At 38.5% G+C, this 56,627-nt stretch overlaps 3 protein-coding genes across 5 annotated transcripts; 1 reads left to right on the top strand and 2 right to left on the bottom strand.

Annotated features, from left to right (window-relative positions):
* Positions 1–1,695: 1,695 nt before the first annotated feature.
* LOC146624110 (V-type proton ATPase catalytic subunit A-like) lies at positions 1,696–9,290 on the bottom strand. Of its 2 annotated transcripts, none has more exons than XM_085363698.1 (15): positions 9,236–9,290; positions 8,590–8,698; positions 8,070–8,198; positions 7,693–7,907; positions 7,468–7,605; positions 7,237–7,388; positions 6,659–6,821; positions 6,423–6,531; positions 6,063–6,185; positions 4,722–4,836; positions 4,443–4,506; positions 4,136–4,339; positions 2,809–2,903; positions 2,472–2,643; positions 1,696–2,358 (listed from the first exon to the last, which is right to left on the bottom strand). In XM_085363698.1, the coding sequence occupies exons 2-15, from the start codon at positions 8,669–8,671 to the stop codon at positions 2,266–2,268; spliced, it is 1,854 nt and encodes a 617-aa protein (XP_085219824.1). In that variant the 5' UTR covers positions 8,672–8,698; positions 9,236–9,290; the 3' UTR covers positions 1,696–2,265. The 2 variants fall into 2 exon arrangements, with proteins under 2 accessions (XP_085219824.1, XP_085219825.1); XM_085363699.1 differs by lacking the exon at positions 9,236–9,290 and adding an exon at positions 8,834–8,952.
* Positions 9,291–11,267: 1,977 nt separating this feature from the next.
* Positions 11,268–15,076, bottom strand: wasf3a (WASP family member 3a). Of its 2 annotated transcripts, none has more exons than XM_085363696.1 (8): positions 14,944–15,076; positions 13,381–13,515; positions 13,126–13,279; positions 12,920–13,037; positions 12,644–12,828; positions 11,945–12,166; positions 11,561–11,865; positions 11,268–11,425 (listed from the first exon to the last, which is right to left on the bottom strand). In XM_085363696.1, the coding sequence occupies exons 1-8, from the start codon at positions 15,074–15,076 to the stop codon at positions 11,268–11,270; spliced, it is 1,410 nt and encodes a 469-aa protein (XP_085219822.1). The 2 variants fall into 2 exon arrangements, with proteins under 2 accessions (XP_085219822.1, XP_085219823.1); XM_085363697.1 differs by having other exon boundaries at positions 11,561–11,867; positions 11,968–12,166.
* Positions 15,077–21,547: 6,471 nt separating this feature from the next.
* LOC146624108 (cilia- and flagella-associated protein 100-like) lies at positions 21,548–26,264 on the top strand. The gene is made up of 13 exons (XM_085363695.1): positions 21,548–21,569; positions 22,375–22,512; positions 22,609–22,673; positions 23,393–23,556; positions 23,640–23,723; positions 23,851–23,990; positions 24,161–24,248; positions 24,473–24,515; positions 24,612–24,757; positions 25,079–25,208; positions 25,326–25,528; positions 25,746–25,839; positions 26,145–26,264. The coding sequence occupies exons 1-13, from the start codon at positions 21,548–21,550 to the stop codon at positions 26,262–26,264; spliced, it is 1,437 nt and encodes a 478-aa protein (XP_085219821.1).
* Positions 26,265–56,627: the final 30,363 nt, after the last annotated feature.

The following is a 56,627-nucleotide window of genomic DNA, read 5'->3' as shown; positions in this document are numbered from 1 at the left end:
GACTCTAATCTATTTTAGAGGGTTTAATGCTAGAGAAATACACTGAACCAACAGTGAATGCTGAAGATTGTGCATCAGCAAACTGCTAAGATGCTGATAATGCAGTATGACAAATAAATGTAATAATCAGTCCATCTCCTTGTTGTATATTTTGTATATTTGTGCTCTAATGTACTAAAGCATCACATATCGAGTTAAGATGCTTTCAAAGAGAATAACATGAATTCTCTTTATTTGTCAACTGACAAAGAGAAAAGAAGAACCAGTTTTTCGTTTTACTTTGCAGGTAGTTTGCTGCAAACATCATGGAAAACCACTGATGCTTATAGTCAATTCTCGATCCTTTTTAGAGGATAACAGCGATCCCGGCCAATTCTTCTTTGGTAAATCTCTCAAGTTCCTCTAGATTTGGTGATCTTCTGTCATGGTCTTCAGTTTACCCCACAGATTTTCAACAGGATTCAAGTCAGGGCTTTGTGCAGGCCAGTCAGTAATGCTCATTTTGGTCTTTCGAAGGTAGTTCCTCACCAGGAGCGACGTATGTTTTGGGTTGTTGTTGTATAGGAAGACTAAGTGACTCAGATTTGTGGCATCTGAAACTGGCATATCCTCCATTTCCAGATGCACTGAAGCATTCCCACAGCATAACACTCCCACAACTGCTTTTCACTGTGGGGGTGGCCTTCTTTGTGTTGTATGCTTCTCCCGTCTTTCTAAAAATATAAGCAGCATCTCTGTGGCCAAAGAGCTCTAGTTTCTTCTCATCTGACCAAAGAACTTGCTTCCAGTATAGATAGTTGTTCTCCAGGTTCTTAGCAAACTTCAGTCTGGCTTGAAGGTGTCTCATGTGCAAAAGTTGAGTTTTTCTTGGTCTGTAGTCTTGAAATCCATTCCTGCACACAGCTCTGGTGATTGTCTTCTTTAAGACTACAATTTCCAACTTGGCTAAGTCATTCACATGTTTTTGAAGTTGTTCTGGGGTCTTTAGACACGTTTCTCACTAGTTTTCTTTCCAGAGTCACACTTGTTCAATACTGTGTGGCTCTCTTTGAATTCCTTGATTATGCTTCTAATTCCAGTTCTTGACACTTGATAACTTTACATATACAACTCCTAGTTTGTGAGCATCAACAATTCTTTTTCTCAAGTCTAAACTGATTTCTTTGGTTACTGTTACGATTACGTTTTCTTCAGTGACAGCTCAAACCCTCACTGAAGTTTTTATACTTTGTGTAAACTGGAAGACAACCCGTTTGAAACTCAGCACATCATTACACAACACTGGTTTGTGCTGTGGTGACAAAATGTTCAGCTATAATACTGACCCCAATTAATGCTTTTTAAAGAAAACTAGTATGTTTGCAAATGCTATGTTGAAAATTAATTAGCTTTATTTAAAAAAAAAAACAAAACACTGGAGAAAATGTTGACAAAACTTTACATTTCATACGAGGGCTAATAATTCACCGCTCATCTGTACATATGTCTAAATCTATCTGCGCGCCATCTACAGTAACGAGTCCTTTATTGAATTGAGGTGTGCTTATAAGGTTGCACCAATGACCGATTCTTACATCAATTATCAAAATTTGTGTATGAAAGTTTGAAAGATTTCAAACTGCTGGTTTATGTTTTGAAAGAAATATGAGAAATAAAATCTTACTGAAACCATCTACTTTATTTATTTCCCATTTATTTAGGGAGACAATAATGTACCATGGACAAAACAGCAAGACTTCTTTTACAACACAAACCAACAATCTCATTCATTCACATTTTACACATAATATCAAGTATATATTCCACAGCATCACAATCACACTTTAGAGGTAAGACGTGGAAGAACTCCTCACATCCCCTGAATACACTGCCTCTGTCCCTTTATCCACATTCATGTTCCCATTTGATTAAATATCTGCATTGATCACTGTTACATCTGGGGGAAAGAGACATCAACTCTTTTTTCGCAGCTACTAGTGGAGTGCGAGTGCAGCACTTGATTGGGGCGAATTTATTTAAGTAATATTCTGAGACAGCCTAAGGGGATTTCAGTACTGTTTTTTTTTTATGAGTAAACTTGTCGAAAATCAGCAAAATGAAATACAATTTGTGTAGGTCATGGAATGTTTGGGCGTAAACATCAAGGAGAAAAAAAAAAGACTATGTGACTGTGGCAGACATTCAGAACATGGGCCAATCAGTCTTTACTATGTTGCACTGCACTGGGGTCTGGATATCTGAGAGACAAGCTGAGAGGTAGGAAACTCACTCCTCCAAGGTTCGGAAAGCATTCTGCATGTCCTCCAACAGTTGGGCGTAGTCTCCTTTGATCTTTGCTTCACCATCCTTGACAGGATCCTGAACGATACATGAAAGGCACAAAATCTTTTAAGGGGGTTGATGATCAATATGGCAAAGAAAAAACAAAACAAAACCAAACATCTCCTGCCACATGAGAAACAAATGTGTACCTTGAACTTCATGGAGCTGATCTTGTACAGGATCTCCCCCATGTTTTCCCTGATGATGGCCCAGGTGATTTTGTTGTCACTCTGAGCTGTGGACTCCACCGCATGTCGGGCCATGTCATAAAACGCTATCATGTTTGAGAGGATGCCAACAGTTTTGTAGAAGGGGCAAAACCTAAAAGAATATTTACACACATGTTGTTTAATACTTTTTCCTGTTTTCATGGGAATTACAGTAATATCATAAAATACAACATCCAAAATGCACAATTACAAGAGTCAGCATGTTCTTTTAAGACTTTCAATGTAATCTGTCTAAATGTAAGTGCTTTGTATTCACCTGTCATAGGGAGTATAACCATTCTGCTGCAGGTAGTCGTCCTTAATGAGCTTAGCAACTTCTAGAGTAATTTTATCAGTCTCAGCGAGTGAAGCCTGGGAACAAAACCAGATGAGTTCTTGTTATATTTTTCTAGTCATTGCCACATATATATATTTTTTTACATATAATGTATCCACTAACTTGGCTTAGAAAAAAATATACAAGAAAAGAGATTAAGCATTAGATTGCATTTGATACACTGGGCCTTTTGTACCAACACATGTTCCTTCAGTCTCATGTACAGACTTCACTCTCTTCAATCTCCCACCTTCATCTGGTAAAACTGATCAACAGATCTAAACCCATTTAGAGTCCATAGTAACAGAGCTCGTAGAACTTCCAAAGCATTCAAACTGAATAAAAATTGTAATGATTAACATGAATTCAGACCATTTACTGTTCATTGGTCATCAAAATGGACATAAAACACTACATGCATTAACGCTAATTTACACCTTTGAACACTACTTAAAAAACTGTCACAGATTAAACACTATCCGTGAAGCTGGATTTTAAAAAATTAGTGTTTGCAGTAGAGCATTTGTGGCGCCATCATGTGGCAGTACAGAATATTACTTCACTAAGTCAATTTGTTGGTTGCTGCCAATAGACTTACATTAGTCTATTAGTTTTTGTGGAAATCATGGAAACTAAAATGAAAAGCAGGGTCACTTTTGCACCGCCCTGGCAGTATTCAAGAGAGGAGACATGCTCTGCCAGCTGATTATGTCACTCAGTCTGTATACACAACCCAACAATGGACAAACCAGTGCATTACCAAAAGGTGGATTCTCCCATTTGAGTGCATGTAGCTTAAAAAAAGAAAAGTGATCGCAGCAGCCAGGGGCAACAGAAAAGTGACGCCCTTAAACTGTTTTAGTTTTAGTCTCTGAGTTTTATCCAGTATGTGACTAGTTAGCAAACACAAAATAATCAACCTTGTGACGTCATGTTCTGTATCTCACAAGAAAACGCTATAATTACGTTAAAAGCTTCAACTTTAAACACTTATTTTTTAAATTCAGCCACAGAGGCAGAGTTCAATCTGTGACAATGTCTTTTAGAGTAGGGCTCAATACTGTAACCTAACATGCTTGTGTTTGGACAGTAGGAAAGAGATGGTGTGTCCAGAGAGACTCTGAGCATACAAACTCCTCACATAAAGGAGCACAGACTGCACAGTGACACAGTGGTTAGCACTGTTGCTTCATGGTAATGAAATTCTGGGTTCGATCCATCGCGCTGCTGGGGACAGTTTTAGACCATTTAATATAAACTGACTCACTTTGCCAACAAGCTGCACAATCTCAGCCAGGTCCTCTTCTTCCTGTAGAATCTCTTTTGCTTTTGTGCGAAGAGGAACAAACTCCGGGAAATGTTTGTCATAATATTCATCCAGAGCTCGTGTGTACTTGCTGTAGCTGATGAGCCAGTTTACAGACGGGAAGTGTTTTCTCTGAGCCAGCTTCTTGTCCAGCCCCCAGAACACCTGCAAACAACAACAAAAACACAGGACAGTGTAAAAGAGAGACACTTTCACTTTAAGGTGAATTCAGTCAAATGTTTGCATTAAGTTTCTACATTTTACTTACCTGAACGATTCCCAGTGTGGCTGAAGTGACAGGATCGGAGAAGTCTCCACCAGGAGGTGACACACTAAGGAGTTCACAGTATTAAAGGTAAAGTTTACTAATAAAATAATCACCTGCTGGATTCTATTTAAAGGTTTCACATGAAAAACTTTACATTTTCTAACTAATTTTCCCACCGAAGCAAACTCAATATAACGACGTGCAGCAGTCAATGACCATCTACAGAACGTGCACAAACAAACAAAAAGCACAAACTTGCTTATATAAATGTGAACTCACGCTCCTACGATGCTGACGCTGCCTTCTCTCTCTGGATTTCCCAGGCACTTCACACGTCCAGCACGCTCATAGAAGGAAGCCAGTCTGGCGCCCAGGTAAGCCGGATACCCGCTGTCTGCAGCCAGCAACACAAAGGTAAATGCTTCACATGAGTTTACCTACTGTGTGAGAGGGTCTTAACAAAATCTGAATGAACTGTACTATGAAGTGAGTTCAACATACCCAGGGTATCCTTCTGTTATCTGGACTCACTTACACTAGCACTGGTACTCAGGATAAGCAGTCAAACAAAGCTAATTATCATCTTGCTAAGTTAACCCAGTGTTTCCTCTGCACGTTCACAGGAAAAGGGTGGTGTCGGCAACCAATCACAATTTTCTTCTTACTATAACAATCGCAGTGTATGTATGTATATATGCACCCCCATCTCTTTCTTAATAGGTGGGCCAATCTGAAGGAAACACGAACATTGCCACACACAATGCGATTATTAACATCTATGTTTTTAAAACGATTCATTCATTGCAATTCTTCTCATTTTCATATATACCATTTTAATTTCGACATCCCGATATTATGCGATATTATGTTCTTACGCTTGCCTTTCTTTCAGCTGCAGCTCCAGTGTTGTTTAACATCTGAGAGTAAAGATTAAATAACAAACATGGGCTTAGACTACACACGAATTTGATAGAAGGTCTTCAAGTACAGTGTAGGCGTCCTGTTTTAGGATTGTATATTAAAACTTCTAGAACAATAAAATTACTGTACAATTGCAGCCCTACATAAAAGGGGAAAAATTTTTGTCTAAGAATATATATTTATTACCAACGCTCATCAGGTAAACTGGTAAACATTAGACACTATTGAAAGACTTTAAACCCTCCTATCTCCACACAGATGTCCAAATGATCCTTCAGGAATAGTGACACTATTTTCTGGAGAACTGAATGGTCAGTAGGAGGTGACTTTTGTACCTGCTGATCTCTAATCTAGAACCAGAGCAGGTTAAATTCACAACATAAGTTACCTTGGCAGTATACCCTGGTAAGAAATAAACCACCTTCATAGTACAGAAACCCCAGAGCTACCCCTGAAGTTACCTAATGAAGTCCTGATTAATAGTACATCCTCACTAGTTAAATGAAAAAGAAAGTGCTTTAGAACATGAATCAAAATGGAATTAGTAAAATAAACCAAATATATTACAAAAAAAAGCCCTGAAATAAATGTTACTGAACTACAGTATGAGGTGACTTTTGTACCTGCTGATCTCTAATCTAGATCAGCAGGTACAAAACAAACATGTTTTGAGATTTTGATTGTGACCACTGAACTCACCAGCAGGCATTTCAGCCAGTCTTCCAGAGATTTCTCTCAGAGCTTCGGCCCATCGAGACGTTGAATCAGCCATCATGCTCACATTGTAGCCCATATCTCTGAAGTATTCAGACAGTGTGATCCCTGCACAGGCAAAAGTTTGACATTTGATGACACTTTCAAAATACTGTGCAGGAAGAGGAAAAAACAACAACAAAATACACACTAGCTCACTACTAGCTACTTTCATAAAGTTCTGAATAGGATTTTAGAGTGTTTTAAGTTTTTCAATTACTTTTCAATTACTTTTTTTTTTTTAAGTATGTAGTAAAAGTTAAGGTTAACAATGACTCAGTTCTCTATAATGTAGGCAGCTTATACCTGTGTAAATGGAAGCCTCTCTAGCAGCCACAGGCATGTTGGAGGTGTTAGCAACCAGCGCTGTTCTCTTCATGATGCTCTCAACTTTGCCGTCAACTTCCATAGTGAGCTAGTGGCAAGAGCAGTGTGAACAACAGCCTTAGCTTAAGCGAGTCAAAAGTGATGCTGTAGTGCGTTTGTTACAGTAGATAGAAAAAAACTTAAATAACAAATCGAAAGCTTCGTAATCTTCAAACCTCGGGGAAATCTCGCAGCACTTCAGACATTTCGTTTCCACGCTCTCCACAGCCGACATAGATGATGACATCACTGTTGGAGTACTTGGACAATGACTGCGAGATCACAGTCTTTCCACATCCAAAAGCTCCTGGTATAGCAGTAGTGCCACCCTGCACACAGCTGTAAAGCACAACAGCCACACGGTCTTACTATGTAATAAATAACTAAACAATCCACCAGTGAAAAACCCACTTTTCATAATATGTGATATGCAGTACTTGCAGTACCACCACCCACTGTAACGCTTATGGGCTGCCCTAAATTAACTCTATTGATAATCACTATAATCCTTTTTTTATGGTTAAGTAATGGTTAATCCACCAGTATGTGCACGATTTTTAAACAAAATTATATTTTTAATGCTGAAAATAATTTCAAATTTACTGATTTATAAAAAAAGTTTGTTTTAAACATGTTTTTGAAAGATTTCAAAAATATTAGTGTTTTCTTGTTTTTATGACAGGCGGTTTAATAAATCTGTTAAGCGGCATATATTAAATAAAGATGTCATAATGCACAGCAAATGAATACTCACGGGAAAAGTGCATCCAGAACTCTCTGGCCGGTCAGCAGTGGATGATTAGCTGGTAGTTTTTCTGTGACGGGGCGGATTTGTCGTACTGGCCACACTTGCACCATGCTGAGTTTCTCTTTAATGCCTTCAAACTCAAGCTCCAGAACCACATCCTGAATGCAAGAAACCCCCCCAAATCAGTTTTGTTTTTATCCAAAATAAAAAGCACTTTGTTTCAAATGCAACACTCACTGAAATGTCGTAGTTTCCAGGTGGAGCCAGGTAGGTTATGGTGCCTCTGCTACGAGGTGGAAGCATTAGCTTGTGTTTGATTAAGGAGTTTTCAAATACCATACCATAGATATCTCCACCAGTTACGTGACTGCCGACCTGGCGAGGGGATCACATTTTTGGTCAGCACACTTAAGAAGAAAAGACTTTGAAGGACTCATCACTGCAACAATGCGCCTTCCTTACCCGAAGGTTCTGCCCGGGCGTAAATTCCCATTTGTTGTCTCTGTTGAGAGCACCAATGTTTACTCCTCTTGGGATGTAAATACTGTTAGTGAGGTCATTGATGTCTTTTAGTGGGCGCTGGATACCGTCAAAGATGGAGCCCATGATACCCGGTCCCAGCTCTACTGACAGGGGCTTTCCAGTTCGCAGGACAGGGTCCCCGACAGACACGCCAGCTGTATGATCAAGTTAGGGTCACCAAACAAACCACGAAATGTCTGAAACGTGATATCTGCCAAGCAGCTTTTCTTAATGCAATTCAGTCTGATTTGTTTTTTTGTTTTTTTACTTTTGATGTTTGACAAAAGATGAACGAAACACGGCAGCAGAAAGGATACATGTCTCCTCGTAGACCTGGATAGTTGCCATGTCCCCTTCTAAACGGATGATTTCTCCCACCAGCTCACTGTGACCAACTCGAACCAGCTCATACATGGCTGCTCCTGCCATGGCGGTAGCTGTCACCACTGATGGCAATAGCAAGAAAGAAAATTACAGATACTGAAACGATTAAGAAACAATGAAAAGTTTTACTTGTTTATATTTTCAACTGGGACAATTTCAAAGAGATTATTAAGACAAAAATGACAAATGTTATAGCTTGAACATATGTAACAGACCAAAGATATCCTTAAGCAGAAGTCATGCAGTTCAGGATAACTATATAATCTACAGCTATGCTAGAGAGGCATTCTTTAGTGAGATTAGACGGGTAATAACAGGAAATGTCATGATTTTGTCATCATGTGATCAACTTCCTTAATTTGTCAGCTACTTAGCTAAACATTGCAACCATACTACTTTTAACTACATTCAACCTGATAGATTCTAGCCATTTAAAAGGCAAGAAGACCAGACCTGGTCCAGAAACACCGTGTACATATCCAAACTGGCTTTCTCGGTCCTCATCCTGGATCTTGGGAAGTTTTGAGGTATCCATCTTGATAGTTTATATCTTACTAAATTCCTTGAGGGGCACACAGAGGACAAAATATGCTTTCAAGTCATTTTATAACACTCACACACAAGTTAAGACATCGTGCAATACTTAATCATTAGCCAGGGTAGAGTTATTGTATTACTATTATTTTTCCAGACTTACGTTAGATGCTAGTGTGACAGGGAGAATTATGCGAGCACCGTGACTTGGTGGTTTCTCTCATGAATGAATGACCACATCTAACAGTGTTAGGTCGTGAGCTAACTCTGCTAAAGCTTCATTTTCCTTCCATCAGATACTAAAGATGAGGTAAAATGAGTCAGCGCTGCCATTCCTGGCCAGATGGTAGCTTGTTTGTTCCTCCATACGGAAGGCTGAGAGTAAAGCTGATTTGAGCGTGTGCACGTAGAAGTCAGGTGACTAGTTAGCACACACTAGCTATCTTCATCATCATCGTTCACAGTTTAAGCTAAACAAAGAATTTTACACTCGAAATTTGCCCCATAACTGAAAGGCAAGCTGGTGGGAATGTAAAACCCTACAAAGCCTGTATAAATACTATACCTTATTACAATGGTCAGCTGTCCAGATTTGTGTCTACTGTAGAAGACTGAGGAGGAGCTAATCACCTGCCAACCAGTACACTGTCACGGGACGAAAACATCTCCATTGCGGCTCAACTCGCTTCCTGTCTTGCAACGCTGGCAGTTATTACAGAGCCAACATGGCGTCTAATAGTTAACAGTTTCTCAAGTTCCGTTGAGCTACACTTTGGCATCGGGTGACCTCTGCTGGGTGTGAATGAATTTACAGGCCTCGTTGTTTCATTGTTTTCTTTATTTTATTAAATACTTATATTCCATAATTAATTTAGCATTTTTAATATTATATTATATTTTTATTGACACTATGATATAGCCTATAAAATTAAAGCTGAAAATTGGTTGCAGAATTAAAAACGGTTTTGGTTTCTGTAACTTAAGTGGCTGTAAAGTTGATTTGGTTGTAGTTTTGAGAGCACAAACTTTTAAATCACCTCATTGTCCTTCCAGGTACTGTAACTTGAAAATTTTTCACAGTAAATTTTTTTTCATTCCTTATTTAAATATCCCCAAATTATTGTTCAAAAACTGGTTAAATGAAAAAAAAAATTTTTGAGTGTGAGGCAGTGTTACCAGTTTTGGTGCGTTCATATATGAAGTCCTTTAATGATTTGCACATTTGCACATTGACTGTTTTGATTATCATTTTTTATGTAATTAAATTTACATATCACTTTAGTTCTCAGTTGATCAGTGAATTTAGCCATCTCGTGTCTCTTTGTGATCATTTACTTAATTTTGATTTTGTTGTGTATTATATTACTCCTTTTTGTCTGACAGAGGTAATTTTCCATCATTTTGTAGTCATTGTGTGACCATATTTTTGTGTCTCTGCTCAAATTCTATGATATTCTGTCTGATTTTGCCTGTTTTTAATCTCTTTGTAGCCACTCTATGCCTCTTTTTTGGCTACTTTGTATGTCTGCAGGGTTGTTTAGGTCATTTTTGCCTTTACGGTCATTCAAAGTCATTATGTGTATTCATCATATGTCTCTGCAACATATTTTTGACCCACTGGCCCATCCCCATTAAGGTTGTGCAAAAATCTATAAATAATTTTCAAGTGGGTTTTGACCTCTAGTATCTAGTGGAGTTTAAGTTAAAAAGAAAGAAGTAAAAAAGAAAAAAGACAAGGACTTAATGATAGCATGATTTTCTTGCTAATTTGGAAAGTTTATTGATATATCAGTATTTGTAAAGACGCATCACAACTAATAGAATTAATGTCAGACATGATACCTTCATACACACAATCAGAACTGAGAAATTGTTACAACTTGAGGTAGCTATTACAAAACTAATGGAATTAAGTGTGAGATTAGGAAGATTAAATTAAAACAAAAACCCTTGAATCTTTCAATATTATGGTATGATTCAGTGCTTGTTTATATCACAGCACATATTTTAACTTGTCATAGTAGGGAAAGCACAGGCTTGCTCTACTTGTGTGTTTGAGTGTTTGAGCCGGCTAGTTAGGTAGTGTGCCAATGAGCCAGCGTGCCTAATACAAAGACCTTGAAACTAAAGAAGCTATGTGGAAGTCAGCCAATGGTAACATGTATTATTTATACCTATGCTTTTCTTACACTGAAATGCTCTCCGCTGGGATGCTGCTGGACAAAGATAGGAGGTCATCACGTAAGGACATTTTGCTAGAACAAGCAGTATACAAAGACAATCTTAAGAAACTAATGGGTCACATTTCCATGTGATAGAACTGTGTGATTTATCACACACTGACTCAGTTTTGAAATGAGGATATTAACCTGTTACAAAACAAACTGGTGCAAACTGTGTAGATGTGCTAGATTAGTGGTTCAGTTGCTCATGAAATATTTATTATGAAAGTAGAAATAAAAACTACAAGGTAGAGGTATTTTGGCAGTAGTGGCTTGGTACAAAGACTCCACTAGATGGAGCTAGATGGAGTGTTTCACAGTTTTCTTTCATCTGTGCTGAAGATCCAGTGGAGAAAAGACCAATTCAGTGTTTTGTCAGTCCGACCACTCATTCTCATCAAGCTCAGAGTCCTCCTCAGAGTCGCTGTACTCAACTGCAATGCGTCGGGAAAGGATGGTGGCTACGTCGTTCCCCACCGGCTCCCGCTTGCTCTGCTGCTCCTGCTGCTCTTGGACTTTCTTCAACTGGATGCCTAATGAGGGCACACACATGTAGAGAGAGGACAGAATATTATATGTCTGTATTGCACAGAGTGTTAGCTGCTCACATGTGTGCTCATCTGACCAGCTGGAAGCCATGCCAACTGCGTCTAAGCACGCTGACTCACCCATGCGGATGGCAGACAGCAGGTCACTTCTTGCGTCTCTCACAGGTTTGGTCTCACGTCTGCAGCCTTCACTGTGTCCCGCTAGGTGTGAGGGTGCAGATGGCGGAGGGAGAGGAGGAGGTGGGGGACCCGGGGGTTGAGGGACCGTGTGATTCCCTGGAGGAGGTATTGGTGGGAGTGGGCAGCCCGGGCCCGCGTGCCCAACGCCATTATGTGGCGCTGGAGGATGTGCACCCAGTGGAAAACCAAAGGCTGTCTGGGCTGATGGGATTGGAGGGCCGGGGGCAGGAGGTGGTGGGATAGACCTGTGTGACAGTAAAAGAAAGAGGATTAAGTTGCAGATGCCCAAAAAGAGTATATTATATTTCAATTTCTCTCACATACTTGTAATCTGCAGGGAGACGAATTGAACCGTTCATTCGGTCTGCAGCACGAGGCTCTGCTGCGGCATAGGTTACTCTCTTGTAGTTGACATCAATGCTTTGGTATTCATGCTCCACAGGTGGTGAGGGATGCGTGTTCCCAGGAACGTAATCGTGAGACTTGGCAGAGTTACAAGCAGCATGGGCAGGCACTGGAGGGATGGGGTAATCTAAGAGGTCAGGCCTGGATAAACAGTAAAAGAGAGTTTGTCATGCAGATGCAGATCCAGATGGTAGATTTGTTGTTACAATATCAAAGCCGACGCTTTACACAACAAAGATATTACAATTTGGGTCACAAGGTCCTATTTGTGAAAACGGATCTACCCCTCCTTTTGGGCACACACACACACACACACACACACACACACACGCACGCACGCACGCACGCACGCACACACACACACACACACACACACACACACACACACACACACACACACACACACAAGTCCCCCCCATCTGCTAAGTTTTATTTTAAAAGTAACATAAATCTACAATAATTTTACAAATTTCTCCATAAAAATACAACTAGGATAAATAAGATCTACATCATTAGTCCCAAAGATGGGAAATTCTTTAATTCCCTCTGTAGCGTTGTATTATACAGAAAAATACATTGAAAACCTATCCAAAACACAATCTTGGTAGCTTCTCTAACCTCCCATCTGGCGAAAGGGAGCCCTCAGATGATGCTCCTCGCCTGAGACTCTGTGGATGTCTGTGATCTGGACGGAGCTCTTTATCAAACGCCATCATGTTCCACTCCTGCCTGCGGTTTCGTGCCTTTCTGACCTTCTTCACCTCACGCTGAATGGTGCTGCTGTCCACACATCGCTTCTGTTCCTGCAGAAACAACAGGAATACAGAGTTTGAGTAAGCAGTCAGTAAGTAAATACGTACATGCGTAAACATGATGGGTAAAATGCACTCTGACCCTATGCCTCCGCCTTTCTTTCCTCTTCTCCTCTGTGTCCTGAAGCATTTTCTCTTTCCACAGGTCAAAAAAGTATGATGGGTCAGAGTAGTATTTCATTGCATCAGTAGAATCCTCTCTGTATTTAAAAACCAATTTCCAACATTAACTGAAGACAGATATCTAACTTTAGAACAGTAAAAAAAGAAAGAAAAACAGTGCAGCACCTGTAAGCAGTGAGGTTGCTGAGAGGAGGAGGTCTGTCACTGCTGTTGTACATGTCGGCTACAGCACTAGGAAGGCTGCCCTTGGATAAAACCTGCTGGTCCTGGACACTCGAGCTTCTGAAGCCCTTCCTCATGTTTATGTCTTGAAGGGAAACTTTAAAAAAGCAAAATTAAGGAGGAAAGTTTGATATAAAGCGTGTAGGAATAACCATAGCAACAAACAGAAGAAGATTCACTGATACCCAATGAACTAACCCTCCTCCACACTGGAGTCTAGTTGGGTGACTTTGATGGCCAAGCGGTCAATTCGATCCTGAAGAGAGTTTGCGCGCACGTAAAAGGTGTTGGCTTCATTAAAAAGCTCCCCGAAAACATTTTCTGCATGCTTACCTGCAACCAGAGCAAGAAAGCGGGAGAGAATAGAGGAAAAGCAATAAATGGAAAGGTGTGTCAAATCTCAATAACATTTAAAAGATAATGGCACCTTAAAGGCAGAGTGTTGATATCAACTATCTAAATTAAACTGCTCAAAATGTTTGTTTCCATTACTCAGTCAGGGGCACATTTCAAACAGCTCTAGTCTGCTTAATGTAAAAGCTATAATTAGACTGCCTGTGTTTGTGTCTCCGCCCAGTTACTTTCCATCTTATCGTGCTGTTGTACAAATCTGTACGCTAAGCTCTAAGCTTCGGTAAGTTTACTAATCGCACACACACACACACACGGATGTACAAACTATCAAAGGATATGTTGTAGGATTTCTTCTTGTCTCCTCTCACTTATTTGTAACCACAAAAGCACACAGGCTTTCTAATCTTTATACAGACATTGCAACAACATGTTTAACATTAACCACTGTACTTCTGCACAAACCTGTGTACAGAGTGAAATGCATTTTAGCAACGACTGCAACAAATCACACACTGACAAATTTGATACCCTTAAAATATGTTCTTTGTTTGTTTCTCCCCTCATTCAAAGCCAGCAATTAAGTGACACTCTTATCTGATAATCCCTTTTAAAGGATTAAGAAAACAAAAGCACTCCTATGACATAGAGGGTATATGTCAATATGTCAAATTATTATCCCCAGAAAACTCAATGCGTATTGTGTTGTGTTACAGGACTGATATACACTATGTAGCCAACGGATTAGGTCACACCTCTTAATCTTTGAATTTAGGTATTTTCAGTCCCACTGCCACCGATGTATAAATTCAAGCACTAAGCAGTCTCCCTTTACAAACATCTTCAAAAGTGTCAATCCTCCTAAAGAATTTGAGTGTGGTGCTGCAACAGGATGTTACTGTTACAAAAAGTCAGTTTTTTTGAAATGCCTTCCTTCCTAAATGTTCCACGATCATTTGTAAGTGGCATGTAAAGTTACAGAGCAGGGAGAAAGTGCAGAGCTCCAAAGCTCCTCTAGCATTAACATCAGCACAAAAACTGCACTGGGAGCTTCATGGCCTGAGTTTCAATGGCTGAGCAGTTCCCCTAGAAGTAAGGTGTAGGAGGCCAAGTACTTTGGTCCATATTATGTATTAGTTGTGACAAATCGATCTGTTAAATGCATAATAAATCAAGCTAAAAATCACTGTGTGCAAATTAGTTTCCCACCCCATCACTTCTAACGATCTTTCACAACTTGAAGTAATTATGCCCTGAATATTTAGATAGTTTAGGTTTTTTACTGTATAATTTTCCTTATGATTTAAATTTCGATTTGCTTAATAGTGGCAACACCTTGATTGCATGTAATGAGCACAGGTTAAAGACGCATTGATACTTTATTCTGAATCTGATCAACTGTAAGCTTACTCAGACTGCTGAGCTGTCGAATTATAGCGGACAGCGTGTTGTTGGTTACACATTCCAGCTCGTTGCCAATTCCATCGGGCACGGCACTGTGGCACAGGTGCCGAGGCTCAATGTTCCTCTTCACCAGAGGCATGACCCCTTCTCACATCTCCCCAGCTGCTTGGAGTCAGAGGACAGAGCTGACAGCTCACTGCTTACTGCAACCTGTGGACTAGAACAATCAACATATTAATGCACAAAGTCGACACAGTCACTAATGTTCTCAAATTAAGTTAATAATTTCACTTTAAATGTGTCTTTATATTTAAAAAGCAACCCTGTAATGCATAATGCACAATGCATTAGTATGCTTGTTAGCTTTCCATGCTTTTACAATTTAAAAAGTGTGTGGGGAACGTGTAATAGAGAGACAAATTAAAAATGACACCTTTGAGGGGTTTTTTTTCCAATATTTGCTGCTTTGTACATTGGGCCACTTGCTGTTGAATGTCCCAGTTTATCACTACCTGTCAAAGTGGTACGCCTATTGTATGTAATTGTCCATTTTTGCAAAGAGGTTAACGTACTCGCTGCAACATCTGTTTTATTCAGGAACCTTATTGTGACAAAAGGGGAGCTAACACAGGCACTGTGCGACTGTTTTTTAAGCGAATTTGCATTCCTGTTTACATATCTATATCAGATGAAAACAAGGGATGGCCATGCCAGCACATTGTTAATATAGGCAAGGCAAGGCAAGTTTATTTGTATAGCACAATTCAACAACAAGGTGATTCAAAGTGCTTTACAGAGACATTAGAAACAAGAACAAATAAAAAGCATGATTTAAAATTGAATAAAACAAGCAAATAAACTAACTAATTAACAAACAAACAAACAAACAAACAACAGTATATAAAATCAAAACAGATAAAATCAGAACAGTAGATAAAATCAGTAGTTAAATGTAAGTTTTGAAATTTAAGCTTAAAGTGTGGATTTGGTGCTTTATTCAAATGCAGCTGAGAACAGGTGAGTCTTCAACCTGGATTTAAATAAACTGAGTGTTTCAGCTGATCTGAGGCTTTCTGGGAGTTTGTTCCAGATATAAGGAGCATAAAAGCTGAATGCAGCTTCTCCGTGTCTGGTTCTGACTCTGGGAACTGATAAAAGACCGGATCCAGATGACCTGAGGGATCTGGATGGTTCATACTGGGTCAGGAGGTCATTGATGTATTTTGGTCCTAAACCATTCAGAGCTTTATAGGCCAGCATCAGAACTTTAAAGTCTATCCTCTGACGGACAGGCAGCCAGTGTAAGGACCTCAGAGCTGGACTGATGTGGTCCACTTTTTTGGTCTTAGTGAGGACTCGAGCAGCAGAGTTCTGAATGAGCTGTAGTTGTCTGACTGATTTTTTAGGTAGACCTGTAAAGATGCTGTTACAGTAATCAAGCCTACTAAAGATGAATGCATGGACTAGTTTTTCCAGGTCCTGTTGAGACATCAGATCTTTTATCCTTGATATTGAAGTTCTCTGGTGACCTGTAATCGTTTTTCTTTGGCGCCAAAGACTATTACCTCAGTTTTGTTTTTGTTTAGCTGGAGAAAATTGTGGCACAACCAGTCATTGATTTCCTCAATGCATTTACCAAGAGCCTGTACAGGGCCTCGGTCTCCTGGTGACATTGTGATATATATTTGTGTGTCATCTGCATAGCTGTGATAGTTTATTTTGTTGTTGTTTATAATCTGTGCCAGTGGGAGCATGTAGATGTTAAACAGAAGGGGTCCCAAGATGGAACCTTGGGGAACTCCACATGTGATACTTGTCTGCTCAGATGTGAAGTTACCTATTGATACAAAGTATTTCCTGTTTTCTACGTATGTTTTGAACCAGTTTAGTACAGTTCCTGAAAGACCTGTCCAGTTCTCCAGTCGTTTGAGTAATATGTTGTGGTCAACTGTATCAAATGCTGCACTGAGATCCAGTAAAACTAGGACTGACATTTTTCCACTGTCTGTATTCAGACATATGTCATTAAACACTTTGGTCAGAGCGGTTTCAGTGCTGTGGTTCTGTCTAAAACCTGACTGGAAGGCATCGTAGCAATTATTCTGTTTTAAGAAGTAACTGAGCTGTTGAGAAACTGCTTTTTCAATGATCTTACTTAAAAACGGGAGATTTGAGATCGGCCTGTAGTTGTTCATTTGTGTCTTGTCAAGATTGTCCTTTTTCAGTATAGGTTTGATTACAGCAGTTTTTAGTGATTCTGGAAACACACCTGATAATAAAGAAAAGTTGACGATCTGTAACAGGTCTGACTCTAAAGTCTTTGAGACCTTTTTGAAAAAACTTGTTGGCAGGACATCTAAACAGCAGGAGGAGGAGTTCAGTCGACCTAAGATGTCCTCCAGGTCTTTGCTGTTAATAGGTTGAAACTGTTTCATGGTGTTTAAACAGTTTTTTGGTGGACACAGTACATATCCTGGATCTGCTGTTGATGTACCAATTGCTTGTCTAATTTTTTGGATTTTTTCAGTGAAGAATTTGGCAAAGTCATTGCAGGCCATGGTCGAATGAAGTTCAGCTGCCACTGACACAGGAGGGTTTGTTAGCCTGTCAACTGTAGAAAATAAGACCCGAGCATTATGGCTGTTTTTAGTGATGATGTCAGAGAAGTAGGACCTCCTTGCATTCCTCAGTTGTAAATTATAATTGTGAAGTTTCTCTTTATAAATGTCATAATGAACCTGGAGGTTTGTTTTTCTCCATCTGCGCTCAGCTTTCCTACACTCTCTTTTTTCATTTTTCACCAGTGTGGAGTTTCTCCATGGAGACTTTTTCCTTCCAGAGATAACCTTCACCTTAATGGGAGCAATAGTGTCCATTACATTTAACATGTTAGCATTGAAGCTATTGACGAGGTAACATAGGTAACAACAAGAACATAAACTACCATATGTAATTTTAACAGCTGTTTTTGCAGCTCTGAAGCTCAAAGAAAATGTTAAATTATGGAGTGGATGCTCATTTAATGCTTGACTGACACTGAGGGAATGATTTTGGTGTAGCATCAGAGGTCCATTCTTCAATTCCCAAAAAACTACATGCTTATATTGTTGGTTAGAGCAAATGGGCTGTCTGTTAGTTTCTTATTATCATGCATATTATCAATTAATTTGAGCTCAGCCTCATGTATTTATTTATGATCAATTAATAACCAATAGCTGAATGGACAAAGGACAAAAGGACTGTTTTGTAGCATGTTCATGTTAAAACTTTGTGACCTTGGAAAATACAACTTTTATTTGTCCTCCTTAGACTGCTTTAGCTTTAGCTGGACCAGGCTTCCTATTTAGACAGTTAACATTTAATAAAAGTTCACTGAAACAACAAACTAATCACTTAAAATACAAAACTGTTCAATTCTATGATAACATTGTATTTTAAAAAATGTTTTCAATCACAGAATCTGGGGGGGTGGGAGTATGACGTTTCAGTTTTTAAAATTATTTTATTAATTACTTGTACAGGAAAAAAAAAAGGTTTTTCTTATACTAATACAGAAAACACAACCTGTAACAACAGACCTACATTCGCAGCAGCTGAAAACTTGGTCATGATTGTCCTACCATAGAATAGCTTTAGCGTTGGCTTGCCGGTTGGCTCGTTTTGTTCACGTCAGCACGCAGGGAAGAAGCTGTCAAAGTCGAGTCCAAGCTGTTTCCTCCAAATTAAACAGACTATTTGCTGGCCTGCTGCAGTCTGTAGTGTACTTTACGTTGACAGTCATCTCTGCAGGGCGGAGTTCACTCTGAAAACAAATCTCCAGTCCAAATCACAGCTTGAGCCATGAGGGGATTTAGTCAGCAGATTACTCCTGTCATCCAATCACAGTCGCCATGGCATCCAGTATTTTATTTCAGGATGTATTAGTCCTATTTTTAAGGGCCACAAGTCAACCTTCTATGAATCGGATATTCGTGTGCCAACCTCAAGTTTTTGACATCAAATCAAGACCGAATGAAAAGTTTAACTTTAGTGTGACACAGACGCTGCTTATCACTTTTTGATAAGCAGTAATAATTTTATTGACCGTTTTAACAAAGTGATTAATTAGCAGAAAAAATTAATATATACAGTGGTTAAAATCTGCATAGTATTCTCAATTCTAAGGGTTAATTTTGTGCATTCTTTAACTTTTGCTCCTTATGTTTTTGTGTGTATGGGTGTCTGTTGTGTGTGTGTTATCACTTCACTTCAGATCAACTACTTGGCGTAAACAGGAGTGTGTCGGTCCCCTTTAGGCTATTAACATCACAGTAGGAATGACCTGGATTAAGAGTGAAATGAGACACTCAGAATTTTATTTGAAAGCTACACACACACACACACACACACACACACACACACACACACACACACACACACACACACACACACACACACACACACACTCACAGAGATATACTGTTTTTTTTCTCACAGATGGCATAATCTGGCCTGTGGGAGGGAGTACTGTAACCCACATATCAGGGCTTAAACCTTTTTAAGTAGCACACTGTGAAATTATGATTCAGTTATTACAGGAGCATACCCTATTCTGAGACATTGTCTAATCCAGCTGTCTCAATGCAGTTTGTACAAGTGATAGTTTAAAGTTAACTCCTTATTTTTGCTTTCTTTTTTTGTCCAGATTGAGCAAATTTTTTAAAATATAGAGGAAGAATTGAGATGCGCATAAATACACTTTAAAGGTGGTTCTTTGTCATCTAGCGATGTCTTTTCCAGTTGCTGTGGAATAACTGCCTCTCTGGGGCAATGAATTGCTTGCTTGCTGCAGTCCTCTGGAATCATGACCTAAAAGCAAACCCTTTGTCACTCATCATTCCCTGGTAACTATCAGACCAGAGCTCTGTCATCTGACCTGAAGCGCTTGCTGTCTAATACATGTGCACGGGGTAGCTCGTTATTGAATCTGTAATTTTTCATGTATATTTTTTGTTAAAGTGTTTCATGATTTGCAGAAAACGTCACCAAGACACATAGAGTTTCATGTTCTTTTTGTCTCTAGAGGGCACTGAAGCATTACTTTTTTCCAGCCTCCTGTAGAGTCTTTTACGGAAGAGTAGTCTGAGGGTAGCATTGCCACTCTTTACATGATAAATATTTCCTTTTAAAATAAAAGGAAATATGAGTATCCAGGCTCGTTCACTGTGACATATCCCAACACTTGCCCTGAATGCTTTTTTTATTTGAGTTTTGGGGCTAATAGAAGTTTGGGGGTTGCAGCTCTCCTTGGTGTTGGTCTAATTCTTTCTGGGTCTGCACTACAAAATAACGATTCTCATGTATTGCCTCATTGTCTCATGCTGTAAACATTCTGATTACATTAATATAATGGTATACTTTTTTTTTTGCTGTATTTATTAGTCATAGCCACTCAAATGCACAGTAATATATGATTTTGAGCCACCCATCTCTTTCTTTTTTGGTTTTGATTCCAAGGAGTCAGACTTTTTTTAATTAAAAAAAGAAGCTCTTTAGCAATAGTTCCCCAGGTTTTCTGAAGGTCTTTCAAAGTTTTCTTCTTCTCTTTTTTTTGACACCAGTTGCATTTTTTTACAGTCTTTGTATCTGACTAATTAAAGGGGATTTTGGTTTGTTTATTTCTTTCTCTCTTTATTTGTTATGCCACTTACCAGTGATCTATGAATCATTCAAGCATAACATGACACCCAGCTCAAGGGATGAACCAGACAACTTAACATTTTTATCTTTCTATCTTTCAGGCAATATTCAAAAACACAAGTGGTCATACCAAATATTGTCGTCCAAGCTTGTTAGACTCATACAAACTCAGTTTGAAAACCATTTATGTTACCCCATGTTTCAGTTGCTGTGGCTCAAGACTTTTGCACGTTACTGTAAATAATCTGAAGAATACATAAAATATGAGAAACTGTTATGAGCGTTTATTTATTTTTTAATCATCTTTTGCACATGGAACTAACATTTGCATCTAAACATCAGAAAATGTAAAACATTTCTTGCAGTTTTTTTACACAGTTCCTCTAAACACTGTCCACTTCCTCAGTCTTAAACAATAGTCGCAAAGAAGAAGAAAAACAAGGCAACAGTAACCAGGACAGTCGTCTGTTACTTTTAATCTTAAACATCAAAGTTTGAAGCTCCAGTGTTCCTATCCATGGGATAAAGAGAAAGAGTATGTTCAGAGGGTGCAGTCATTGAGTTTTTATGTATTTGGTAATTTATTTTATTTCTGAATTCACCATGTTTTAAATTAAAGCATGCATAAAAAGTGTTATCAACAAGTTAGCATAAAGGCTAACTTCTACGGTGTCGATAAGCTAGCAGTTCTACTTGCACAGAGGGTTAAGTAAGCTAAGCTAACGCTAGTTCCAGTTTAAGATTTTGGTGGAATTACAAAATGATAAGAATGACAACATCACGTTTCAGTAGGGCAGTCAGTGTTTTTCTTTTGTTATGAATTAGTGTGTTGTTATATGGTTGCTGTTTGTAGTCTGAAGAAACTGCGGCTAAACCTGACTTTAAACGTCTGTTTGTAAGAACAACAGCGAATCTAGCATCAAGCTAAGAGATGTCTTCACCACTACAGCCAGGTAAGCACCCAAATCATATGTAAAAATTAATTGCTAGTTTTTCACAAAGTTTTGGTGATATTTGTAGTGTCATTTCATCGGATGAAATATGTACTTATTTAGAAATCTGGACCTTATTGGTTAAAAAAAGTGTTGTGAAATTGTAAAATGTAAATATAGCACTTAACTCCAATGTTGTGAAAAAACATTTGCCCACTCTTTAATTTCTTTTCCTGTGTCATATGTGTCACACTTTAATGTTTCAGAACATCAAATAAATTTGAATACTGGGCAAAGATAATCCACATAAATATAAAATTCAGTTTTTACATGATGAATTAATTTATTTTGAAAAAAATACTATCTAAATCTGTGTTAAAAAATAATTGCCGCCCAAACCTAATAACTGATTGTACCAGCTTTGGCAGCAAGAACTGCAGTCACATGTTAGGAATAACTGTCAACGAGTCTTTGAAATCACTGTGTATGAATCCATGGTCCATGCTTCTTCCCCAGACCATCACACTTAACCAGCACCATGTTTGGCTGTTGGTATGATGTTTTTGTTTTTATCCCAGGTGTAACAAGAATTAGACCTTCCAAAACCTTTTAATTTGTCTCATCAGTCAACAGAATATTTTCACAAAATTCTTGGGGAATGCTTTTTGGTAAATTTGAGACGAGCCTTTGAGTTCCTTTTGATCAGCAGCATTTCTTTAACGATGTGAAACATGCAAGTGTGAAAAATACACACACACATACACAAAAACTGTTTCAAAGCACTGTATTGAAAACTATTTTTAGGGTTTGTTTTGACTGTCTTCAGTGCAGGACAGACAAAGCATGTCCACAAATGAGGTGATAGGTCTGCTGTTGAAAGAGCAGGAGGAAAGGGAGAAGAGGAAAAACACATCTCTCCCTACTCAAGACCTCACAGGCATGACAACGTCTGAGGTTAATCAAGGTGGGTGAAGAAAGAGCAGAATGCAGTGTTTTAAAGGTTACATTTGGTTTGAAGGATTGCTCTCTAGTGTTGACATGACTTATTCTCTTTGCTTAGACATTTCTAAGAGAGACAGCAGTGAGAACTGGATCCTCATGTCAGAGAAGAATGCGCAGCTAAAGGTAATGTAATTAAAGGGTCTAAGGCATAGTTTTTGCAAAATCAGCAGTTGCATTAAACAAAAGAAAAGAAAACTTTAGAGGTCCATCATAAGCCCATCAAAATTAGATAGAGATACAGACACTATTATTTTCTCTTACATTAGTTCTTATAATTGTACAACTATGGTTGCATATTTCAAAAATCATTGAAACTAATTTCTGTTTGAGGGGTGGCTCAAAACTTTTGCACATTGTTCTACTTCTATTAAAATGTTTAGCTTGTTTTTCTAGACCCAAGAAGAATCCCTCAATTGTAAGGACTAATCCTGAGGTCGAGATTATTTCAAAATTCATGTGAGCAAAAGTACAAATATCCTGCTCTTAAATGAAGCTATAGAGATTTTAATCTGACAAACTTTTAATTTGAATGAAAAGATGTTTGGGATTAGCCTTACTTAGGATTTCGCTACAGCCTGGAGAGACTGGAAGCGGGGGAAATAAAATCAAATTTTGTTTGTTAAAAAAGAAGGACGTATTGGCTCTGAAGCGTTATCTCTTCCTTGATTTATATTTCCTAAAATCTGGAACTATTTTTTCAATTGTATGCACATAAAGTCTAGCATATTTCATTATTTCTTTAATAAATGCGTTTTCTGTTAGAAAACAGTCATCAAAGCTTTTCTGTCTTTTAATTATGACAAATTTACAGTATGTTAATCTTATGTTGTTAAATAATCCAGTTTGATGATAAGGTGATCAGTTCAAAGATTAAGACGACCGCAAAGGCCATGACTGCACAGAAGTATGTAGTACAAAGACTTGAAGATTTCAAGGCATTTGAAGATTGCTTTTTGAAAGAATTCCTCACCTCTGTCGAGAAGAAAGTTATGGATGCCCAAAATCTGTAAGCATCAGAAAATTCCCCATATCAAAATGGGATATTTTGATATAAATATTGTTGTAATAACTGTAAAACTGCTTTTTTAGCAGGTTGAAAAACTCAAGTAGCTCCATACAGGAAATGAATGATAAGATTGAGAAGGTCACCGATGAAACAGCAATATTAAAAAGGTATGGCTAACAATAGGAATATCATGCATGTCACTTAAATGCGGTACGCATCGGTTTAATGCATAGATCTGTAAAAGAAAGTGACAAATTTGGAATAAGTAGCATGCTAAAGCTTTCTTCTTTATAGTGAAGTTGCCAAGATTGAGAAGGTTCTGAATGAATATAAGAGGTACAGGAGAGTTCTGTTCAAGCTTTCTCCTCCCGAGTGGCAGGAAGCCCAGAAAGCAGCGACTTTAACAACCAAAGGCTTGCCAGACAGACCAGATGGTAGGAAAACAACATTAAATGGATACGGGTCAGACTGGTGTGGGTTTCTTAAATAGGAGACCAGCCTTTTATTAAAAAATAAACCGTGTCTGAGTTACTATTGAATGCATTATAACTGCTGGCATAGAAGCTCACATACATCTGATCTGTAAGTATGAACTTTAACACAGGCTTGGAGAAAGATCTGGATTCCACTCCAGATAGAGTGCTGCCTCCCACCAGTGAGTCTACACTGTTCTCAAACCACAGTGATGCCGTGTAAGAAAGCACACACACACTATCACCAGTTGGTTCTTTTCTATCAATTCTCAGGTCATTTAATTTGATTAGTTAGTTTGATTAGTTTTAGTTTTGTTGGATAATTTAATCTGTGATGTTATCAGAGCAACAGGGAGCAATGCAACAACAGCAAAGAAGGTGGTAGGAGTTCCAGCAGAATAAAACTTTTTAAAACTATGATCTTAAAATCTATTTCATTTCAGGGTGAAGAATTCCCAGCTGAATGGAAACAACACAATCTATGAGGTCAGAGTTAGTGAGTCTAAAACCAAAGATCATTAAAGCAACAGCCATTTTCATCAGGAGGCTTTATTTACAGTGCTCACTTACCTTTCCCTGCAGGACAAGCTGGAACTATATAACTTCGATCCCCTGGAGGTAATCGTCCTGCTGTCAGAGCTGACTGACCAGAACCTGTCTCTGATTCACAACATCACCAGGATGGATAAGAAAATGGAGCACACTTTCGAGGTCACCATAAAGAAAATGTGAGAATCGCGGTTTTTCTAACAGTTCTTTCAAAGCCAGGTGTACACAGCATGAATTTTGGCTTTTGTGAAGAAGTCCTCACAGTATCTTGCAGATCTCTCGTGACAGCGGTTGGTTGCTTTTTGAACTTACAATTTATGTGACTGCTGCTATGTCTGCTAACCAAGCAAAAGGAAAGCACCAAGGATAGATAGATAGATAGATAGATAGATAGATAGATAGATAGATAGATAGATAGATAGATAGATAGATAGATAGATAGATAGATAGATAGATAGATAGATAGATAGATAGATAGATAAACTCTTCTTTGTGTCAAGGAAAGAGGAAGAAGAGCAGCTAAACATGCATGTAGAAGATATGAAGGAGAGAGTTGACATCAAAAAGAAGAGAATGGCCATGCTTAAAAAGAGTGTTCGTCTCCATGAATCAATAAAGACAGAGGACCAGGTAATGATGCAGAGTGTACTTTATGCTCGACTTTTTTAATATATCATCCTATTTGAAATCAAAGCAGCCTTGGGGAACCTTTTTTTCTCTCATCTTCTACAACTGTCTTACATACAGGATATTATGTTGAATGATTTGGCGATTAAGGTGGCAAAGGTGTATTCCTCATGCGTCGATGAACGGCCGACCCAACTCACCACTTTGGAGATGCTGACTGGTTTTGAGCACCATATATCTCTGCTGTTCCAGCAAGTTGAGAGCATCCCAGAGGACGTGCTGAAAACACTGAGGAACATCAAGGACAGCGAGAAGAGGAGCAGGTTTGTCTCACTGAACGCAGATGTTTAGTAAACAGGGCTAACTTGTGAATAGTAAATTTTATCCACCTCCTTAATCTCCAGTTTTTATTTAACAATCCAGAAAGATAAAAATGGGTTTTGTTTCTGTTTATATTTTAATTCCTGTCTTTGGTGCATTGACAAAAATCCAGTATACTGTATAACTACCTCTCTTATTACATGTTGTTACACACTCCAGACAGCGAGAGGAAAAACTTAAACTGGAGATGGAGCAACACAGAGAAAGGATGAAGGAGTGCATTCAGAGATCGCTGGATGAAGCCAAGAAAACAGTGAGTCATTTAACATAGATTCATACAACATTAAATACATTCTGTACTTGCATTAAGTCAGTGTGCCACATATATAAGTGGTTGTTGTGTGATGTTAGGGGGAACATCTGTAAAAATGCAGCTCAACACAAACACACAGAATGCTCTTCTTACAATTGAGAAATGTTACCTCTAGCTTTGAGAAATAAAGACACTTAGCCTCTCAATGCTCTACCAACAAATCAATTTTAGTTAGCTTAGAAAAAAAATCTCATAGCAAGTTATATCCTACTGATGGTTAAGGCTCCACCTTTAAAATCTTATAGTATGGACGAAAGCTCATGCCCAGATGTTTCCCGGTCAAGAAGAAGATTGAAGTTGTTGATGAGGTCATCACCTTGATGGAGGACTTCCGTTCCCACCTCTTCACCGAGGACTCAGATTAAAAATAAGTACAAATGCTCTACTTGTTACACCTGTCTGAGTCCATGTTTTCACAGGGATTGTGTGATAATCACAACTTCAGGTCTAAAAAACTGGGGAGGATGTGTAAAATGTAAATAAAAACAGAATGGAATGATTTGCAAGTCTCACAGACCAACATTTTATTTATGGTAAAACATAGAAAACTTTTAGTATTTAGTATTTTAGTATTTAATGAAATTTTCTATTTGATGGCAGCAAAACGTCTCGGAAAAGTTGGGATGATAATGACACGTAAGTGGTAATAAAAAGCAGCTGGAATCCTAAATCAGACAACGGGGCAACACTCCCGCCCTAAAAGTCCAACAACTGGTCTCCTCAGTTTGCAGACGATTGTTCTTAGAAGAAGAGGGGATTCTTCTCAGTGGTAAACGTGCCCCTTCCCAACTTTTTTGAGATATGTCACTGCCATAAAATTAAAAAAAATAGCCATTTCTTTTTTAAAATTGTACATTTTAACAGTTTGATGTTTTCTATATTCTACTGTAAATAAAATATGGGTGTATGACATTTCAAAATCCCTGCATTCTGTTTTTATTTACACAGCCTTCCCAACATTTTTGGAATTAGGGTTGTAATAAAGCAGCAGTTACAGCTGATGTTCTAATTACAGCAGGGGTCATACTGACTCCTCAATAACCTGAATGTTGCCATCTAAAATCATTATTACTTAATGATCAGCCATTTGTGTCTGAATGTCAGCTCACTTGCAGCTTGGTCATGGCTACAGTTTTTCATATTAATGTGTAGTTTGAAAACTGTCTTCTCTCTTTCTGACTTTCTTAGCGGTGTAAAATCGGTGAGGTCTTAAATATTTTTCACAATGGCATAATCTCTTAGCCAGCTCAGAAGTATTAACCTCAATAGAGTGCTTACCCTCCCCATTATCATCATCATTGACCCTACTGGTGTCCCCCAATGTAGCCAACCACCAGCTTACCCACTTATTGCACACTGCCCTAAACACTCACACCTCCATCATCCATTACACACAGACTGCCTCTCCTCTGATATTTGTCGCCCTATTATGGCTTTCTAGTCCTACTCTCTGCTGGTCACTGCCAATGCCTTGGCAGTTATTTCTCAGTAAATGAGTAACAGACACACACACAGACACATATACAAGCACACACAGACACAAACACAAACTGTATCAGAAGTATTGATATATAATTTACCACAATTAAATGATTTTGTTTTTGTAGTAATCCTTAATGTGTGAGTTTTCTTAAAGGAAAGCGAAGTTTCTTTCATATTCTGAATAAGATAAAAAGACATTGGTCAGTATGTACTTTTTCCCATGTAGTTTGTACCTCTCAAACAGATATATTCAGTGCTCTGCACCATGTGAGTTTGGAGAATGAATTTGAATAGGTAATACATGAAAAGTAATAGACAAGGCACTCACAGGTGAAGAAATAATTTCCTGGTGTGGCATAATATTGGAACATTTAAATGCATCATTTCTTGAGTTGGAAAATGTAGTTTTTAGTCTTTACATAGTGGTGGGCTCAATGTCTTAATAAATATGACAGATAAAGATTAAGATACTTGTAAACAGTTTTGAGCTGCACTCATCAACTACTGTATTAGGTACACCTGGCTAGTACTGGGTTGGACCCCCTTTTGCCTTGTCCAACTGTAAAAAAATATTTGCAATATTTATGTATTTTTCTTATGCTTTGCAATGGCGATGCTGAAGTTTAACAGCACTGCTTCTTTTGTGCTTAAAGAAATCATTACAATTTACCATACCTTATCATTATAAAGCTATCATTAAATTATCCAACTGTTTTCTTCTTATCCTGTTTACAATGGGCCTTCACAAAACACAAAAACTTCAATTTTCCCATAGCAGAGCACAGCACATCACACCGCAGTGGGAAAAATAATCAGCCAGAGCTTAAAGCTGTATCAAAAGCCTCACAGTTCCTGAACAGCCGCCTTCAGAGGGGGTGACTCTTAGAATGCCTCAGCTTGTTTGTCTCATGGTTTAAGTGGTGCACATAGCCATGGAAAGATCATTAAATCACTGTTTTACCACTTGGCTTAATCCCCACAACAAAGGGAGAAGATACAAAAAAAAAAAGGAGAAACTGGAGAGAAAAAAAATGGTGGGTGAGATTAAGTAGAAACTTGATGGATCTAAACTGACGGCTCTGTTTCCCAGCGTTGCCAAGGGGAGTTAAGAATCTTGATTCCACATCTCCCAGTCTGAAGAGTGGCTGCTGAACGGACGTTCCCCGTTTACCCCTGCAGTGGCTACACCCTCCCTTGTAGTGTCCGCTGCTGTGGCCATCTGCCGGATTACCCAGCAGGATATATTTTTATAGAGAGCATCCTATTCATATCCTGCCTGCAAAGGTTTACATTAAGGTTGAACTCGGGTGCACTTACAATGGCAGATGAAATAGGCTCTATCCTTCTTACAGCACCCCTCCCCATCTTCTCACTGTTTGGCAGACAGATAGCAGTGGGTTGAAAGGGGGGGCTTCACTGTGGCATGAAAGAGGATCTCATGCGATGCCACTGTCTGCTGCTGATTTTTTTTCAGGCACTGACAATAAAGTGGTGCCCAGCATGAAAAAAAACATTTGTATGTGCCAAGTGCGATTGTTTCTTCTAATAGGCATCAACAGGCCAACTTCGCCGTGTTACCATACAGGTGAACTCATTCCTGGGAAAATGTTTTTCTCTTTCTCAGCCTCGTAGGCGCGATGGCGTCCCCCTTTTTCCTCGGCCTAACGGGATTAGTCGTGCCAGTGCTACCCCGGCTGTCACGGTACTGTCTACTTCCCATCTCTCTTCTGGGCCTCTAATGTGATTAACCCATTCCCTGTGGTCCAAATGGTTCTGGAGGGTGGGTAGAGGGAAGGGGGTGGAGTGGAGCGCCCCCTTGGCATGTTCCACCCCATGGCTAACGCACCATCATTGGTACTTTTGTCGGGCAGGAAGGACTGAGGTCGGAGGTCTGTTAGGGCGTGCAGATGACTACAAGTGTGTAAAGAAAGAACTCATAGTCGCTGACACCTACATGTAAGGATGTCACTGAAATCATTTTAGCGGTCGTTTTATATCAATTTCCTTAAAATCACCATTATGGACCCTCGGGCTTTTAAGGCTTTCAAAATCTGGTTCTTGCCTGTTTAAGCCTGATCATATTCCATTCAGGCACCTCAATTAGTAATGAAAATCTGTTCAAGCTGATTTGTATTATGACTTTTGCTTTCAAAGACTGCAGCCCTGAATATTGACTGCTTTTTAAGCGGAGACAATAATAATTGCCTACGCCCATCATCTTGTCAAACGTCAGCGTTGCGGGGCTTCGCCTGTTTAACACATGTCACGCTCATTTTCAACTCATCTGCTGCAAGTCTTCTTCAGGGCATCTGCTGCACGCCGAGGATCACATGCCCTTTGCCACTGCTCAGAGGGAGAAGCCTCAGACCCAAGAGCGACATACAAAACCCAGAGCTGAAATCACCTTTACAGTGGCAAGCACTTGTCACTACACATTATATATCTGTGCGGTGACATACGGCATACTGTAGCCTCTCAGTATAATGAGGAAAATTCATTAACATGTGCGTGTTAACTGTTATGTTAACAAATTAGATTCCTGATGAAAAGGCCAGACTCTAGACAAGTTTGTTGTTTACAGGAAAAATGACACTATTAAAAAACATGAAAACTTTTCTTTTATTATAATCATGTTTATTCAATTTACACCTTACCTCAAAAATGAAAAACTACTTGCTATTAGGTCTTTTGAAATTTTTTTGCTACATAGTAGTGTTTTTATATTGAAAGTTTGCAACAAGCTACACAATTATATTATTATGAGAACTTTATTAAATAGATTTTAATAAGTATCTGTTAATCCTGGTTGAAGTTTGAAGAGTACAGATGATAGAACAAAACTGCCAACCTGGTCCAACGACGTCTATCCTCACGCTGCGTGCAGAAGGGTTCACGTGAGTCCACAGCCGTGGTCGGGCGACAGCACGGAGAATTAGGAGTCTTAATTAAGATTTTCTTACACCTCTACATGTGCTGTTCGAAAGCGAGACAACAGGCTTGAATAGGGTGGGGGCACGGTGGATTTTTAAACAGCTGCCTGCTCTGAAACAAACCCCAAAGTTGATGTGAGGATCCACACAATGCAAGAATGTGTGTCAGTTTAGCCACTCCTTCAAAGAGCATCCATGAGATGGTGTGTGTGTCGGAGAAAGGTGTCAGTATGTGCACTTATCTACATTAAGTGTATATGTTTACACTTAAGACACTGGTTAAAGAGAAAAGAGACAACAATCTGACATTGTGGTTGAAAGACAATGCCATGCTTGAGGGGGTAGCACCGCTTGTGTGGAGATTTGGTGGGTTTCCAATCCTGATATCCAGCCGAGCACCATGTAATGGAAGGTGACGCTTATTGTATTAGTAAGAGCTAATGAGTGTCTAAAAGCCTGTGTGACTGTGTGCGCCAAGGAATCTCATCGTGTGTGGGGGGGTGGTAGGAAGAACAATATATCTGCTAAGTAGAGGAGGCCATGAAGTGCAGCATGGAGAAAAAAACAGGTCCACCATCAATGCAGAACTCACGAGGCACGCGAGGCCTCAGAGTTCTGTGCATTTAGGTTGTAATAAAGATATAAAGAGGAGAAAGTGACGAAGAAGTTTTAATTGATGATAAGTTTAGACAGGTAAACTTTAGTTACAGTTGGGTGCGTTTGCAGTGAAGCTTGAAGTGAAGTGAAGTGTCAAGTAGACACGTAAAACGCCCACTTCTCTTTCAGACTGAGTGAAAAAAATATTGAGGTATGATGCTGGCATGTTTAGATGATTTAATTTGATTTATTTTTGAATGCATGTTTAGATTTAAAGACCAAAATATGTTGCAAGGTCACAGTCTTGCATCATATCACACAATGGTTAGGTAACAGTTCCAACTCTATGGCTTTTTGTGGCTATAAAGTTGAGCAAAATACGCGCGACCTGTAAAATGGTGCAATACCACCTATTTACCACAAGGTGGATACCTAACTAAATGAATTGAGCTTCATTAGGTGGAGTGGTATCCTTATGCTTCAGCCAATTTTTAGGTTTCTTTTTAAACTCTGGTGTTCTGTTGTTTTTTGGAAACATGCATAATTTGAAGTAAGAGTCTTTTTCTTATTTCATCACATCAAAATGATTTTACATAATCCATTACAGTAAGTCTCTTAATTCTTTGTCCACACCTTTTTTATGTAAACTTCTGATACTGGTAATATAGGTGTACAATGTATGTGCACTAAACAGCTACAGTGTATCGCTTTTGGTTTCAGTACATAGGTCCAAAAGCTGTTTGGTTTTCATATTGGCCCAACTTATAGAAAGATTATGGGCATTGAAAGTACCCACATAGGCCCTTTACACATGATTTATTTTCTAATGTTGCATTTACTGGGTTACTGAACCCATAACGCAAAAACCCGAATATGAGCCGTGAGTTTAAACTACACACAAAGGAAAGATGCTGAAGTCCCCTGTGGGGGCTTTTCGTTTCACACTGTGTGCCTTTTCATACTTAAAATATATGCTAAATTTTGTCATTCACCATGATTATGTATCATGCATTATTGCTGTGGCATTTCTAAATCCCTTTTTTATGTCCAGTATTATCTGCTGTTTTAGAAAGCTACAATAACACAGCACCAGTACTGTTTAATTTATAAGGCCTAGGTTTGTTAGCTCCTGACTTGATTAGCTATTGTTGAAGTCATGAAGTTGAAGTAGACTCAGTTCATTTCAGTGCCATTTATATAGCGCCACATCACAACAGTAGTAACCTTAAGACAGTGGTTAGCATACAGTACTTGCTGTAACCTACAGCATATTGGTTTGAATTATGTAGTCAAGATAAAAAACACCTCACATTTACACATAAATGCAAATAATTACAGAAGTCACTTATACATGTACATTCCTTGCAGCCCCCCACCCCGGTTTTTAGTCTTTGCCCAGGCTAATTTTCAGGCTAGCTTAGCAATGCAGCCGGCAAATTGGGAGCTGCACTCCTACTAAATTTGTGCTCAGTTAGAGCTGTGCTTTATTGTCACTGAAACTCCTGCCAGGCATTTAAGCAAACAGCCCTCACCTAGGCCAAGATGGCAGTGAAGCAGCTGAAAGTGGACCCTTTGTTAATAACCATCACATTAATCAGGTATGGGCAGTTAAATTGTTACAATCCCTGAGTGAAAATTGTTTCGACATTCTGCATATGTTTCCTTATTTATATTACAACTGAATATACTTTCTGGCAGACATCCTATTGTAGCAACACACCAACGCCTTGTTGAATAACATTGTGATGAGCTGCAAGATTCACTGCTTCAGTAATCTGTTAACTGAGCGAACAGACCGGAGGTTTGCAGTTAACTATGTACCATAACTGAAAATAAATGAGGATTTAAATGATGATGATTTATTGCATATGAAACCAACAGTGGTTATTTTTTTTATGTTAAAAGTAACCAGCATTCCAGCATTTCATTTAATCATATTATCTGCTGTTTTTCATTCCCTGCTGATTGGGATGGTTTGCACTGCCAGGAAATAACTCTGAGCTAGAGCTTTACTTGCAATACTCATTTCAGTGGTGAAAAAACATATAACACTTTAAAAATATATATGAAAGGCTAATTTTTACATAACATGAACAACTTTTACAGAAACATTATTCTAAAAGCTATCTCCTTCAGTGTGCTACCTATAGCACTGTTCTTCACCATCACAGACCAGTGTGAATACTGGAATTCTTGTCATTGTTCAGGATTTATGAATGCCCTAATTTGTTGCCAGATCACAAATTTGCCATTGCACATTGCTGCAAATGCTTTCACCGATGGGCGGCTGTGAAAAATAATGTCGTCAAACCAGGAGGCTGTCAAGTGAAGGCACATGGCCCACTGGAGATATACTGACATCAAGGAGCTGAAATGCAAGCGGGCTTTTTCAACCGGCCGGTGGAGTCTAATACTTGGCACACAGGTCAGCTTCAGTGCAGTCATCTGAACGTAACTCAGGTTGACACAATTTGACCTCAGCCGATACCCCCTCTGCCTGCCTTTGTTTTCACATTCTCCCCAGGGAATTGCATTTAATACTATCCTTAGACATTCTATAAAAAATTCAAGTCTTCTAAGCTCTCATTTCTCAACATTTGCTTTTCTATTATTTCCCAGAACTCCTCGTCCTTTCAGAAACGGCCTTTTATAGACCTTCTGACAGAATTGTTTCTCTTGGCTTGCCCTTCAAAGAAACGGCTCCTTTAGTGGATTGAATGAAGAGGCTATTGTTGCTAGCTTAACTCCAATGTTTTTAATACTTAACATTTTAAAACTATATGTTTTTTACTCATTTAAAAATATCTCCAAATCACTGAGTTGTACTTTTATCTTATGAGTAGAAGTCTAAATGTTGCTAAACTTTCCGTAAGGCATGTTAAACAATTTGGAACCAGTGATTCCGAAGGTTTCGCAGTCAAATGAAGGGCAAAAGAGCAATATGTTTAAAGAAGCTCAACCCAAAAAGAAGTTGATGTTTCTTCTTTGGCTTTGAGCTTAGCATCAGGCTATGCAGCGACTAAACATTTGGTTTTTTAAAGCAGTGATCACCTGTTCACACAGGTCTGCACATTTAGTTTTGGGGGAAGTGTTTGGTTTGATGTTGAAACTGACTTCTGATGTTGTCTTTTTGCACAGTAAAGCTGTAAACGTTAAGATGCCATATGTAGCATCCTTTCATTCAGTTTATTTTCATTTTAAAAATGCTCTTTATTCAGTAACAGTGGAAGAAAAGATGAGTTTCTTAGTGTAAGTCTTAAAGCAAAATGTACATTTTCTTTCTTTTCAGTTAGTGAAATGACTTTTATTTATGAAAGAACACATTGCCAAACACAATTCTCCTCCCTAGCGGCTTAGTGGTGTTTTCCATGTTGTTGGGAACACAGTGCAAATATTTGAAAACTCATTTAAATTCTTTTAGGGTGAATCCAAACAAAAATAATAAAAAAAGGACCCATCATTTAGAAGTAGCAGGTGGATGATTGTGCATGGTTGACCGATCAGAAATAAAAAGATCCCAGAAAGAGCATTCAAGAAGGGAAGGACGATGTTCCTCATTTCCTAATTAGTGTTTGGATTCTCCTTCCTTATCCCACGTCATTGCAACAAACCAACAAAAAAGTTGAGTTAAGCCACAAAACCCTGTGTGTCTTTTCAGAGGAAATGGCTCCCTTGCGGGGCCCGGTGCAGCCGTGTTTATTTTCTAACTCTGAATGGTTGTGAGGTGTGAGGTCAACCCACCGTGATGCTGTAAATACTAACAGGGCCTGCTGGTAATGAGCGAGGCCACGGGTGAGCTCTCTATTCAACCCTTTAACCAAAAGAAACTGAACAGGGATGTGTACCTTTGTTTTCTTGAACAAAAAAACACATAAAAAGAGATACATTTAAAACAGACAAAAAAGAGAAACTAATTGCCATTGATCTCACATTAATCTTGTCTGTAACTTCAGCTGCTGGCATTTTGTTGAATGTAATGCTTTAATATAGACCGGCAAAAGTAAATTCCCTCATAGAAATAAATGTTTAAAAGGCCCATAGCTAGCAATGATACACTGATCCTCATCAAGAGATTTTGTGATGTGAAAAATGTGCTGGTCTATGCTCAAAAAGTTAACAAAAAAGAAAAGAAAATGTGATTTTTGAGTTTGGTTTTTTTTTTATTTTTTATTTTTTTATATTTTGACTAAATAAAAACCTCTCTAATTTTCTTCTTAGCAGAATTAACCTTACTATGATGGCAAATGGAGATTAAAAGCTAAGGGAAAGGAGAATAACACAGTTGTGCTTTATTTCAATAGTAAAGCACTAACCTGGGGATTTATGGACCTTTGTCTTGAGTTTATTTTTATGTCATTTTCTTGTCTACAGTATTTCATAGATAGCTATTGTGGGATATGACTGTGCAGTTTGCCTAGACTTGGAGCTCCTATGGCAGCCTGTGGAGATCTGCCAAGCTGATGTTAAATGAAGCATGAGGATCATTATATACAACTACCTTCATATGATAATGAAGGAGACTTGATTTTTATCTGGATTAAATAAACTTGCTTTATATATTTGGCCACGGGCATGGTTCATTACTGGGGTTTTAAAGAAAATTTATCTTAAATTAATCCCCATGTCCCAGCTGAACCTGGCAGAGAGCATACATGTCAATGCAGACAACCCGAGGACATGCAGCTTGGTCTTTTCAAGACAATTGTAGAACCTAGTACTCTATTAGAAGACTTGTCCCGCATCCTTTTCTGTAAAACTCATGGCCGACCAGCAGATTTATCTGTCTATATAGTACTATATTTATCTGTATAGTAGATTGGTCAGAACTTGTTGTGACGTTTTCTCCCCTGACAATCAGTCAGTGAGGAGTTAGTAGGTTAATACTAAAACATGCTGGCTGCACCTTTTTGTCAGATTTCTCACTGACTAACTGCAGTTGCACTGTTTCCCCATAGGATGTCACTATATATATGATTATCTTAAATCATCTGTTGGCATAGAGTACTTGTGCCTGGCAACTTATTGTAGTGCTAATGAAACTTGCTTGTTTCTCACTACTGTGAAGTTATTCATTTACATTATTGGGAAATATTTGGGATGAAAATAATTGTAAAGAAAGGACGGTACACTGATGCAATGCTACAGAATTTCCAGGATGCTATTAATCATTTGACTCAACTCAGAGTAAATGTAAATAGAGTAGCACTAAAGTAAAATAATTAATAAGAAAAGCACCATGGTTCTGCGTAATGTAACAGGCCATTTAGCTGTGGTGCAGATATTAAACTGAACACACAAAGAAGTTACTCCAACAGCAGCAGTCTTACAGCCTATGATAATGTGCATCGCTGTCAAAATAAAGAACGAAATAAAAGGGGCCGATATCACTTGTTGCACTTATTATTGCTAAATAATTCAATAAAATATCTGGAGTTTCTGAGATTTAATCTCCAGTATACTGAGCCTTGTTATAGTTTTCGCTGATGTAAGTGAATGTCAAACTAGGTCAGCAATTTGGCAGTGATGGTCTGTAAAAGGTACTATCTCAACAGTAACAACATATGAGGTGTTGTGCTGCATGTCAGGTCTAAGTAAAAAACTCTCTGTTAATGGAATGCACAAAACCATGGAGTCCCAGAGGATGATTTTTATTGTTTTTATCTTATGTGAATAAAACAGATTGTTTATTATGTTCCTGCATGGAACATAATACATTCACTGTAGTAATGAGGACTGTATTGCACATGAACTATGTTGCAGTATGGTGGCAGTGTGGATTGTAGAAATGTTAAGGAGCGAAAAAGTAATACAGATCCAACAAAACAAAATTCATAAAGTTAATCAAAATATTATTCAAGAAATCAAGGAACGACAGGAAGCAAAACCAATGCAAGACATGAAAACTTTAAATGAAAATAAGAAAAAACCAAAGGAGACTAATAGCAGAAGGAAACACAGAGGGATGAGGTATACACAGAATGAGACAGAGGGAGTACGGTGACAACAGCTACAAGTACTAAACACAAATTCAGACACCAGAAAACACCCAAAAGGCTGAACTCATCCCAAGCATAAACATAAAATAAACAGAAACCAGAGAGATGATTAAATAACAAGGAAACAAAGTCACAATAGAATAACAAAAAAATCCCTAACTGAATTCCCAAAACTTCACACAGAAGAACGGAAAGCCTAAACAGAAAGTCAAACTTGAATATGTGAACTAAGAATTCAAAACAGGAAACAGGGATCAAAGCAGGAAACTGTCAGTCTGCCCAGCGCAAGATTCCTGCTGGTAACAATCTAAACTTGTTTGTATCATGCATGTATCATAACAATGAGAGGTATAACTAAAACTGTCTTTGCTGTGCTCTTTTTATTTGGGGTGCAAGATAAATACATTGTGTGCAAAAGATAACTTTTGAGCTAAAGATTAAGGGGGGAAAAAAGCCTACATCTGCACGTGTTCCTCATGTACTACCCCTGACTGCTGCTGCTGCTGTTTATCCTCCCAAGAAGGAGTTAGGAGGTCATATCTAACAGAGATAGGACTAATTTCATGTTTTTATGCAGGGTGCAGTTAAATGGCATGTCCTCCACGTGTCAGCGGACATAAACAAGATTTTTGCATTGAATCGCACCAGCATGTTAGAGTTGAGTTTGGGGACTTTTAATATTTGTGCTAAAACCTCAGGTTGTCTATTTCTTTGTTAAAGAGAGATTTGATTTAAAAAAAGACAACTTTCTCCTCTGATATTGTTTTAGCAGACACTGTAACCTTTAAATACCTATAGCTGTTTTTAATCCAAATAAAATCAAGGCTAATGCTTCATTACTGGGTATTTTTACATAATGATCCTCATGCTGCTGCTGTTAATTTTTTTATTAACGCAATTACCGGGCTCTTAGTGGACTGGGTCAGAGAGGTCTAATTACCCTGCGTCATGCTGGTAAATAGTTGGAGGTGTCTCTGAGCAGGTGGCCCTGGAGGTAAGAGGGAGACATGGGGCATACCGAGGCGGGCAATTACTGGATGAATTTCACTTTAATAAATGTTGAGCTACATTTGGAAATTCAGATAACAGAGCTTTCTGCCTAATGGGTGCTGCACTGAGGCCACTTGAGCAAGAAAATGATCTGAAAGAGGGTTTAATTAACACAAGCTACATGATCCAGGGAGCGCATGACAGAATGTTAAAGTGAGGGGGAGAGCACGCAGTACAGGGATAGTATGAAAATTAGTGAGGGGGAGAGTGAGGTGGGGAGGAGTGGTCGGTATGCCAACTTTTATTTCACAGGTTTAAAGGCTGAAATGTGCTCCTGGTTTCTCACATTACTACAGGAATGAGAGTGAGTCACAAAATAACACATGTATACACTAATATAAAAGACACGAGTGCAGAGCCTTTGGGCAAACACCTCGAAATATAGCTCGGTTTGATCGACTCATGCTGCATATTCATGCTACGTAGAATATTTGACATCATAAGGAAATCAGATCAAGCTACCATCGCTGGCTAAAGATTTTTCATAACTTGATAATGATGATATTTAGTCAGACTTTTTGTTCATGTTGGAACTAGTAATATTTGCTATCAGGGAAATGAACATCAAAGAGTATGCACATTCTTTGATGTTGGCTGTAGCTCAGGTGGTAGAGAAGGTCACGTACTAACTGGAAGGTTGGTGGTTCAATCCTAGTCTGCTCCAGTCTGCATGCCAAGTATCCTTGGGCAAGATATTAACCCCATGTTGCTCTCCGGTGCATCCATCGGAATATGAATGTGTGTGGATGTTAGTTAGAAAGCACTTGCTGGTGTGAATGGGTGAATGCACAAGTTGTGTAAAGCGCCTTGAGTGCTCAAGATAGAGTAGAAAAGCGCTATATAAGATACAGTCTATTTACCATTGTATTTGCTCACTATGGTAAATGTTTACACTATATGCGGTATAGTGTAAGCAACCACGATTGTAACATAGTGAAATTTCTATCCCTCCTAGATCTTGAACAATGAACGATAAGTAGTATTATTACAAGTTTGAACCATTTAAGAACCACAGCAAATTTACTGCAGCAACATCAGCACAAAAACTGTGCCGAGAGCTTCATGGTATGGGTTTCCATGGCCAACTAGCTCCTTTAGGTCTAATGCGTAGGTGGCCCAATACTTTAGTCTGTATACTTTATTTTAAAATGGCAAAATTGACATCAGCATATGTGCAAAAAGATGAGACTTTAGAGAGCTCTAAACACTCTGTTTCAGACAGTGTTCTGTACTCTTGGCTCTCTATGATGTAGACGAGAGCAGGTGTCTCTAACATGCTAATCTTAGGCCCACAGCTCTGGCTATGAGCAGAGATGACTCGCTACCCACCCACCAACTTATACAGACCTTCTGTTTACAAGGGGCAACCAGTCAGAAGCCAGTCAGAAGAAAGCTAAGAATTGTGGAACTTGAAATGATCGTAATAATTAATAATATTTATTACAGACTGAAGATATGAATGGTTGTCCATCTCGCTGTGTTAGCCCTGCGACAGACAACAGGGTAGACAACTTTTTTGCCCTGCGACAGGGCAAAAAAGTTGTCTACCCTGCTTTTTTGTCTAACCCACTTTTCGCCCTATGGCATTTGGGATAGGCTCCGGTCCCCAGACGACCCTATATTTTATAAGCTGAAGAATTTGGATGGATGGCTGTGTTGATAGCGTTACACATGTTACAGATTGCTTAAATATTCCATAGGTGTTCAAATATAATTCAGCAAACCATTAAGTGACCCGCTTATACTCACTCATTTAATAAAGTTTTTCTTCAAGGCTGTCGCTCCTCTGTACTTTATTTTCCTGCCATGTTGAACAAATACAGTGACCGAGGAATCCATTGCAAACTTTCTTGACTTTTTACCTGAAATGACTGCAAATAGCAAAAGTATTGCTGCAACCTGATTGTGCAGCATCGAAATGAATCTCCTAGTTTCCAGCTTTTTGATGATGCACAACACTTCTAAGTGGTACCTACTGTTGACCCTGGAGTTACTATACAACAGCCCTGCTACCTCAACCCCCTCCCCCCCAACTCAGCAATGTTATACAATGAGTGCTCTCAGCTATTTATAGTTGGTGGTTACTTAGAGGAAATGTTCTTTAAAGGGAAATCGGGAAGAATGCATATCTACATGACATAGCTTAGCATGCGGTGACATAATCATATGTTTGAAAAGTTTTTGTACATGTAATTCAGTGTTGCACCTGCATTACGTGTTACAGAGAGGACTGTATTTTGGCCTGTAGCTCATGTCACTTTTGATGTTTTTAGTGTTTGTTGCACTAAAGCCTCACCGTATAGGTCTGTGCTGTGTGTATAGAAAGAGGACGCAGGGTTTTGTTTTTGTTTAAACAGTGTATATGTGTGGTTTTGTGCATGTAAGGTCCTCATGGTTTTACACACCGCGGTCTCCCTCCACTCTCCACAGGAGCTAAAAGCCCCGAAACAGAACGGTAATTGCCCAATTAGGGCCCTCGCTCTGTGGGCTGCAGAGCACTATGCGCCTCCACATGCTCACAGAGTCAGATAATTGAGCTGAAAGCAAATGAACGGATGGCAGACAAACAAGCTACTAGAAAATAATTACTTGGAGTGTTTCTTTTCAGTACCTGTACAGCGAATTTCATTATTGTCAATAGCCTCTAAAGCTGCTCGAAACTGTGGTATTTGTCATTTTCATAGAGACTTGATAATGACATTAATTTGTCTTAATGGGTTGGTTCTATTGTTAAAAATAGTAAAATGAGCAGAAATTGTCTTTCCTCAGCAGGTAGAGAGGACTTCACCACACTCCTGTCAGGCATGAGGAGATAATTTGGTGTGCTTGTCAAATTTCCAATAATTTGTTATATGGAACATGAGTAATGCTAATACCATTAATGTCCATTTTCCTCTAAATTCATTACTGCCCTTTTTCCCTTTTATGTTTTTAATGCCTCTGCCATTTTTCTGTGCTTCAAGAGGTTATACCAGGACTGATTAAAAACATGCACATTTATACTTTCGCCTCATACACACACGTGCATACAGACATAAACACGTCATTTGAAATCTGCAAGATATGCCTCACATCAGCACTCCTTCTAAACAAGTAAAGTGTCTCTTAAGCCTGAAATATCATTTCTGTTTGCTAGAGTGATGTTAGACCACAAACAAAAACAATAACAGTATCAGCTATAAATTATAAAATGGTAAATAATCTAAATTGGCCACTTGTTTTCATTTAACATTGCTACGACTGCTACTAGAAGATGAATTTTATAGCGCTATTTATTGTAATTTGCACATTTTAATTTTGTTTAATATTGTACTGTATTTTTCTACATACCTGTATCATCCGTATTTCACAGACATCATGTGAAAATACTTTTTAAATTTAGCTTTGAAAGACTAAAGTATAATTTTTCACATACATTTTTTAAAAAAGATTTCATGTATGTGTAGAAATAATACAAAAAATGTAAAATTAATTATTGAAATTTTAATAAATAAAAAATGAATTTCCAAAAGTGATATTTTTTTAGTATATGCAAACTAAAAGATTACATTTTCCTTAAATACAAAAGAGCAGTGCATGAATTAATTATCCACAAAATAATGACTGTACTTTGAAATAAAAACCTAGTCTTTCTAGTAATAATTTTCATCCAAACCAGTCAATTATTTTTTCATTTTTATCTATATGATTTTTTAAAATTAGAATTTAAAAAGTCATTTTACAGTAAAGTCTATTTGTTTAAAAAGTGTGCTTAAAGTCATTACTGGAACGTCATCAGAGAGTACTATAAAACAAATGTAAGAACTTAACATTTTTTTTATTTGAATGTATGTATCCAGTTTTATTTCTAAAACCAGAAGCAACATACAAATATATATAAAAGCATAATGTACTAATTTATTTTCCAGCTATTTCACAGAATTAATAAAATCTTGCTAAAGATCACTAAAAATTGCCAGAAATAATAAAATTAAAGGTAAAAAAAAAAGTGTTTACATTTTGAGCAATGGGGCTCTGTTACAGTCGGATATAAACGAGGCAGCGGCTTGGAGTTGATTCTAAATTTACCTCAGTTGATGGCTCATTGTCCGCATGTTGACAAAACATCTCAGTTCTACTCACAATTAGTCTTTATGGCCAAAATCGGGATGTCAAGTTGAGCAATTTCTCGTTTCATTCCTTCACTGTGCTGTCAATAATGAGTGAAGTACAAGGAAGAAGAAAAGGGCAGCAATATTAAATACAAAATCTAATCTGCTGGGGTTTTTTGTTTTTAAAGCAGACACTCTAACAAGCAGTTATTTGATAATTAAATTACTGAAAAGGGACTGTTCTAGAAATGTTTGATCTAATCCTTAATTTATTGTCTCCCAAATGATCTTACACACTTTTACAATACTAGATTATAGAAAAATGTTTTATAATATTTTAAACTTATAGCATATTGCATTTTCAATAGAAATGAAATTTATACAGCTGTTGCTCATTGTGTTCTACTGTGTTTTAGTTGAAAGGGCTCTCCTCATTGACTGTTGCCTCAGTGAATATAACAGCCTGCAGAGGGCGCTAGTAAATAAAATGAGGTGTCTATGGCAGTTGCATACAGTAACAAATATTGTTTTAAAATGGGTTGCATCAAACATATGTGACTTTATTATTCATTTACACTTGATGTTGTAGTCTAGGAACTTTGCAGTTTCCATTTTGTACACGTTGTAATATTCCCCACACCTCCTTTTTTATTTTAATAAACTCAAGACATAATTCAGTATAGGACTTTTATAGTGCTCAGTAATAAAAATGAAATATAAATCAAATTTTTATGTTGTTAAACTCAAAATCTTGTCAATTATCATCAAGCTTTTATAGTAAGTAGATAAATAAGATGACTAAAAGCATTTAAGAGTACTTTTAATAAATTGAAGAATTCAACAACGACCACAGGTGTGCAGGAAAAATGCTTCACATAAGATTGTTAATATGATAAAAGAAATGTATGCTGTGTGTCTAGGATTCATTTGCTCTTTGCTCTGCATTTTTGTGCAGTATAAAAATGTCACATCGCTGTTTTCATTGCTGTCTAAATCTAATAACAGTAACATCAATTATGGTTAATCCTCTGTCATTTTTTATCTCCCGTTTATATTATGGGTGTCTTTTGATGACAACAATACAGGAAATCGGGACTGTTTTTGTAGATTGTACTGAAATAAAATGAAGATCATAATTTAACCCATTTCATCTGGCAACAAATATGATTTTATAACACGCACATTTTAGTCAGTCTTCTGACTTGAGACAGTTTGCAGTGTTTAGTCAGAGGGTGCTTCCATTCACATTTACCAATTATTCAAATATTTTTAGTTGTGTGTGACTCAGATTTAATGACACTCTTTTCACAATCTCAGCTGTACTTCATGTCTTCATCATTTTATAATTTTAATTTGCGCCCGCAGTGTTCTGTCATTGTCATGTGTATAAATGATTGTGCATACAACTTTACAAGCTTGTTTTAAAACCAGTGGTAAATAAGTTCATTCAAAACTGTAGAAACATTTAAACAAACACTGAAAAATGTGTCTTTATCAAAGGCAGGATTTTTTTCACTCCTATGTTGAATTGCACAATAATTCAATGGAACTGCAAAACCCATTTTGCCGAACCTTGTTTTCAGAGGGGAAAAACAATCAAAATGTAGCTTTGCTAGTACAATGAATGCAAGTCTGTTGTTTGAAAATAAGATCAGCATATATTGAAATTTGGTTTTATCTGTAAATAAGACTTATGCAAGAGTAATCCGTAAATCTCTTTTTAAAACTTGCCGGTGAGTCATTTTGAAACTATCGTATTATTACAGAAGCATTAATGTAAGCCCAAGTGATACTTCTGTCTGTATTTAGTTGTCTGTGAGTCTTTTTATATAGCTTGAAACGTCACAAAGTGGTTTAAGTGCCAGTGGATCACTGTTTGACATGATGACTGAGCTCGTGATTCATTTGCGAGGCCTGTTTGGAGATTCTTATGTAACACTCGGTTGAATAATACTTTTTAAACAGAGACACTCTTACTTTCCACAACCACTGATAGGATGTTATGTCTGAATGTGAGATTTTACAGTGAAAAAAAAACAGCATAAAGAGCAAAAAACAAAATGGGATGCAAAATACATACAGTTAGGTCCATATATATTTGGACGGGGACAACTAATTTTGCTTCTGTACGTTACCACAATGAATTTTAAATGAAAGAACTCAGATGCAGTTAAAGAGCAGACTTTCAGCTTTAATTCAGTGGGTTGAACAAAAAGACTGCATAAAAATGTGAGGAATTCAAGCATTTTCTTTTAACACAAACCCTTCATTTCAGGAGCTCAAAAGAAATTAGTTAAAATATAATAACTGAAAATAAAATGTTCATTTCTAGTACATAGTTGAAAACCCTTTGCTGAAGTCTTGAACTCATGAATATCAACAGATGCTGGGTTTCCTCCTTTTTAATGCTCTGTCAGGCCTTTACTGCAGCAGCTTTCAGTTGCTGTTTGTTTGTGGACCTTTCTGTCCAAAGTTTAGTCTTCAACAAGTAAAATGCATGCTCAACTGGCCATTCAAGAATATTCCACTTCTTTGCTTTAGTAAACTGCCAGGTTGCTTTGCCTACAGATGGACAATGTTTTGGGCCATTGTCCATCTGTATTATGAAATGCCGTCCAATCAATTTGACTGCATTTAGCTGGATTTGAGCAGACAGTATGTCTCTGAATGGCTTAGAATTCAGAAGCCATGCACGCCCAAACCATCACACTGCCTCTGCTGTGTTTTACAGATGATGTGGTACGCATTGGATCATGAGCCGTTCCACACCTTCTGTATACTTTTTTCTTGCTGGTGGAGGTTGGTAGAGGTTGATCTTGGTTTCATTTGTCCAGTGAATATTTTTCCAGAACTGTGCTGGGTTTCTTTAGGGTGGCTGTAGCTCAGGTGGTAGAGCACCTACTGATCGGAAGGTCAGTGGTTCGATCCCTGGCTCCTCCAGTCTGCATGCCAAGTATCCTTGGGCAAGATGCTAACCCCAACTTGCTCTCCGATGCATCCATCGGAGTATGAATGTCGTTAGAAAGCACTAAGTGTAGTTAAAATGCTTGTGAGAATGGGTGTGATTGGGTGAATGAGGCATGTTGTATAGAGCGCTTTGAGTTCTCCGTGAGAGTAGAAAAGCGCTATATAAGAATAAGTGCATTTACCATTTAGATGTTTTTAGCAAAGTCCAATCTAGCCTTTCTATTCTTGAGGCTTATGAGTGGCTTGCACCTTGCAGTGAACCCTTATTTACTTTTATGCAGTCTTCTCTTTATGGTAGACTTGGATATCGATACGCCTATGTCCTGGAGAGTGCTGTTCACTTGGTTGGCTGTTGTGGATGAGTTTCGCATCACCATGGAAATGATTCTGCAGTCAACCACCACTGTGATCTTTTGTGGACATCCAGGTCTTTTTGCATTGCATCAGTGCTGTCTTTCTTTCTCAGGACTACCAAACTGTAGATTTTGCTGATCCTAATATTGTAGTAATTTCTTAAATGGTTTTTTTCTGTTTTTGCAGCTTAAGGATGGATTTTTTCACCTGCATGGAGAGCTCCTTTGACCACATGTTGTTTGTTCACAGCAAAATCTTGCAAATGCAAGCACCACACCTCAAATAAACTCCAGCCCTTTTATCTGCTTAATTGATGACATACGAAATAATTGTCCACACCTCCCCATAAAATAGCCTTTGAGTCAAATGCCCAATTACTTTTGGACACCCTCCCTTTAAAAAGAGGGTGGCACATGTTAAGCTGAAACTCCTAAACCCATCCAATTCATCCAGTTTCAATGTGGATAGCCTCAAGTGAAAGCTGAGAGTCTACACATTATGTCCATGTTTATGATAGAACTATAATTGGAATAGATTTCAGTAAACAGGTAAAAAAACAAAACTTGTGACAGTGTCCAAATATATATGGACATAACTGTAATGAAATACAACTTTGCTTCCAGTTGGAAGTGTGGAACTGTTCGATGTTTTTCAGTACATATATTATACAGAAAAAAAGATGGGGGTGGAGGGGACTTCATGAGCTCTCTGAAAATTGTTTCATGTCCCAGATAATTATGTATGTGTTTTATTTACACTGTGCAGTCTTGGTCATGTGTTCTTTTCAGATCACCTGCGAAATAGTTTTCATGAAGGTGTTAACTAAGGTTGGCCGATATATAAAACATATCTGTTTATACCAGCCACAAGCTCACGTTCAGAATCCGTCTTCAGCAGTGCTGGTAATATTGTTAACCACCTGCGCACACTGCTAAAACATGATACAGTAAACATGCTTGTTTTCCTGTCAAAGAATTTATAAGTTTGGTTTGGAGGGAATATTTTACCTTCTTTTCTTGTTTGTTTTGGTATTAATATAGCTACTTTTTGGATTATTAATTAATTTATTTATTTATTTGAGATGCGCCAAATCGTGCAAAAGACTTAACTTCACGTCGGAGATTTTCTTTTTGTTCGCTGGAAGAGACATTTTGATTTTTAACTTTTTTGTTTAATTTTGTATTTGTTGTTTGGTCGAGTATGTAAGATGAATAAACATGAGAACGGCCTGTAAACACGGTTATAGTGGGAAAAAAGAAGCCAGTTTCTCTTCATTTCCCTCCCCACCAGTGTTTTTTTTATTTAAATAACATGTTTTTGTTTTTTTCTGAACATAGGCTACTGCCGTTCTTTCTTTCTGTTATGAGTTTGAGTAAATGATTTGCTGCTGCATCTGGGTGCACTCTGAGTAGGGTGCATTTGCTTGCAGCTGAACCAGGGTGCTGTTAAAACAGCGCTATTATTTATTTCTGTTGACTGCTTCTATTAGCTTCCACCAAACTTACTCATGGGCAAATAAATAAATAAATGCTTCAAAACCATTGCATTGCAAAGCGTAAGCCTTGTGACATTTCTATTGGAAAGGTCAATAAGAACGTACTCCAGAGTTTAGAGCAGCATTCTCTTCTGACCTCTGGCATCAAGATGGCTTTTTCACTCAGAGAACTTCCACTCGCTGGATATTTTGGTCTTTTCAGACCATTCTTTCTTAACACCTGTGTGAGAAATATGTGAGGACATTCCAGTAGATCAGCAGTTCATGAAATACTCAGATCAGCTCGTTTGGCATCAACAACCATGCCACACTCAAAGTCACTTAAATCATATTTGTTCCCTATTCTGATGCTCAGTTTGAACTTCAGCAGGTTGTCTATATGGTCAAGATGATGTGAATGCATTGAATTGCTGCCAAGTGGTTGGTTTATTAGGTATATGCTTTAATAAACAAATGCACCTAGTAAAGTGGCCAGTAAGTATATGTAGCCTCGACATGCCACATCCATGTAGTTTCCATTGATAAAAAAAAATTGTAATTATTTTTTCTACTTTTTATTTCGATAGTGAAATTTGTATTAATGTTTTCAAATTATCTTAATTATGTACTAGTGTGAAAGGTCCCGTTTTTCTTGATGCCTTCAAAAATATGCTATAAAAGATTTTGTAGCGTCCCTATTGATTTTTAATAATGCTATTTTATTCTAACTCGCTAAGGATAAAATGGTATGTCACGACAATAGAGACCCACTAAACAATATTATCCCAGTATTTAAATTTAATTTAAAGGATATGCCCTGTGTCTCATTTGAATAATTCATTGATGGTGTATCTCCACCTGCTTCTGCCTCCGTGCCAATGTCTGAATTTGTGTGACGGAGCGGCTGAATGGTGATGTGTGACACACTCCAGATGAAAAATAACAGCGGCCCTCAGATCTGCACAACAGCTGATGAAGAATCACTGACTTTTATTGGTGCTGAATAAAAGGATGTGATGAAAGAGTCAAAGGCTGAGGGAGAGAAAGAGGGATTCAGAGGGAGGGGCGGAGGAGTGCAAAACAAGGCCCCATCCATCACATGAGTTGAGAAGACACATTCCAGTGCCCTTAGCAAGAGGATACATTCACTCAAAGTCACAATAGAGGAGGATTCTGGGAGAAGCTGGGAGGGGCACCCATCAATACACAACCTCACCCTTGGGCTCTCTGTGCGCACAAACTCAGTGGCCCTTCCAGTCCAATTCATTTCTCTCTATGGGCATGACAAATGTACATTTTGCTGCTGATAAAAGTTTCCATACTAAAACAACAAAACAGATAAAACAAAAAAAATGAGGGCATAGTTACAGCTGAAACTTTAACTGCTCAGCTCTTCCCCAGTCACTTTCTTGCCATCTCTCTGTCCATCTCTTTCTCCCTGGCTCTGTCATTAACTAGATTCAGAGAAATTTGAGCTGGGGTTGTAGGATATCTGTCTGGCAGAGTTAGTGGGGATTTGAGGGTGGAGGGAGCAGGTGATGGCTTTCTGGAGTGCACTCATTTACACTCCTCCTTTTCTCTTGCTGAGCAGCGTGAAGAGGTGGGAGAGATGAGGGGCCGGCTCCTCTCACTCCTGTGAGCTGCACCTGCCAGGGGTGAGAGGATCAATTGTGAACTCTGACCTTATACCTTCCACAGTCCTATATTATTACCCACACCGTGCAATATATACATTAAGAATGGACAAAAATGTATATTCACTGGCATGAAGTCCACATTGTTGCGCAGCTCTAGATTTCACTTTCATGAATGGACAGCATGTAAGATAGAAAAATAAAAAAAATATTAAATGCAAAATCTTTAGGTTTATAAGGTTATATCAGAAATGGTAAATTGAGCTGTATCTGATTTGTATATTTTAGCACAGTTATAATAAACATTTTAGGTGAAAATAAATAAATAAATGAGTTTCCCTTGAGGAACAATCAACGTGCACCAATAAATACCAGAAGAAAAGTATTTGGACAAATGATGATCAGCAGGTCCATCATTAATGTTACACCTTTCTCCAGTTTAATTGATCACAGAACTCATTTGTTAAAAGCAAAGACAAAGATGAGTGAAACAAGCTCAGCAAAAAGGTCAAGTAATGTTTGTTTGCATGCCAGTTGAATCGTTGAATAAGCAAAAAAAAAAAAGTTCTATCCTCCACAGGTGGGCTTACTGTTAAAAGTAAAAATAGAAAATAAAATAGAACACCTGAAGCATATCCAGCCTGATAGTTGTATGGAAACAAATTAAAGATATGTGGGAGAAAAACAGCTTTAAAAATGAGCGTCACCCAATATGGCATTGTTCGTAGACCACTTTAAAATATTATCAACAAGTATGGGTACACAGGGAGAGTGAAAAGCATTGATGGGTTCAAAGGCAGGTAGGATTACGCTTTCACAGGAATATACACAGAAACACGCAGCTTTTGAGATGGAATTTGAGAGTTCAAAATCAACCTAAATGGATCTGATGGTTGAAAGCTTGGGCGGAGAAAGTGGCACAACCCACCCCAGCTGCATTAAGGGTGTGTCAGGAACAGCAAAGTCTGAAGCTGTTTTCCTTCAATAGCAGGTGAACTTTTGTATCGTTAGAATGATCCAAGTCAGGGATGCACTGAACTGAACTGAATCAGCAGATGTCAGTGTGTTTTTAATTCAATTCATTTCAGTTCAGTTTTATTTATATAGCGCCAAATAACAACAGCAGACGCTTCAGTGAACTTTATATTATAAGGTAAAGACCCCACAATAATAGAGAGAAAACCCAACAATGACCAATTTTGAGCAATCACTTGGTGACAGTGGAAAGGAAAAACCTCCTTTTGAGAGGAAGAACTCTCCGGCAGAACCAAGGTCAGGGTGGGACATCCATCCGCCGCTTTCAGTTGGAGGTGAGCGGAGGAAGAGAAGATAAAAGACACACTGTGGAAGAGAGATTAATAATTACTGATAATTAAATGCATAAACACATAGTGAGTGTAAAAGATGAGTGAAGAAGCAACACTGCCCCACCAACTTTAGCCTATTGCAATGTAAGTAAGGGAGATACAGGGTTACCTGATACAGCCTTTATCTAAAAGGAAAGTTTTAAGACTAATCTTGAAAGTAGAGGATGTCTGTCTACCGAATCCTGTTCTACTTTTAAAAACTCTTAGACCTGATTATTCAAAGCCTTGTGTGTGAGAAGAAGGATTTTAAATTACATTCTGGATTTAACCGGGAGCTGATGAAGAGAAGCCAGTTTGTTAGAATATGCTCTCTCTTTCTAGTCCCTGCCAGTACTCTTGCCACAGCATTTTGGATCAGTTGAAAGCTTTTCAGGGAGTTTTAGGACAGCCTGGTTATAATGAATTACAGTAGTCCAGTCTGGAAGTAATAAATGCATGAACTAGTTGTTAAGCATCACTCTGAGACAGGATGTTTCTCATTTTAGAGATCTTGCACAAATGTAAGAAAGCTGGCCAACATATTTGTTAAATATGAGCATTAAAGGACATATCCTGGTCAAAAATGACTCCGAAATGCCTCACAGTCTTACTTGAGGCCAAGATTTGGCCTCATGTAAGGGCCGATCATGGCTCAAGAGTTAGCAATTCGTCTTGTAATTGGAAGGTTGCTGGTTCGTGCCCCGGCTCCGACAGTCTCGGTTGTTGTGTCCTTGGGCAAGATACTTCACGCGTTGCCTACTGGTGGTGGTCAGAGGGCTCTGTGTCGCCAGTGTCCAGCAGCCTCGCCTCTGTCAGTGCGCCCCAGGGCAGCCGTGGCTACAATGTAGCTTGCCATCACCAGTGTGTGAATGTGTGGACGACTGAATGTAGTGTAAAGCGCTTTGGGGTCCATAGGGACTAAGTAAAGCACTATACAAATACAGGCCGTTTATTACTTGTTATTTCTGTTTGTTAAAAAAAAAAAACACCAACTATTTATTTATTACTTTAAAAAAAAATCTGTTTCTTCATTGTTTTGTTTCTTTTCGCTCCAGGACCGTGTGTACATAATTTCGTTCCACCTCATGTTAACGTGATGCGAATGACAATAGAATCCTTGAAATACTGACTAAAAGTACACCCAACTTCCTGCAGTAGCTTTTTAACGACCACAGAAACATTGAAGTGGCATTATTTTTCCCTTATACAAGAAAATAAATTAGCTTATTGAAAATTATTCCATTAAGGCTGAACAAAACTGCAAATCTTTTCATTGTATCACATTTTTTAGTGGGAGGAGATAACATTGCATTCATCTAGATACTGTAGATACATTCATTCATACATTCATCTATAACTTGTTGCTTGCATCTTGGCTTATACGCAAACATGTAACAGTGCACATATTTTCCTAAACGTGTGTTCATCCAAAAATGGGGCCACTTTATTTTTTGTTATAGCATTTTGCTGGCAGCTCATTTTGTGTGTGAGCTGGGTACAAATGGGTATTATTCTGTGTGATGAGATCCATTTGGGGTTTTGTCAAGACTTCGAGTGGTGTGAAAGTTGGTGTCAGTGGACCCCTGGCCTAGACCAGCTGAAAGCCAGTGTGTTAGTTTCTATGGTAATGGAGAAATAGTAACTAACTCCCAGCAACGTCCCGCCGCGTGTCGCCTCCTCAATAGAGCGCATCTGCAGAAAACTGGGGGACCCCATGAGATGGGCAGTGACCCGTCATCACACTAGCTCTCACATATATGGTTATATTATGGACATTGAATTAGCCTAAATCTCTTTTTCACACTGCTTACGTCATAACTCTTGAGAGACGTTAAGACGGAGCCATATATTCCCAGTTTTTGTCAAAAGCAGAGTGTCAGACTGAGTTAAAAGCCATTGGAGAGGTCATTAGAATGAGGTGGGGGGTGAGGGGTAAAACTAGCGCAACCACAACAACCACGAAGTGGGACAGAAAAAAAAATGAAACAAAAGCTGACTCCAAATCACAATGTTTACAATGGAAATTTAAAAACTCAGTTATGAAAATCACGCAGACGTCTACTCTCATTCATGCAAATGTTCTTCACTTTCTCGCTCTTTGCCCCGAAAGTATGCCTGCCACTCAGGAAACTCAAACAGTTAAAGTGTAGTTACAGTTGAAAAATCTATTTTTCCTTAAGGTTTTAAACAGAATCATTAAAACCTTTTCCCTCTGTTTTCATTACACGTCTAAAACATCATGTGCATAAAAAGTTGTACCATCAGAGTTTGAAAAAAAAAAAGTAATTGAAAGTGTCGACACTCAAACCTTTGTATCCTAAAAAATGAAAACAATTCCAAAAACAATAGTGACTCTTGAATGGAGGCTAATGTGAGATGAATGGAGAGGAAATGGGCCAAGCTGCAGGAGGTCATTAATGAAAAAAAACAAACTTTAAAGAATCACAGTGGCTTTAGTCTCTGCTTCCTCATCTTGCTCCTTTAGAGGAAAACGCTGAGATGGGGGTAATTATAAACTGCTGAGCTAAAACTGAGTACTTAATGGTAACATGGGTAGTTTTGGTGGGTGTCTATTCCCCCTCTTTTTGCTGCTCTAAGTCTCTGACCTCCCTCCACCCAAACACTTACCCCCCTCTGTGATTTCCCATGGGTTTCCAATTGATTCAATTAAGTGAACACTCCAACACCGTATGATTGCAAGATTGTTTTTTTTTCTGCCAAGCGAAAACCAGCCAGGCAGCTGCATCAAGAAAATGCCCATCAATACACGGACATTTTTAAAAAGTTAAACACAAAATGTAAAATAGTTGTTAATTCAGTTGAAAATCTTCATCTCTAAGCTGTAGAAGAAATCCCACTGGAAACATCAAAGGATCAAAAATCAAATCTTAGAGAAAAAAAAGTGAATGAGGGGAGAGAAAGAGGGGAGGATCAGAAAAGTAAAGTGGTGAAAAGGAGGGAGGAGCAGCCCGTCACCATCAGAAGTTGTTCTGCACCGTAATTCAGCTTTGTTTTCTCTACAAAAAAGTCTCCAACATGCACGCCTACAGCATAACATTCGGCGAAGAGAAATGAGGCAAACACAACATCGCAAAAGACGCTTTGCATTCTTTGGCTTTTGTACTTGTGGGACTTGTGAAAGCGCAACGGACACAAAATAGGGAACAAAGGGAGCAGTGTGGATGAAGGCACTATCTCTGACATCCCCAGCACTTTGAACAACTTGTCAGCGCAGACACTGAAGCAACTGCATTCTGTCACATTTGTGTACAAACCCCTTGAAAGGGCTTGCTGACCTGCCCATATCCCTTTATTGGGGTTCAAATGGCAAGAGGCATTCATTGTGTCTGGGAGAGTTCATTAAATTCATTGGTTTGACCTGTTATTTCTAGGCCAAAAGTCTGCTGATTTGGAAAAATGTGAGTCAGCCATACGTAATAGCCTACTGACCTCCGCAGGGTAACAAACCCTTTTGAAGAACATTTCAAGGCCTTCACATGAATAGGGTCAAAGGGAACGTTTGAGACATAACTATAGCAGAACCAATGGATTCACATCAAAAGGAAATTTGAAATCATCCAAAGATATTTAGACCTCTAATGGTTTGTCTAATAATAATTCTGAGCACAGCACGATTTCTAATTATTTTTCATTTATGAGGAGTGAGTGCAAGGACTGGGGCAACTTTGACGTTAAACAGCACAATTTGAAAATTCATTAGCGAACAAATGCTTTGTATACTGGAACGAACGGCAAAGTCGGTAGAAGTCAAAAAGTTCAGGGAAAAGTGCGCTTGACCATTTTAGTTCCCATAGCGTCGTCACATTTAGATGTAAATGGGCTCATTACTGAGGCCAGGCTGCCAAGTTAGCATCTATTTCTCATTTGTTTTTTTGTCAAAATAGGCAAAGGCCCCTTTTTCCTTTTAGCTATATATGACATTGAGTGAGAAAAATGCCAAAAGCCCCAGGCTCGTGATTAAATCATATGATCTGTACAAGTCTTCAATATGAAACAATACTATTTAATATTCACTGGAGGAAACTGTAAATTCTTATGGATTTTTCTCATTGTTTTTCCAGTGATGCGTCAGCATTAGTATACAAAACTAATCACAATGCTAAAAATAAAAGCTACACAAACCAGGGATTTTTGGATTGAACGGTATCAAAATTTGCAACCTCTAGTTAGTAAAGGGCAAAAGATGATGTACAGTAATTTTCAGAGGCTCTATGATAACATTTAGGTATATTGAATTTTTACCTGTATGTAAATTTATTCATCATTTCATTCACACACACTCATACAAGCTTATTGTTGACAGGGAGGTTGAGCATGTCATTAGTCTTATGGGGTTTTTGGCACTTCTATATCTTCCTCTGTTTGATTTTTGGTCCACGTGTATTTCTTTTTACCTTTAACTGCCACGTTCAGAAAATGCATCATAGCTCACTTCATCCACACATTCATGCAAAAGATAAATCTAAATAACCACTTATTTTCATTTTTAATAGTTTATAAATAAATAGGTTATTCATCGCTGGTTATTCATCCATTCAAAACATTCCAAGGATCTGTTTTTGTCATAATTAGCAGTAATTCATAACTGCACCAGTCGCTGGCACTCACAGTGTGGCTGTCAGCGAGACGCTCTGTGTGGCCAGCTGTGTAGAGACAGACATAGCTTTGACGATGCACCTAGCAACAGCACTTGACCTGGACTCAACCAGATCAGAGAGGCTCTACATGTCTGACTGAGGGATCGATGCAGCAAGCAGATTCACCGTCAGGGAAGAGCCAAACTTTTTAACATGTCATCAACACATCCGCTGGTTTGCTGCTCATTCTAGAAACACTTTAGATTTGTATTTTTAGACCATGTGTTCATACCTTCTGTATATTTTTATGTTCATCCCAATATTGATTCACTGTGAGGTTTTCAATTTGCTGGATGCACCTCTGTAAGTTAGTTTTTCCTGTGCCCCCTATGTGTTTCTGTGTCATATCCTGTGTTAAGTCACTTTTTTCTTTGTGGTTTACTTTTTCCTGTCAAGTTCCTGTATCTTAGTTTCTGTATCAGTGTGCTTGTCACTTCCTGCTTTACTTTGACAGTCATTTGTCCTGTGATCTTCATGTTCAGCCTTGTTCCTGTCTCGTTAGTTAGATTACGTTCAGCTGTGTTCCCTCCTGTGGTGTGTTACCTCGTTTGTCAATAGCTGTGTCCCAAAACGTAGGCCGCATCCTCGCACTTCCGGCCTTCTCTGTCTTCGAAGAACCTGGCCTTCGCGGTCTACGTGGGCCGGGTCCTTCGAAGACCGAGAAGGACAGAAGTGCGAGGCTGTGAAATGGGACAGTCTAGCCTTCAGATTTGCGTCACCGCTGTCTCGGTGAAGTTTAATAAACTCAGCCGTCTGCTCCTTGCTATCTAAAATATAACAGGACACTGGCGTAAATTCTCGACCGTCTCAAACTTCTGTTTATTCAGTTTTCTGTTTGACGTTTATTCAGCTGTGTGAAAATCCTGGAGAAACCCCCCCAGAGGATTAATAAAGTTTTATTTAATCCAATCTAATAAGTTTGATCTCAGCCAAACCGATTTATTCCGCAACAAGTAAAACACCGAAAAAAGCCAAACAAGTTATCCGAGTGACTTATATATCATGTTTAACCTGAGTAGCGAAAGAGCGGGGGTCTGAAAATGACGAAGCCGGGAGTCCGCTGCTCTCGCCGGTTCGAGTGACCATTGAACCCCCCGGCTAGCTATCGAGCGGGTGGGTAACAGACGTCTCCGAAAACGTCGGAGCACTTTTGCAAATATGCGTGTCTTGATAAACCAAGCAGATATTTGAAGTTTACACGGCTACTTTCTCGCCTGAAAATATTATTTTGTGACCCGGCTGCCATTGTTGGAAACTGGAATTGGCTGGGCCGCGCTATGAATTCTGGGATATGGTGGGACACGAAGGAAACACCCGACCCATCCTTCAAATTCGGGGAAATGAAGGACGCATTTGTCGGCCGCATTTGAAGGAGTTGACGAATTGGGACAGCCTTCGTCGCCTGGCTGTGACGTAATCGGCCTTCAAATGCGGCCTCCGAAGGATGCAGCCTACGCTTTGGGACACAGCTCTTGTGTGTATTAATGTCTGCGTCTTCCTCTGTCCTGTGTTGCAATCTCCATCATTCCCGTGCTGTGTGTGCTGCCTGTTTGTCTAGTTTTCCTGTGCCTCATAGTTTAGTTTTGTATTTTTGGCATTCCAGCAATAAAGCTGCTTTTAAGTTAAGTTTTCTGAGAGTCTGCACTTTTGGGTCCAATCGACTCTTCCCTTTTCACACCGCCTCATTTGACACAAATATATATTTTAAAATTCTCAGCAGATTTAATTGTGAATATTAAATATATTAGCGAGCAACCCAGACATTCAGGCTCAGCTTGTGGTCAAATGTCAGACATTTATCCTGCAATTTGTGAACCTAGTTACAGTAATAAAAAATAACTAAGTGACAAAGATTCTGCTCATGTTACTGATGATTAGAGAGTGTAGTTGAGTATTTCAAGCAATCAGAAAACATTTGAAAATTACAGAAAAATGAATTAAGAAGGGAGGGACAACAAGTTATACACGATTTTAAAGGTTTTATTAAAACATTAAAAATGCTATATATTTACTTGGGACTTTGCTAACAGCTAGGACAGCAAGATAAGAAGGCAATGCTTCATATCAGGATGCAGTGATTTCTGATCAGTTATCAGCCAATAATGAGGTTACATTTAGACCACAAATGCCACAGTCTACTCCAAATACA

Source organism: Diplotaxodon limnothrissa, linkage group LG10, assembly GCF_057381915.1.
Source record: "Diplotaxodon limnothrissa isolate DT_005_m linkage group LG10, D_limnothrissa_male_GT1.1, whole genome shotgun sequence".
Taxonomy (NCBI): domain Eukaryota; kingdom Metazoa; phylum Chordata; class Actinopteri; order Cichliformes; family Cichlidae; genus Diplotaxodon; species Diplotaxodon limnothrissa.
This window is presented reverse-complemented; position numbering and strand designations above follow the sequence as displayed.

Bases quoted from the DNA above. Each gene is read 5' to 3' on its own strand.
- wasf3a (XM_085363696.1), bottom strand. From the start codon at position 15,076: ATGCCTCTGGTGAAGAGGAACATTGAGCCTCGGCACCTGTGCCACAGT. The intron at 13,280-13,380 runs GTTAGTTCATTG...GCTTTTTTAAAG, and splicing joins AGACTCCAGTGTGGAGGAGG to TTTCCCTTCAAGACATAAAC. The intron at 13,038-13,125 runs GTGCTGCACTGT...TTTTAAATACAG, and splicing joins AGCAACCTCACTGCTTACAG to AGAGGATTCTACTGATGCAA.
- LOC146624110 (XM_085363698.1), bottom strand. From the start codon at position 8,671: ATGGATACCTCAAAACTTCCCAAGATCCAGGATGAGGACCGAGAAAGC. The intron at 4,340-4,442 runs GTAAGTAAAATG...TGTTGTTTGCAG, and splicing joins CCACACTGGGAATCGTTCAG to GTGTTCTGGGGGCTGGACAA. The intron at 2,359-2,471 runs GTACACATTTGT...TGTATCGTTCAG, and splicing joins TCAGCTCCATGAAGTTCAAG to GATCCTGTCAAGGATGGTGA.
- LOC146624108 (XM_085363695.1), top strand. From the start codon at position 21,548: ATGTCTTCACCACTACAGCCAG. The intron at 22,513-22,608 runs GTGGGTGAAGAA...CTCTTTGCTTAG, and splicing joins AACGTCTGAGGTTAATCAAG to ACATTTCTAAGAGAGACAGC. The intron at 24,249-24,472 runs GTAAGAAAGCAC...ATTTCATTTCAG, and splicing joins TCAAACCACAGTGATGCCGT to GGTGAAGAATTCCCAGCTGA.